We start from the raw sequence: 72089 nt of genomic DNA, 5'->3' as shown, positions 1-72089 counted from the left end.
CCATTTAAAAAGCAAATGACTTGGAGATAGAGAAAAAAAAGGAATGCCACCTAATATGTAACCTTTGCTGCCAATTTAATGATGTACATTTGTAATCACAAGTTACCACATCATACATTACACTGTAGGGCGTAATCCAGGTACAAAGTTAGCTTTGTATAGTAATTAACTTCCTTTATTTACAGTTTAAAAATATTTACTTCTGATCCAACTTGTTTATAATTTAAGGTCAATTCAAGTTTATTTCCTTAAGAAGCATTCTTCAATGGTTTACTGGGAAACTCAGAAAATAGGGAGCAGGGAAGCTGGGGACTCACAGAACAAAGACATGAAAATGGCTCAGGAGCTAAGTTTTCAGTGCAACTAGAGAAGTATCTGACATAGAATGGAGGCTCAATGGATATTTGTCAAATAAATAAAAATATTCTGCTGGAAAAAACACATGTACACACACTACGTTTCCTACTACTAGTTATAACTCAGTGTTTCCATCACATGAGAGAACCCCATAACAGCCACACTTTCGATTGAGAACAGCACCTAATTACACCTGAACGTTACCAATTGAAAGGCCCAGAACTGTCTCTACAATCACTTAGATCATCCCAAGACCCAAATTTGCAGTTTGCGAGGTCATCTGCATAAAAATGAATTTTTGAAAAAGGTTCATAACAACTGCCAAGATATTGTTTCTTACAGCAGGAATCATGGAAAAATATCCAGTCTTCTATATCAAGGAAGCTTCTTGCTGGTGAGATTTAGCAATGGGTACATTGATTTCATCTCAAGGTAATTAGTGTCACTTTTTGGATCCCTAAACCTTAGACAAAAAAGAAATTTATTCACTGGCTAAGTAATTTTTCAAGAGAGTGATTAATGAAGAAATTATGCAAAACACCTGACCAGCATTCCTCACACCTGTCCAGGACATAAAAAACAAGGAAAGTTTTACATGTTGTCACAGCTAAGAGGAGCCTAAATGTGACAACTAAATGTATTACCTTGGATGGGATCTTGGAACAGAAAAAGAACATTAAGTAAAAACTAAGGAAATCTGAATAACTACGAACTTCATTAACAATAGTGGGTGAATACTGGTACAATAATTATGACAAATATATCATACTAATTGTAACAAATAAGATGCTAGTAACAGGGGAACTGGGTGCCAAGTATGTGGAAACTCTGCTGTCATAATCTTTCTGTAAATCTAATACTATTTTTAAAAATAAAATTTATTTTTAAAATTGTTCAACTGTTTACATACATATAAAACACTTAGCAAATTACGCACCTGAAATCTTACTTATATGAAGTTTTGTGTCCGGAGTTGGTTCTTTCTGGTGAATTCGTGGTCTCACCGACTTCAAGAACAGAGCCGCGGACCTTCGTGGTGAGTGTTACAGTTCTTAAAGATGGCACGGACCGAAAGAGTGAGCAGCAGCAATTTGCTGTGAAGAGGGAAAGAACAAAGCTTGCACAGTGTGGAAGGGGACCCGAGCGGGTTTTCCCTGCTGGCTGGGGTGGCCAGCTTTTATTCCCTTATTTGTCCCTGCCCACGTCCTGCTGATTGGTCCATTTTACAGAGTGCTGATTGGTCCATTTAACAAACCTCTAGCTAGCCACAGAGTGCTGATTGGTGCATTTTACAATCCTCTTGTAAGACAGAAAAGTTCTCCAAGTCCCCACTCAACCCAGGAAGTCCAGCTGGCTTCACCTCTCTGTTACATTAATATCACATACATGGGCACATGCACACACATGCACACATACACACACAAAAAAAACACTCACCCCCATACACACAGGGCTGCTGAGATGCTTGGGTTAAAGCACATCTACTTGTTTCCTGGGTGTATGAGCTAGGTTGTTTTTAATCTAAGACTTTTTAGTTAGCAAGTGAGTGGCCTGTCATTTCCCTTGAACATACAGTTCATTGAGACTAGAATCCGTGTTTGTTTTGTAATCACAGAAACTGCTGCTACAAGGGCTCACTCTGTCTATCTGTGCTTCATGAAGTTAATATTTCCCATCTAAGAGACACCAAAAAATGTCCCCAGGTCTGGGATGAAATATAATAAGACTGTTGCTATAGGTATGTCAATGAGAATTAAGGTCATCACAAGTCTTCCTCAACAGTGCAGTTTAGGAAATTTATTTATTTCATGCTCTTTACATAAAATTTTTGTACAGGTGTTCAATTCATATGTTTGGACATAATTCAAAAGAAAAACATGTGTTTTCCCAAAGTAGGCCAATAGAATTTTATAGTATCATTCACCCTAAAATGTTGTTGTAAGTTTTGCTTTTCGTATATATTTAAGGATTAGAAAAAAAATACTAAAGCAAGGTTTCTCATGATTAGTGTATACACTGTGGAATAGCAGATGTTACAATGTACCCTGAGGACAAAAGAGGCTGCCAAATTTGAACACATCAATTTTAACAACCCTGAAACTCATTTTTGCCAAATGTTTTAAGTACAGGAAATAACTTGAGCCACACTGTACTTTCTTTTTTATTTAAAACATGACTAAAGGTTGAGTCTTTCAGAAGAGCTGAGGCAAATAGCCAATTAAAGCTATGTCCATGATTTGCAAACTTCTTTGTGAGATTATTATGCACAATAACCCAACTTCAGCTACCTAAAGTAACAGGTTAATGACAAGACTCCTCATCTTTTCAAAATTATTTGTAATGATCCATACTGTTGGTCTAAATTAGAAGGCATAAATAAGGAACTATAGACATAAATGTTTGGCAACAATCTGGATATGTTTTAAAAAAGAAATAAATGTGTTCTAAAAATATCTCAGTGTGATATTGAGTTTTACATCTTTAATTTCTGCATTATCAGTCCAGTACTTACGCTTTCATCCAACAAATATTGAGTGTTTTCATCCAATTTGCATTCATAATTACAGATACCCAAAATGTACTTGGGAGCACAGAAATGTAAAAAACAAAACTTCAAATTATCTATAATCATTTTAAGTTACAAATTGTGTCAGAATAAAAATTTACTTAAAGGAAAAATCCAGCAATATTTGTTGAGATATATTGTGTATATATGTGTATATATTTATGTTTGAAGAGCAATCTTTAAAGCATTTTGGGAGTTTATTCTGACATAGAACTTAAAGTCATATGGCTAGGTTCAGCGTGGAACAGCAGATGACTTTCTTTTATAGGCTTTGACAACACTCTTAATTTCACCCATGTTGGTCACAAACCTGTCATCACTGACAGAAAAACAAGTCAAAGCACAAGCAAATTGGGTCAATAACATCACTATTTGCATATGCAATGCAAGATTTTTACATTGCATTCACTTAATTCTATTCGTCATGTGCCCAAAACGTATAGCCAATATATTAGCAAAAAACTGCAATTACTTTTGCACCAACCTAATAATACTGGAACATCAAGACATATTAAAAGGGCTATATTTATGAAAGGCATTTAGTGTAAATGGCCCCTGGAAATATGAAAATATAGAAACTAGAGAAGGATGACATCTCTGTTCTGGCAAAACCATATCTATCTCTCAGAATCCAGCTTAGAAATCATTTCTTCTGGGAAGGTTAACCAAAAAACCCACAATTTGCCCCCATCTATACCATCTATAGATAGTTTCCTACTATCTCTCTCTCTCTATATATATATAGATAGATATAGATATAGATATAGATATAGATATAACCTTTTTTTTTTTTTGAGACTGAATATTGCTCTGTCGCCCAGGCTAGAGTGCAGTGGCATGATCTTGGCTAACTGCAACCTCTGCCACCCAGGTTCAAGCGATTCTCCTGCCTCAGCTTCCCGAGTAGCTGGGATTACAGGTACGTGTCACCAAGCCCAGCTAATTTTTGGGGTTTCAGCAACTTAGCCAGGCTGATCTTGAACTCCTGATCTCGTGATCCACCTGTCTCGGCCTCCCAAAGTGCTGGGATTACAGGCATGAGCCATAGTGCCTGGCCTGCTATCTATATTTTTTTTTATTAAGACTCCTATACTTACTTCACTCTGAGAGGTGAAGCCAGCTGGACTTCCTGGGTTGAGTGGGGACTTGGAGAACTTTCTGTCTTACAAGAGGATTGTAAAATGCACCAATCAGCACTCTGATTTGTAAAATACACGAATCAGTGCTCTGTAAAAATGCACCAATCAGCCTTCTGTGGCTAGCTAGAGGTTTGTAAAATGGACCAATCAGCACCCTGTAAAATGGACCAATCAGCACCCTGTAAAATGGACCAATCAGTGCTCTGTAAAATGCACCATCAGCGGGACGTGGGCGGGGATGAATAAGGGAATAAAAGCTGGCCACCCCAGCCAGTAGGGGCAACCTGCTAAGGTCCCCTTCCACACTTGGAAGCTTTGTTCTTTCGCTCTTCGCAATAAATTTTGCTGCTGCTCACTCTTTGGGACCGTGCCACCTTTAAGAGCTGTAACACCACAAAGGTCTGCGGCTTCATTTTTCAAGTCAGCAAGACCACAAACCCCCTGGAAGGAACGAACTCCGGACACAACTCCATTGTAATTTATTTATTTATTTACATATCTGCCAGCCCTATTAAATAACGGACTCATTAAAGGAGTGAATTCTTATTTCTCCAACTTCTAGCTCACTGCTCTGTACATTTTAAGCATTCATTAAGTGTTGATACATAAGGCTAAGTGAAAGAAGCCAGTCAAAAAGGATATATAGTACATGACTGTTCTGCAGTGAGCAGGTCTATGCAAATCTACCCACAAAGGCCAAGAAAGCTGAAAGGCCAAAGAAATAGGCTGATAAATCCAGTTTCCCAGAAAGAAACATTTAATAGGGACTTAAGAACAGAGGCCATGTCTCAAGCAGCCGCAAGATGAGATGGTGGATTCCCACACTGCCCAGGGCTTGTATAATATGCCACAGGGAAAGGGTATGTGTGTTACAGAAGGGATGTGTCTGATTGCTTAAGGGCAGGATTTATGGTAAATATGATAACATCAAGCTTGTTTTGACCTACGGGAGGATTTACAGTAAATACATGCTCTTACACAAAGAACAGTAGGTAAAATAGAAATCTTAGAGGCATTCCAGAACTAGTGTTATTCAGAGGTCAACACAGTGGATTAGCATCCAAGATGGAGTTGCTTTAGTCTCTGCAATGACAGTCTGGAAAAGGCAAAACTATAGGTAGTTTAAAAAAAAAAAAAATCAGTGATTGCTAGGATTTGGGCAAAGGAAGAGAGGGATAAATGGGTGGAGCACAGGATGTTTTTAAAGCAGTGTTTTAGTCTGTTCTCATGCTGCTAATAAAGACATATCTAAGACTGGGTAATTTATAAAGAAAAAGTGGTTTAATGGACTCCCAGTTCCATGTGGCTGCGGAGGCCTCACAATCATGGCAGAAGGTGAAAGTCACGTCTTACATGATGGCAGATAAGAGAAAATGAAAGCCAAGCAAAAGGGGTTTCCCCTTATAAAATCATCAGATCTCATGAGGGCTTACTACCACCGGAACAATATGGGGGAAACTGACTCAATGATTCAATTATATCCCACCAGGTCCCTCCCACAACACTTGGGAATTATGGGAGCTATAATTTGTAGGGGTTCAGTCAGGATGGTGGGAGAAATTGTAAAATAAATACAAACCTTCTTGGAAGACTGGAAGGTTTTTGCAAAAGCCTCAGGATAAAGTTATGGCTGAAGGCAGCCTCATCCTCTTTGACTATAACAAGGGTAATTAACACAGGAATGTAGAGGAGTCTATCTAAATAGCTTGTTTACTCATTGGTCATAAGACTAACTTTTGACCATCTGCAGTTGCATGATTGCTGTCTACTTGGGGATTGGCAATGGTAATTACCTTCTAGCAGAGTTTACTTGAGAATTTTATTATTTAATGTGTGCTGAATAAATGCCAGGAAGGCCAGCTAGTAGGGTCCCAGTTGCAACTCTTTACAGCACTCTCCTTGGAGTCTGTAAGCGGCCCAGACCCTCAGCCAAACTGATAAGCATAATATCTGTGTCAGTGTACATTATTCATCCGTCGTTGGGTCAGGGTCTGCAGGATGGACCCCCACAACAATTCAAGATGAGATTTTTGGTGGGGACACAGCCAAACCATATCAAGAAGCAAGACTATTTTGTATGGTACTATAATGGTAGTTAGATGACATTATGCATTTGTCAAAACCCATAGAACTATGCAACACAATGAATGGGTTCTAGTGTAAACTATGACCCTCAGTTAATAATAGTGTACTAATATTGGATCATCAACTGTAAAGAATGTGCCATACTGGTGTAAGATATTAATAAGAGCAGGAGGAGAGAGAGTAGAAGAGGAGAGGGCCAAAATAACTTTTTGTACTTTCTGCTCAATTTTTCCATAAAACTAAAATTCTCTAAAACACCTATTTAAAAAAATGTGTTGAAAAATAAATTATGTTTAAGGGCTGTGATTCTGTTTCAAGTTACTGAGCAATGTTAAATTCTTTTACAAACTTTACAACTGCCATTAGAGTATTAAAAAATTCTGAACATCAGCAAGTTGAGATTAATTTGGCCAAGCTGTAGTTGGAAATTCTTATACTGTTTACATTTCTGACACATTGCCAATATCATTACTTGGCAAGACAAGTATCTCCCTAGGGTATCTTCCCTACTTTCAAGCATGGTTTTCTTGTTATCTGCAGCCATACCCCACGTCTGCTAATGTTTAAAGTGTATGCACACAAAGGAAGGGTCTCATATTTATTCATACTACTAGTATTAATTTGATGATTATATGTAAATCTTTACCATGTGCATTTATTAATAGATTGTACTCAAGTCATATATTTTTGACTCATGTATACTATCTAATCTATTTCCTCAATCAAGGTAAAACTTTAAAATATTGTCCCAATATATAATTTCAGCCACTGTGTACTCAACACTATTAAACTCAAAAATATTGAAATTATTACATTACACAAAATTAATCTCGAATGTCTCACTCAAGAAATTGTTTTATTACACACTAACTTCCAATAAATGTTTGATGAGCTTGGAATATAACAAAGACTATCACATACTTTCTACCATTAAGGAGTTTATACTTTTTCAAGTGAAAGGGACAAATGAACAGACAATTATCATACAGTACTATTATTTCTACTATAATGGGTAAGTTTAAGGTTATTTGTTATCAGAAACTGTCCATGAAACCATTGCTTTTATTGTCAGTCTGAAGATACTGCAGAGTCAGAATAGACTTGATAAGAAGAATCATCAGGAAGAAAAAGAAAAGATGAAGGAAGAGTGAGAATATCCCCATGGTCTCTGACTTGGGAAAGTGGGGATATAGCGCCACAACTCACAGAGATATGGAATACAGGAGTGAGACCTGATTCCATGACAGCTAGAGATGGGTAGTTAGAGGCCAAAAAGGCAAAGTGATAACTATAAATGGAATGTAGGCATAAGAACTGATGCCATGGGAGTAAATATACTTATTGAGGGAGTGTATGTGATGTAGACTGTGAACATAAGAGAGCCTGTGTTAAAGTCCTAAAAGGAATTGACAGAAGTCAACACCAATAGGTTAACAGAAGAGGACCTTGCAAAGAACCCTAGAAAGGCTAAAAACTGGGGGGCAAGAAGCAGAATGCAGAAGCATGAAACTCAAGGCAGGAAAATCTTTCAAGAAGTAAAGATAAAGAGTGACAAATGTTAAAGCGAAGTAGAAATGACAATGACCACAATGTGTCTGTGTGTACTTGGACACTGCATGATGAATATTGCTATTATCTTAATAGAAAAGCTAAGGTGGTACCATTTCCTCTCCTTCCCTTCAGTGCCTATCATCCAACATCCGGTGATATTCATCATCCATTTATTTATTCAAAAAAATTTAAAGGGTCCATAATGTCCTAAGAAGTGGAATACCTCAGAAATAGAAAGTAAATTCTTTCTAGTGGTTGGGATATATCAAAAAGAAGTGAGGAAAGCAGACACTAAAAAACAAGTGAAGGGAAAATAAATTTTAATGTATTGAAGAATGAGTGGTATGTGTATTAGTACTTATTCTGCTAATAAAGACATACCCAAGACTGGGTCATTGACAAAGAAAAAGAGGTTTAATGGTCTCACAATTCCACATGGCTAGGGAGGCCTCACAATCATGGTGGAAGGCAAAGGAGGAGCAAAGGCGTGTCTTACATGGCAGCAGGCAAGGAAAGAGACTGTGCAGGTGAACTCCCATTTATAAAACCATCAGATCTCCTAAGAAGTCACTCATTATCATGAGAACCATATGGTGGAAACTGCCCCCATGATTCAGTTATCTCCACCTGGTCCTGACCTTCACACGTGGGGGTTATCACAATTTTAGGTGAGATTTGGATGGGCACACAGAGCCAAACCATATCCTTCTGCCTCTGGCACCTCCCAAATCTCATGTCCTCACATTTCAAAACCAATCATGTCTTCCTAACGGTCCCCCAAAGTCTTAACTCATTTCAGCATTAACACAAAAGTTCACAGTCCAAAGTTTCATCTGAGACAAGGCAAGTCCCTTCCACCTATGAGCCTGTAAAATCAAAAGCAAGTTAATTACTTCCCAGATACAATGGGAGTACAAGCACTGGGTAAATACAGCCATTCCAAATGGGAGAAGTTGGCCAAAACAAAGGGGCTACTGGCCCCATGCAAGTCCAAAATCCAGTAAGGCAGTCAAATCTTAAAGCTCTGAAATGATCATCTTTGACTCTATGTCTCAGATCCAGGTCACATGGATGCAAGAGGTGGACTCCTATGGCCTTGGACAGCTCTGCCCCTGCGGCTTTGCAAGGTACAGTACCTCTCCCCCTCCCCCAGCTGCTTTCATGACCTGGTGTTGAGTGTCTGTGGCTTTTCCAGGCACACAGTGCAAGCTGTTGGTGGATCTACCTTTCCAGGGTCTGGAGGATGGTGGCCCTCTTCTCACAGCTCCACTAGGCAGTGCCCCAGTGGGGACACTGTGTGGGCACTCCAAGCCCATATTTCCCTTTCACACTCTCGTAGCAGAGGTCCTCCATCAGGGCTTCACCCCTGCAGCAGATTTCTACCTGGACAGCCAGGCCTTTCCACACATCCTTTGAAACCTAGCCAGAGGTTCCCAAACATCAATTCTTGATTTATGTACACCAGCAAGCCCAACATCATGTGTTAGCTACCAAGGGTTGGGGCTTGCACCATCTGAAGCAATGGCCCTGAGCTGTACCTTCAACCCTTATAGTCACAGCTATAGCTGTTGGGATGCAGGACACCAAGTCCTGAGGCTGCAAACAGCAGGGGTCCCTGGACAAGGCCCAGGAAACCACTTTTCCCTCCTAGGCCTCCAGGTCTGTGATAGGAGGGGCTGCCGTGAAGGTCTCTGACATGCCTCAGAGACATTTTCCCCATTATCTGGGTAATTAACGTTGGATTCCTAATTACTTATGCAAATCTCTGCTGCCAGCTTGAATTTCTCCCCAGACAATTGGTTTTTCTTTTCGACTGCATCATCAGGCTGCAAAGTTTTCAAACTTTTATGCTCTGCTTCCTCTTGAACACTTTGCCACTTAGAAATTTCATCTGCCAGATATCCTAAATTATCTCTCTCAAGTTCAAAGTTCCACAGATCTCTAGGTCAGGGCCAAATGTCATTAGTCTCTTTGCAAACAGTGACCTTTGCTTCATTTCCCAACAAGTTTCTCATCTCCATCTGAGAACACCTCAGCCTGGATTTTATTGTCCACATCACTGTTAGCATTTTTGTCAAAGCCATTTAACAAATCCTTAGGAAGTTCCAAACTTTCCCACATATTCCTTTCTTCTGAGCCTTCCGAACTGTTCCAACCTCTGCCTATTACCCATTTCCAAAGTCGCTTCCACATTTTTTGGTATCTTTACAGGAGCACCCCACTATCCAGTACCAATTTACTGTATTATTCTGTTCTTATGCTGCTAAAAAAGGCCTACCTAAGACTGGGTAACTGATAAAGAAAAAGAGGTTTAATAGACTCACAGTTCCGCATGGCTGAGGAGGCCTCACAATCATGGTGGAAGGCAAAGGACAAGGAAAGGCACATTTTACATGGTGGAAGGCAAGAGAAGTGAGAGTCAAGTGAAGGAGGAGGCCCCTTAAGAAACCATTAGATCTCATGAGAACTCACTCACTATCATGACAATAGTATGGGGGGAACCACCCCCATGATTCAATTATCTCTACTTGGTCCCACCCTTGACATGTGGGGATTATCAAAATTCAAGATGAGATTTGGGTTGGCACACAGAGTCAACCCATGTGACGAATTTGAGATAACAAATGTACACCAACATCAAAATGAAATGCCTAATATAAGAACAAGGGATTTTTTTCTTTCATTTTCATTTTTTTAATTCAAGAGAAAAGAAAATTCAAATATTTACCTGCCTCATATCATTTGACTTTGTGTCCCCACACAAATCTCATCTCAAATTGCAATCCCAATGTGTCAAGGGAGAGATCTGGTGGGAAGTTATTGGATCGTGATGGAGGTTTCCCCCATTTCCCCCATGCTGTTCTCCTGAAAGTGAGTGAGTTCTCACAAGCTCTGATGGTTTTATAAGGGGTCTTCCCCCTTTGCTTGCCCCTCTCTCTCAACTGCTGCCATGTAAGATGTGCCTCTTCCTCTTCTGCCATGATTGTAAGTTTCCTGAGGCCTCCCCAGCCATATGGAACTGTGAGTCAATTAAACCTCTTTCCTTTATAAATTAACCATCTCAAGTATTTATAGGAGTGTGAGAACATATTAATACAATGCTATTGGATTGATGCTATTATAGAAAAGGAAAAGAAACTGAAAATAACGTAAAAATCAAGCAGATAAACTGTGAAGTAGTATTCCAATGAAGAGGAAAATAACTAGATTTTGAAGTAAAAATAGAAAGATTTATAGTTAACGGCAAAGAAGTGACATTGTTAGCATGATCTGGAAGCAAGCAAAAGGGAAGTAGTCATGGGTGTGTTAACAGTAATTAAAGGAATTTACACTTTATACTTTTAGGTAAAATAAAAGGTCTCCTACTCACAGTGAAGAAGATAGTTTAGTGATGGGGAGGTTAGAAGAGAGTGGAAATGCTTAAATTTGCTACAGTAGGTCATGAGAGTGAAGAGGGCCACATTTATTTTTGTAGTTTATTATTTGCTCTCATTACTCCCTAATAGCATGAACTTGAAAATACACAAGTTGGATAGAGTCATCCATGTGGATACAACAGTAACATCATGACATTGGCATTATTGACAAGAAAGTGATGCAAATAAAGGGTTGTGAAATCTGGAAAAGAATGAATAGAGAAAAAGTCAAGAGAGGGCTGACAGGGAAGAAGTAGAATTGACAAAGATCTACAGATCTAAAGTTTAAGAGCCTCAAAAAGATTACAATAATGTATTTTGAATGATAATGTCCAACTAAAGGTAAAAGTTAAAACATACTAATGTATCTGAAAATTTATTGAAAAATTAGTTTTAAAGCAGAATGCTTTGGAGAAATATTGATTTAACTGTTTGTCATCATATCTTAAATAATTACCAACTGTTTTATTAGGTATTCTTAATTAACCAAGAAATTCAATTATGTGCAAAGAAAACAGTGGACTTATTTGAAATTAACAGAACATGAAAAAGATTTGGAAATAGACTTTTGATTCGTTGCTTAGCGTGAAATCTTACAGAAAAAGCTAGAAGATAACTGGAGGTACTGGTGGCATAGCTTCTCTGTTGTTTATCTGTTAGGGAAAAGAACAGAACTTTGGGAACAAAATCAATAGAACTACAGATATATTCTAGGGTGCTAGGGAGGTATTCACCAGTAATATTCAGGGAGATAAAACAAGGCGAGGAAAGGAGCTTGTTTTAGCTGCTCTTTTTTTAACAAACTATTTTTTGGAGCATAGGTTCACAGCAAAAAAAAAAAGAGAGAGAGAGAGAGAGAGATTGAGAGCAGAAGGTACAGATATTTTCTATATACTCACTGCCCTCACACATGCACGGCCTCCCCAACTATCAACATCCCTCACCAGTGGTACGTTTGTTAAAACTGATTAATCTACACAGCCATGTCATTATTAACCAAAGTCCATAGTTTATATTAGGGTTTCCTCTTGTTGTACAACATGAGCAAATATATCAAAGCCAATATTTGTGATGTTGAACAAATGTATAATAACAGGTATTTGTCGTTATAGTTTTAAGCAGAATCGTTTCACTGCCCTAAACATCTTGTGTGCAATTACAGATCTTTGTTCTGTCTCCATAGTTTTACCTTTTCCGGAATGTCATAGTTGGAACCAAGGTACCCTTTTCAGATTGGCTTACTTCACTTAGAAATGTACATTTAAGGTTCCCCCCGTCTTTTAATGGCTTCACAGCTCTTTTCTTTTCTTTCTCTGTCCTTCCTTCCTCCTCCTCCCTCCCTCCCTCCCTCCCTCCCTCCCTCCCTCCCTCCCTCCCTTCTTTCTTTCTTTCTTTCTTTCTTTCTTTCTTTCTTTTCTTTCTTTCTTTCTCTCTCTCTCTTTCTTTCTTTCCTTTCTTCTTCAGACGGAGTCTTTCTCTGTCGCCAGGCTGGCATGATCTCAGCTCACTGCAACCTCCGACTCCCTGATTCAAGTGATTCTCCTGCCTCAGCCTCCCGAGTAGCTGGGATTACAGGCATGTGCCACCATGCCCAGCTAATTTTTGTATTTTTAGAGATGGGGTCTCACCAGGTTGGCCAAGATGGTCTCAATCTCCTAACTTCATAATCCACCTGCCTCAGCCTCCCAAAGTGCTGGGATTACAGGCATGAGCCACTGCACCCAGCCACAGCTCATTTCTTTTTAGCACTAATTAATATTCCATTGTCTGCTGTATCACAGTTTATTTATTCATTGACCTACTGAAAGACATCTTGGTTGTTTCCAGGTTTTAGCATTTACATAAAGCTGCTATAAACATCTATATGCAGGTTTTTGTGTGGGCATAAGTTTTCATATTCTTTGGATAAATACCAAAGAGCAAGATTGCTAGATGAAATTTCCAGTAGAGATTTAGAAGTAATTTGAGTCCACTTTCAAATAACACTATGCCACTTCATGGGTAGTGTAAGTACCTTATAATAAAAAAAATTCTAATTCCTCTCTCTTATCCATATCATTGCTGGCATTCATTACACTTATACATAAGCATATGTAAACAAATATATGTATATATACACACAAATACGTTGTTGCTATTATTATTTTGAACAAACTGTTATCTGTTAGATGAATTAGGAATTAAAAATAGAAGTTTTTATTCTATCTTCATTTATTTCTTCTTTCATTTTCTTCCTGTCTTTATGTAGATTCAAGTTTCTGACCTATATAATTGTACTTTTCTCTACGGAGCTTCTTTAACATGTCTTGCAAAGCAGGTCTACTAGCAACAAATTCCATGAATTTTTGATTGTCTGAGAAAGTCTTTATTTCTGCTTCACTTTTAAAGGATAGTTTTGTAGGGTACAGAATTCTAATTTGGTCGGCTTTTTTCCTTGACATTTTAAATACTTCACTCTCTTCTTACTTGCACGGTTTCTGAGAAAAAGCAGCATGTAATTCTTTGCTCCTCTATAGGTAAGATGTTTTTTCCTCTGGCTCCTTTCCAAATTTTTCTTTATTTTTGATGTTCTGAAATTTGACTATAATATGCCTATGTGTAGTTTTTGTTGTGTTTTGGGATTTTTGTTTTGTTTTGTTTTGTTTTGCTTTTGTTTTTCTTTTTCTCTCTTTTTGTTTGTTTTTTGCAACTATCTGAGCTGCCTAGATTTGTAGTCTGGTATCTGACATTAGTCTAGAAAACACTCTTAGTCATTATTGTTTTTGCTTCAAATATTTCTTCTCTTCCTTTCTCTCTTTTCCTTCTGGTATTCTCATTATGTGTAGTTAAACCTTTTGTTGTCTCACAGTTCTTGGGTACTCTTTTTTGTTGTCTAGTCTTTTTTTTTCTCTGCTTTTCAGTTTTGGAAATTTTTTTATTGAACTATCTCTAAGCTCAGAGATTCTTTCCTCAGTAATGTCTGAGGAAACATTTACAGAGGGCCAGGCACTGGGCACCATTGCCATGCTAGGCAGTAGATCAGTGCTTTCCAGTCAATTTTATTAACTGGATCAGAAATACATGAAGATCTCTTGATAAGCGTTCAGATGTCCAAGGACTACTACATATCCATGGGGAAAACAGAGTACAGGTATTTGTATTTTCCCCATTTTAATAATCTGGGATTTATTTTCAATATTTCTTTCTACCCCATAGTAATCCTCACCAACACCAAGACACCATACTCATTTAAAAAATATTTTTTAGTCCTTTATCTAATCATAAATATTCCTCATGTCTATCTACTTCCTTCCATCGTCATTTTTACTACAATGCAGTGTATGTTCCTGCTAGGCAACTACAATAACAGTGGTGAGATCTCGGCTCACTGCAAGCTCCGCCTCCTGGGTTCACGCCATTCTCCTGCCTCAGCCTTCTGAGTAGCTGGGACTACAGGCGCCCGCCACCACGCTCGGCTAATTTTTTGTATTTTTAGTAGAGACAGGGTTTCACTGTGTTAGCCAGGATGGTCTTGATCTCCTGACCTCGTGATCCACCTGCCTCGGCCTCCCAAAGTGCTAGGATTACAGGTGTGAGCCACTGTGCCCGGCCTACAATAACTTTTTAACTGGTATTCCTTTGTCCACTCTTGCCATTTACACCCATTCTTCCACAGCAGCAAGAGTGATTATTTCAAAATCACACTAAGGCATATCATGCCATTTCCTTGCTTAGTAACTTCCCAGCATAAAATCCCTGTGCTAGTTAACTGATAACCTATTTCAGGAACTACGTCTTCGTATCTCTTGCAATAGTCTCTTTATTTTATTATCATGGGTATGAATTTTCAAACTTAAAAATAAACTTGATTTTCAAAAGGGACAAAATTGTGGTCAATATGTAATTTGTACTGTGATACTCCCAAGAACATTCTTTTTTTAAATGGGAATAAAGAGAATTTAAGACTATGATCACATCTAAATGTTGTCCAAAAGCGCTTATTCAACACTCCTAATAAACCAGAGGCCAACTCGGGAATCTTAACTGACAATCAGCTTATGTAATTTTTTTCTCTAAAAGATTTCCATTTTACCATTGTACTTTTTTATCTTTTAAGGTACAGGTAGGCTAGATTTCTTTCAAAGTGAAAGACGATTTAAATCTTTTAAAGTTTGTTTTATTTCTTCAGATTTTTTTGTTTCTTTAAACACCACCATGTGGTCATGGCTGACTAGGTTAGGCTGAATGAAAATAGTGTGGTGAAATATCATGAATTTTGCGGTCAGAAGACAGGTTCAAACCCAAAATACATTTATTAATTTTAGGAACTTGGGCAATTTAATTAAGCTTTGTGAGCCTCAGTTTCCACATTAACATATTATATGGGCATAGTAATAATAATAATAATGACTGCAAACAATAGTGAGAATTTAATATATAATACATGTAAATACAGAAAGCCCTACATGTTAAATGCCTTCTTCTTAGGTGAATCAGAATTAAAAACAATTAGTCTTTAAATTAAGGAAACTGCAGAATTTACCCTCTAGTTTTTCAGTTCCTTAATCATCTTTCCAATTTTTATTGTTGTTGAAAACAAGCACACAAGTTATGTAAAGTGGCTTTATTGAAATAAGCTGTCCTTTCATTTTCATATCTTTGACAGATCTACAAACTTGGAGTCCTTGCTAGGATTTCTCTACACCTCTAATATGGGAATTGAAAAAATAAATCGCAAAAATGTACATATTTTATACACATACTTCAGGTGACCTCAAATGTGGTATTATAAAATTTAAGAATTGGAATGGCTTTCAGAAACAGTCTCTTTTACTAATAATTCTGCAAGCAACTAATATTTATTGGATGCTTAATATGTCAGACATCATGCTAAAGGCTTTACATGTAGTCCTCCATGTATGAATTACTCCAATACTTTTGTATATATTATTTTTTATCTTCCTTGTATACATGAGGGAACTGACACTCTGAAAGGTGAAATAACTTGCTTAAATTCACATGGTAATTAGCAGTGCCAGATTCTGAAACCAAGTTGATTCACTAGCTTCAAAGCCCGTAGATTAACCCACCACATTCTTATAAATCATTAATGAGAACACTCATTAGAAAATGGGCAAGAGATGGTCATATTCACTGGACACCGAGTCTAGCTTAAGGTGATGAGTGTGGGAAGGTGTGTGGGGAGGCTTTCTTCCTACTGCAAAGAGGCAAGTCTGAGGGCTGGCGCCACCCAGCGATGACTCTGCTTCTACTTCCGGAATGCCAGGGGAGACGATTCCGGTTCGGGGATCCCCCTTCTTGGTCACCTGCAAGTCCCTGCTCGCTCCACCTACAGAAGGAGAAGCCATCTCAGTATGATCTTTATGAACACAGCCGACCTTTAATGACTTCTGAGAGGAATGGAGTTTCCTTGACGAGCCTCAGAGAGAGCTGTGCCACGTGATGTGGAGAACTTTGCATATATAACCTCGCCAGGTTGTTGGTGTGGAGCAAAGGGAGAGCAGACACCCTCAGTGAAGTGTTTCAGTAGAAAGTGTCACAGCCAGGTCCATTCATCCAGAAGGCTCATCCCTGTGAGATGTGTGTTCTGGTCATAAGGGACATTTTGTATCTGGCTGAGCAACAAGGAACGCTATCTGGGCAGAAATGGTACACTTGTGAGGCATGCGGGAAACAATTTTGGTTTAGTGCAAACGTGCACCAGCACCAGAAGGAACACAATGGAATGGAGACGTGGACAATGCTTTCTCTGTGAAAGGCTGCAGATTTTAAGTGTCAGGAAGGCCTTTCGCCTGTGGGAAAGTTGGGAAGGATTTTCTTGGCAACCGTACCTTCTCCAACACAGGCCACTCACAACTGGATTGAAGCCACACAGCAGCACCAAACGTGGGGAGGCCTTTCACAGCAGAAAAAGTCATTACAAGTGCAGTGAACCAGGAAAGCTTTCAGGTACAAATACAAACTTGTTCAACATCAGGGAATTCACAATGAAGAAAAGGCCTTAGGAGTGTGGCAAATGTGGGAAATTATTTAGCCAAAACTCGAATCTCATTTGTCACTGGATAATTCACGCTGGAGAAAGACTTAGGAGTGTGGTGAATGCGGAGAATTTCTTTAGCCAAAGCTCTGGCTTCACTGAACACTAGAGAATTCACACTAGAGCTAGGCCTCATGTGTATGGTGAATATAGGATGTCCGTTAGCCAGAGCTCCATCCTTAGTTAATGACAGAGCGTTCACACTGGAGCAAAGCCCTATGAATGCGGTAAATATGGGAAATCCCTTCAACAGAAAGCCCTGGACTCATTCAACACTGGAGAATTCATGCTGGAAAAAGGCTTCCATATTCAGTATAACAACTCAGGAGGAAAGCCTCTGTGAATGTAAAGGAGGCATCGAACCCCATACATCTGAACATCCACAGTGGAGAGGTTCCCCACAAATTCCAGGTAAGTGGGAACCTTTAAGGAGCTGCATTGTACTTTCTAACCTGTGCAGGCCAGGACCCTTGCCAGATTTAGGTCACCGTCAGTTTCTGTGGCATAAGCCATTTCACCTCTACCACCTGACAGGTTCCCCATAGTGTGTATTAGTCACCTCAGTGTAATAAAGGAAAGCAGATGTTTCTGTTCTCTCTCTCATTCCCTGGAGAAAATCACGAACAGTCTGTGCCCTTAGGGGAATGTCATTCCTTCCTCTCTGACTAGTTAAGGCACGATCCTGACCCAATCTTGTCTAAGAAGATTGCTCTAGTCTGGGTATTACTGGCAATTTGCAAATAATTTTCCCTTCTTCCAATTTTGATCTAATTTGCTTTGCTGCCAAAGCCCACCTAGGAAAGAGTATTTCACTTTGTGATCCTAATTTGTGGCCTGAATGCCAGGATTTCTTTGTAGGCTCAGAGTTCACCCTGAGGAGGGGGAAGTTGTTGTGACATCCTGTAGGACTCTGGGGAGAAGGATGTCACACAACTCCTAGCACCCCTGAGAAGACTCCAGACACTGCAGAGGAACCATGTGCCTGGATGTCCAGAACTCAAGTTTCTGGTGTCATTTGTAAGAGTCCAAGCTGAAACCATAATTGGCGCAGAAACACTGAGTGTGATTAATGAGGTCTGGAGGAGACTGCATCAAGGTCGAGAATGGTACCTCTTCTGCAGTGTCTCCATAGGTGTTTCAATGGCTGTGGCTATAAGCATGAGTGGGTGCACTCCATGCTGGTGTTTTTCCTGGAACTGACATCACTGTCAGGGTAAATAAGGTTTTGTTTACTCATGTAATGACCTCAAGGCCATTGCTGCAGTCAAGAAAATGAAAATAGAGAAATGAGAGATCTCATAGTCCAGGGATGTCGCTTTTGTCACACCTCTAACATTTCTGTTGACTCATATAGAGATGATGTTTATTGCTTACCAATATTTCTTGCCACTGATGCGGGCTGCCTTTCCCAAGGCATGGCGGAGTCAATATAGGGTTGTGAAACCTTATGTTTTCCTTAAAAAAGTAGATCCAGGCTTTTATTTAAGTCATTTTCAACGTTCTGTTGAAACATAATTGGCATGCTATAAACTACACATATTTAAGGTGTACAGTTGAACTGATTATCAGCCTGGATGATATACCAAGACCTTCATCTCTATAAAAAAATTTAAAAATATTAGCTCCACTTGGTGGAGCATGCCCTTAGTCCTAGCTGCTTGAGAGACGTGGGGGGACAATCCCTTGAGCCCAGGAGTTCAACACTATAGTGAGCTATGATCACAGCCTTGCACTACAGCCTGTGCAACAGAGCGAGACACTGTCTCTTTAAAAAGAAAAAAAACAAAAAACAAAAACCAGTGTACAAGTGAGGTACTTTCCACATACATATAAACTCATGAAACTGTCACAATTATACTAATGAACATATCCAAATATCCATTACTCCTGTATAGCTTTCTAATAATCTTTCCCTGCTCTCACTTGCCCTCTAGGCAACCCTTGATTTACCTTTTTTTCAAAATAAATTAGTTAATATTTTCTGGAATTTTATATGATTTTAATTATAAAGTGTGTTTTATTATTCTTGTTTTCTTCATGCTGCATAATTATTTTAATATTCATTAATGTTACTTATGTGAATAGTTCATTCTTGCGGAGTCACATTCTGTTCTATGGATGTTATCACTATTTGTTTACCCATTTATCTGTTAATGGATATTTGGGCTGTTTCTGGTTTTGGGTTATTACAAATAAAATGGCATAGTTGAAGTATACAATTTGATATGCTTAAACTCTTGAAACTGAAAGTTTCTTCCTGCGCTTGCAACATATAAAATTATTTTTACAAGGACCTAGTCTACCTTTTGTAATGGATATTTTATATGTAGACACAAATGGAGAGGGATGTATCATGAAACTCTAGAAGCCCTTCCCCAGTCTTCCATCATTATATCATTTCATAGCCATTCTTGTTTCATCAGGCTCCACCACATTACTAGGTGATTTTACTTACAATTCCGGACATCATGTCATTTAATGCATAATTTTTTCAGGATGCACTTCTGTAATGTAAGTGTTCCTTCATAACTCTAATAATTCTCATACAAAATAAAAATATTTTAAAATATTAAAAATGGATAAGCAAATGAATTGATAACCAAATAAAAATACTATAAGTGATCAATAAGCATATGAAAAATATTCAACCTCACTAACAATAAAGATATGCATTTACATAAAAAAACTATTTAATTTTTTTCTTACCCACATTTGGCAAAGATGTAAATGAGTGATAGTATTTGATAGTTAGAAGGGATATGGTCACCTTCAAATTAATTGGTGGGAGTATACATTGGAATCTCGTTTTTGGTTTTCTGTTTTTGCTTTTGGAGTCAGGGTCTCACTCTGTTGCCCTGGCTGGAGTGCAGTGGTGTGATCACAGCTCACTGCTGCCACAAACTCCTGGGCTCAAGCAGATATCCTCTCTCAGCTTCCCAGGTAGCTGGAACTAGAGGTGCACAGCAACATGCCCAGTTAATTTTAAAATTCCTTTTTGTAGAGGCAGAGTCTCACTATGCTGCCCATGCCTGGTCTCTAACTCCAAGCCTCAGGGCCATCCTCTCACCTCAGCCTCCCAAAGCACTGAGATTACAAGCATGAGCTGCTGCACCCAGCGAATATCAAATTTTTGGAAGGTAATTTGGCATATCCTCATAACTCAGAAATTTTACTTTAAGAAATTCAACCTAAGGACATAACTAGAATACTTCAAAAAAGTGTAATAAATGCAAATAATCTAAATGTCCAAAAAACGGATATTGATAAATTAATTTATGAGATGTTGGCATATTGGAATACTTATGGGACACTGTTTTGTCATTTAAAATATACTGTTAATAGGATAACAAATACATTTTAATTTATGTGCCAAATTTTATAATATCTTAACTTCACTTGTCATGGACAGAAATAATAAAATTAGCAAAATATGTATGATTTATTATGGATCATAATAATTATTACTTAAATACAACTAAGATCAACTTATTTATATATTTAAATGTGAACATTTTGTTTCATATGGTTAGCAAAGTCTTGAATATTTTGGCAATATTCTGTGAATCCCAATCAACATTTAGTCAATTATGTTCTCTTTGTAGACCACATAATTATATTGCTTTCTATTTTTTAATCGACACATTGTATTGTACATATTTATGGGATACAATTTGATGTTTTGATACATGTATATGTTGTGTAATAACCAAATTAAGGTAGCTAGCATATTCATCACCTTGTGCATTTTTCATTTCTTTGTAGTGAGAACATTCCAAAACCTCTCTTGAAGGTATTTTATAATATACAATACCTTACTGTTAACTATATTCACCCTATTATGCAAAAGGACACCCGAACTTTTTTCTATCTTCTTGTAACTTTGTACCTGTTGACCAACCTCTCCCCGTCCTCCCCAATCTCTCATTTTCTCGCCAGTGTCGGTAACCACTGCTCTACTCTCTACTTCTGTAAGATCAACTTCTTTTTTAAGACTCCCTTTCAAATAACTTTAAAAAGCAAGTTATTAAGCCACATATTTTCTCCATATGCCCTACTCAAATCTAGAATTGTTTTGTCTACTTGACTTTAAAGTCTGGAAATTTTATCAAAAAAGAGGTTAGATTAGCATGAGAAATTCTTATTGAACCTATGCTGGCTCCACCACCTTGCCTTACTAAGAGCTCAAAAATAATTGGTTCAATATTTAAGCATGGAATTATGCTGCAGATGGATATCAACGTCACCTCGGTACAATTTCTGGAATTTCTATATGATAACATCTTCCCTAGTCCCACTCCCCTTACCATCTTGACCTGTCTTTTGAAAGCATAGCCATTTGTAAATTTCTGGTCTCTGGTACCCATCACATTCTCCTCCAGGTTTGTTCACGGCAGCTCTTTAATCACAAAAGAAAATGCTTAGACACTGAAGAATGTCATTTGTTGGGATTAATAATTATTACTCATTCTAAAAGTATCCAGATCATCCGTTTCATTCTTCTGAACCCCTTGTGATTTCAGACCATTCTTGCTTTGTTTTTTCTAGTTCAAATAACGTTCTCCTGGATAAAGAAGATTATAAACAAAATAGCTCTGTGAAACAGAGGGTTCATCTGATTAGGTCTCTCAAATTTAGCATGCCCTGCTTGCTTTTAGTTACCTGCTTTTTTCTTTTTCTTTTCGTTTTTTTTTTTCATGAAGCTGAAGGCCACAGTAGGTGAAGGCTGCACCACTGGACACTGAAACTTTACCCTCATTAGCTGCATAATACATTGAACATTTATAAATCACCATGGTAATGGTCACTTCAGTTATTTTTCAGGAATGTGGGACGGCTCCTGACCAGTTCAAACTAGTTGACTCTTCAGCTGGGCCTGTGTAAATGCCGGAGAGCATTTTGACATCAGAGGACCAAAAATTCCACCCTCAGATCATAATACCATCATTTTCTGCAAATGTGTCCTGTGAAATGCCATAAATCCCAACTATGTTTGCATAGATCACTGATTGCTTCATTTTTCCCCCACTGGCAATCACCTTTTCCCACATCTTAGACGACCCCACTTCTATAACCCATAAATATCCCTAAGCCTTATCTTCGTGGAGGTGGAGTTGAGACCTGTTCTTCCACCTCCTCACTGGCTGCCTCATGAATAGTCTTCTCTTTTGCAAAACCCATTCATTATCTCAGTGATTGACTTGCTGCAATTGGGCAGAAAGAACCTGGTTGATGATCATTGTAGAAGCTGTAGATACTCGATTATTCACTGTCATCTGTTGCAACAGCTATTCTGTCTCCTCTCTACTTTCATGTAGACATATAGATATCTCGTTTAACATATTTTAAAGAGCATTTTTATTACCCTCCCCATGATGTAGAAATCTCAGTTCATTGGAAACCTTCACCTTCATAAACTCTTCTTCAAATCTTATGCATTTCTTTTCATCCTTCTACCAATCTCCAGGTAGCTGGTTTTTTCTTATTCCCTTCTCAACTCCAGTGTTGCTTCCTTAGCAGCCTCCTTTCACAACTGATCTCATGGAATCCTTCCTTCTCACCAATTCATGTCACTCTACCCCAATCCTGTGTTATTAGCTTTGTTTCACTTATCACTACCTGCAATAATTATTTTTTCTACCTTCTTCAACTAGAAAGTGAGCACCATGAAGATAAAAATAGTACTGTTCCCTTAGGACCTATTACTGACCCAATCACATACCAGATATCAAATAGATATCTGTTGAATACAGCGCTGATATTCCAAACATTAACTGGTACAGCACAGGCAATAAATAATCAGAAGAGATGCCAGCTGTCAACAATAGGAGGTGCCTTACTAGTGCGGGTAGACTGCATAGTAGCCTTAGTCAAATGAATAAGTAAATTTAAGCATATTTCATCTACCACCTGACCAGGAATTATTCCTGTTTTCCCTGTTTGCTTCTTTAGGACACCTTTCAAATTCCTATTTATAATATTGAACATTTTATTTGGGAAGCAGAACTTTATTGTAAGTCTCACAAATATTTTAATAGATATTTATATTGATCTGTAGTCATGATATAGCTCTCATACTTTCTCTGAACTTTCCATAATCTCAGGTTGGAAAGGCTAATACTAATCCCAGCATTTCTCTCTTTGGTCAACAGGCATACCAAGTTGTCAAAATTATTTTTACAAATCAGTTCTTCCTTTTGGATTAAAATTCAACAGAGTCATACTTTTTTGCCTCATCTATCTTCAGACACTCAAAATGGACAACCTAAATCAGATATTTTTCACGTTTTGTTCTTTCAGTAGAAAATAGACAAAATATACCACCCTTATCAGATAAAGCTTTCACTCTGTGTCACATGTCACTCACTTGCTCTACTCACAGTCACCAGATAATAAATTGTTTAAAGTCAGGACTTATTTCTTCTTATGTTTCTTTTGATTCCTGCCACCAAGCACCAGACCTTGACTATAAGTGGGATCATTACATTTAAATTGAATTGAATTGAGTGTACTGATTTATCCAAACTAGACTTTTAGCTAGTACTACAGATAAATAATAATTTCACATTTGTCTTCATCCTTTTGTGTTGGCCCACTTTCTCCTTTAGATTTTTGGCTTTTGTTTGTGCATATGCTTTCTATTTCATTGTGACCACATTCAGATCTGTTTCTTTAATACAACGAATAGGCTTACCCTGCCATATTCCAGTTCTGACTGCCATCTCACTAACTCAGTAATGTTGAGATCATGTTTACCTACTTATGGTTCGATCTAAATTTCATTTTATTCATCACTGACACTCATATTTTGTAATCGTTTTTCTTTTGCTGTCATTTAAGAATTACAAGAAAATCCTTCTAAAGTATCTGGGTTTAAATTTTATCTAGTTATTTCCCCTTTCCTCTAAACATTTTGCTAAAGTCCAGTCTCTCAAAATGAGTCCTATTTTTGCAGAAACTCACTGAGATCAGCTAAGATTTGATGATCTTTCTAGTACTGTGCTATGTACTTCACATACATCTTAATATTTAACCGTCATGAGAACATTCTATAAAAACCATTATTGCTATCTTAAGTTTTGTACAACTGATCTGAAAAAGATTAAGAAACACCTCTGGTTACAAGTGGTAAGCTGGTATCCATGTTTCCTGCTTTATTTAGGAAGAGCTTTCCTTCCCGTTCTTCATTCTAAAACTCAGTGCAGAAAGTCTTGTTACTTAGCACTACCTGGACATATAGTTACATTATGTCCAAGATCTTATTCCTAGTATAAAAATTGTAAAATGTGCTTAAATATTGCAAATATTTCTTCTAGAAATATTATTCATTCCACCACAAATCAGAAAATGGTAGTAGTGGATAATGAGCCTAAGAAAATGTGGCAGATTCTCAAATGTATAGCAGAATAATACTGTGACAAGGCATAGGGTGGCATCATATTGGTCAGATCTGACATTTACTTACAGAGTGAAGTTGGAACAATTTACCAAATATCTGTAAGCTTCAGTTTCTTCTTCTGTAGATTGGAAGAAATAATAGATCCAACCTCATGGCATCATTTTAGGAAATAAATGAGATAATGTGTATAAACCTCTAGGTATAATGCCTGTTGCAAAGTAAGCCTTTAAAAAATGCTAACTATCATCATCGTCATCATCACCATTATCATTATTTTGAAGACTCTAGGAGATGAATATACATCTGTTTAATTATATCAAGCCACAGTAACCCTGAGCATCATAATACATACCTCTTCCTAGACTAATTGAGATTTCTGGGTAACTTTCAGTACCTATAAATCTTGTTATTTTTCTCTTCACAAAGACAGCTATATTCAGTACAAAATGTACTCCCTGGGAACACTTGCTCTAGCTCCTAAGTATAAACCAATCAATAACAACTGTGTGACATAAGAGAAGACACTTAATCATAACTGTTTTAATCTACTTTTCTATAAAATAAAGGGATTGAAACAGACCATAAAAAGCCAAGTCTGTATCCAAACTAAAGTTCTGAGATTTCTTCTTGCCCAGCTCTGTCTTGTGGTAAATAATTAACATCTATGGTAGCAAAGAATAAATTATTCTCCAGTTCCAGTTCACTAGCTCTCTGAGAATATTAGACCATTTTAACTCCAAAAATAACAAGACACAGCCGCTCTGCTGTCTAGTAGAAATTAATAAGCTAATGACCTGAAAAAAAATCAATGTAATGCCAAATACATATACTATAATAATGCATTCTTGAAATAAGTATAATCACCTGTGACTGTCTGTTGCCTCATTAATCCTGACAAAATCCCTACAAAGTATTTAAATAGTTTGTAGCGGAAACATTTTTGTTTTAGCAGGAGAAAGAAAAACCTTATGCCAAACAAGAAATTTGCATATTTTGCCTAAAATTACCCACAATATTGAGGAGCAATCTAGAAGAAACTGTATCTGTGAACTTCCAGCTGAGCGTCTGTAAGGAGGATGAGAAATAGTGAGATAAACAGATGGGGAATAAGGAAGGAGATGTTTTCTTCTTTCCTTTATTCCTATCTGAACTGCCTACAAAAAAACAGATGAGGTCAATTCCCAAAGTGTCTTTTCTTTAAAAGAAGTTTTGTAATAGTGCTATATTCTCTCCACACAGTGAAACTGTGCAAAAACTGAATTTTCCTTCACAGTGGGTCACCGGGAACATACCTGGTCTTATCTCATTGTCAAGCCAATCACTTTCTATTGTTATCGTTACTTAGAGCTTCCCCTCCTGGACAGTTTCCGTGCTTCTGAGCAAAGGAAGACCTTGATTTCTAGGCAAGACACTGAGATGCCTATTCTTGGAAATTACGCTAATGTTTTCTTTCTTTCTTCTCTCCTTTCTTCCCTCTGCCTCCCTTTCTCTCTCTCTCTCTCCTCCTTCCTCTCCTGGTCTTGGTCTTGGTCTCTACCTCTTTCTCTCTCTCTCTCCTACTCTTTGTAAAACAGACTATTGCCTCTAATTCCACAAGATACTTAGGTTACTTGCACGGTTACAGATAAAACTCATAGGGCTTATCAGTAGGAATTTTTCTAACAATAACTTGTGCAGTGACTCATACAGCATATTATATGCTCCCACTGTTGCAGATTCAAAAAGTTGTCAGAAATTAGGGAAATTTAATTCCAGAGCAGAATGCCAGTGAGCCAGGATAGTTACACAAAACTAAGTTTAAAAAGACAATTTCAGTGTCAGGATTCAATTGAAAAGGCTCATAACTTCAGTTTTCTTGATATGTCCAGATATATTTAAAAACAAAATTCTAAAAACTTTTTTGTTTTAAAAGGGAGGAGTGTTCTAACTCTCAGAACCAAAAATATATTCACTTATTAAAGTTTTGTTGACCTTAGTTCATAAAGGATATTAAATTTAAAAAATCCTAAGAATTTATGAAATGTGGAAAAAAACATATTAAGAGCCTCCTCCAAGTCTAGGCAATGGGCTTCTGAAAGTTGTCTTCTCTCGATACCAGATACTGAGGAATAGGACCTGTTTTGACACCAGCTGAAAAGACACTCAAATTGCTAATGACCCATTAGCAACATATTCCCATTCAAGACTCTCCATCATTTCTCCACAGAGGACTTCGGTTGTTCACTTGAGTGCTCTGAGGTTTAGGTCAGTTTTGCTAGGACCCCCTAGAGGGCCTCCTGTCTGATAAGACCACCTATTGAATAATCACAGAATGAATAAAGTTATTCTCTCCACTATGCATGGGAGGGTCCAAACAGTATGTGGAATCTTTTAAGTGCAGAAAACTTGCATTTCCTTCTCCCCATCATAATATGAAATTAGGAAAAGCTAATCTGACAACTCGTTCATGACCAGGAGGGTTAAATTGCCAAAAAGTAAAAAGAGCCAGTCCTAAAGAATTTCCTAGGACTGATACGATTTGGCTGTGTCCCCACCCAAATATAATCTTGAATTGCAGTTCCCATAATTCCCACGTGTTGTGGGAGGGACCCGGTGGGAGATAATTGAATCATGGGGGCAGTTTCCCCCATACTGTTCTCGTGGTAGTGAATAAGTCTCACAAAATCTGATGATTTTATAGGGGATTTCCCTTTTCACTTGGCTCTCGTTCTCTCTTTTCTGCCACCACATAAGACAGGCCTTTTGCCTTCCGCCACATAAGACAGGCCTTTTGCCTTCTGCCATGATTGTGAGGCTTCCCCAGCCACGTGGAACTGTGAGCCCATTAAATCTCTTTTTCTGTATAAATTACCCAGTCTTGGGTATGTCTTTATCAACAGCATGAAAACAGACTAATACAAGGACACTACCCAAAAGTTCAGAAAGAATAAATACATTGCAAAGATGAAACTGCTCAATCAAGTGGAAAGAAGTTTCCTTCCCCAAATTTAAAAACCAAATGTATAAGCTGACATCCAGTATTATACACAACATATTTGTTTTCATTATTATGAAAAATATGACAAATGCAAAAATGGAAAATGCAGACATAAGTGGGTGATTGTCACCAGAAGTTTCACTGACATTCTTTCCCTTGATTCTGTCCTGTCAAGTCAATTCTTGTGGTTAGCATCATGATGGAGCATTCTACTCCCTTTCTGTTCTCAGGAGGGATGCCTGAATTTTTTTGTTTCTTCCCAACATCCTAGATCCTATAACAATCAAACAGGCAAAATACAGTTGCTGTGGTTCCATTGCCCCTGACTGCAATTCATTCTCCAAGTTAAACCAAGATAATCTTTCAGACATCCAAAGCTTAGAGGTCTCTCTAGGTTTTAAAGCCATTCAGTGACTTCCCATTGTCTGAGAGTGAAATATGAAGTCCATTTTATGGCTTAAAATGTTCTTAGTGATGTGCCTCCTTTCTTCTTCTCCAGCCTCATCTTCTGCCATTCCCTCATCCCTCATCAGCATCCCACGTTCTAGCCTTTCTTTTAATTGTTCAGATACACAGTATTCTCCCTTTCTCCTGGATGCTAGAATCTTCAGCTCCTTCTGTTTGCACTACCCCTTCTTCCCTTTTCCTAACTTCTGTTCTACCCGTAAACATTTTTCAGACTTCAGGAGAAATAGCACTTCCTACAGGAGACTTGCCTCTTCCACCTCACCATGTTAAGCCCCTCTGACATGGGTTCCCATATACCTGCCTGTGACCAAATTATTGTCTGCATCCCCAAAGAGGCTACAAGCTCCACGGAGGTAAGATCATTTGTTTTATTTACTGCATGTACTCATGCCCTAGTACAGGACATATCTGTGGTGGCCAAAACACATTTGTTGAATAAATTGTACAAATTATATGAGCACAACATATTAAGTAGAAGTTACTTTAGAGTAGTTGTTTATGACGGATACCACCCAATATTGGAACACATGTGTAGAAATTCTTCAAAAATTCTTCTTCCTCAGTCTCCAGGTCCACCTGTAAGTGATGAATTTCTTTTCCTCTTTCTCTGTGTCACAGGTCACCACCACTTGACCATTTGGCAACTGAATAACTTTGACCATTAGATTCTTCTCCCGTTACTGAACTGAACAGCCTTTCTGTTCTTGCCATTTGCAGGAATGTGTGTTTTGTTAAGTACAAGTCACAAGACTGGCTCAATCCTTAATGCATCCATCTGTTGGTTTCCCCAATATAGTTTAGTCAATAAACAGAATTCCATTTCCAGATTGGAAAATCTATATTTTGTGGGCTGAATTGTGTGTCCCCCCACAAATCCTTACATTGAATCCCTACTGCCTAATACCTGAGAATGTAGCTGTATTTGAAGTTAGAGCCTTTAAAGAGGTGATTAAGTTAAAATAAGGCCATGTGGGCTGTAATCCAGTCTGGCTAGTGTCCTTATAAGAAGAGGAAATTCGGACACACACACGGACACACATTCACAGAGAAAAAGCCGTGTAAGGACGCAGTGAGGAAGTGACCCTCTGAAAGCCAAGGAGAGAGGCCTGAAGAAACCAAACCTGCCAACACCTTGATCTTGGACTTCCAGCCTCAGGAATTGTGAGAAAATAAATTTCTGTTGTTTAAGCCACCAAGTCTATGGTATTTTGTTATAGCAGCCCTGGGAAACACCAAGAAAAGTTAGAAATATCTCACCATATTCTGGAGTTGAAAATCTATCTGTATCATCGTTCCTTCTCCATTTTCAACTAAGTATCTCTTAATCCAGAAATAAATATGAATATTAAGGAAGAAACTTAATAAGAATATTTCATTGATCACCAAATTTGTGCCAGGCATTGTACTGGGTGCTTCAAGGAATGTCATTTTGTTCCCCTTTTAACAGCTCAGGAAACAGTATCAGAGAGGTTACATAATCACCCAAAGATCATACAATTAGCAAAGGGGATGAGACAGCATTTGAATATAGATCTAAGAGAATTCAGTGAAGTAGACAAAGCAAAGGCTTTGGAGCCATGTGACTTGGATGTGTACCCAAGTTTGTTGCTAAGTTCTGGTATCAGTCCCTTGTCTTCCATGAGGCTAATTTTCTTCATCTGTAAAATGAGGATAATACTACTTACCTTGCAGGGTTAGCAAGAAAACTAAATGAAATAACTTACAAAGGAACAAAAACATAGTAGGTATTTAAAAATAGTAAGCTCCTCTATTGTAGCTTGTGGTAGCAAAGTCAAGACAAGCCCCAGACGCCAGTACTACCAGTAACTGTCTTAGGCCAGCAGTGGTTTTTTTTTGTTTGTTTTGTTTGTTTCTTTCAATAAAGAAAAAGCTTATTTTTGTATTGATTTATATGTCATTATTTTAAAATTCAGTAAACATGTCTATCAGATGAGTGACTGGCCTGCCTCTGAGCCTGGGCCTGTGAGTGAGTGCTTCTTGGAATGTCTGTGCTTACCAGTGTGCATGGGATGAAGGAAAAATCAATTTAAGACTAGCCTGGCCTAACAGATCAGAACTGAGCTGACAGACACTAGGGTATGGGAAAATATATATTTGCTCAAAGAGTGCTGATTTCAGTCTATTTTCAACTTGTATTTCTTAAATAAATCACCATTCAGACAGGGCTAAAAGTAGTGCTCAGCTACAGTTATCTCAAAATTAAGAGTTTAATTTTCAAAAAAGAAGTAATACTCAGGAGTCAGCCACACCTTGTGTCAAAGCCTCCTCCTTCATTTTCTAGATAAGTGACCCTGACCAGATTCCCCAAACTCCTTAAACGTGTTTTGCTCATCTGTAAAATGACCACAATAATAACTACCTCACAGCTTGGTTGTAAATAATAAATGCAATTATATATGTATAGTGCTTAGTGATAATAGCATTTATATAACATTTGCTATGTGCCAGTCACTGGTCTAAGCACCTGACTTGTATCTAACTTAGTATGGTCTTCACAACAGCTTTATGAAATAGGTGCTGCTATTATCCTCATTTTACTGATGAGGAAGCTGAAATTCAGATAAATTAAGTAACTATCCAAAAGTCACAGAACTAGTAGATGGTAGAGCTGGATTAAAACCCAAGCGGTCTGATTCCAGAGGCTGTACATGTAGACAGTAAGAGATGCCTGCTCCTGAGTAAATGTTCAACACTCAACACTTGCAATTGCATTGAAGGAATAATCACCTCTCTTAACTTTGCATCATTGTGCTGCATTTGTTTTTAAGAGAACTTTGAAAAGCTAAATCAAATACAGCTCTCTACATGCTAGGAAGCCATGTGCCAGTTAAAACATACCTACTCTCCATGCCTTCAGGCCTTTGCCATTTGATACCCGCTCCTCTGAGTATCTTTGCCCCCCCACTTTCTTCAACTGTTTTCCTATGCAGCTATCAGATCTCTACCATGGAAACACCAATCACAGGATCATAAGGAGCTTACTGTCTCTGTGTCTTCAAAGAGGGCTGTGTCTTTTTCTCTGGATCCCTTCCAGCTAATGCAGCACAGGGCCACCCAAAGTACATGCACAATACATGCTGACCAAAGAAAAGTATAGATAAATATGAGATATGTGTTCAAGACAAGATGGAAAATTTTAATAGGATGGTGAGATTTCCCATATGTTGTGATTATCTTTCTATATAACAGAAATATATTGATAATGGGTTTTTGGAGAAGAATGTTCTCATATTTTATATTAAAAGTCTATTTTGAATTTAAAATATCTATAGAACATTGTATGTGGTGTATTATAAAACCAAAACAGGGCTGCTTACCCAGTCAACACCTCCCCACTCCTCTGATTTTTATATGCATTTCTCAGCTTCTACGTTCAGGACATTACATCAGCTATATATTTCTGTCATCACAGTGATCTGTGTTATTAAAAACATAATTCTTAGCTAAAACAAAGTTAAATTTGAGATAAACCATCATCCATATAATTTTGTAAGAACATTCTTATCTATAGGCTATACAGGTGAGTGTCCCTTATCCAAAACGCTTAGGAATAGAAGTATTTCAGATTTCAGAATTTTGAGGGGATTTTGTATTTGCATGTACATAATGAGATATCTTGGGGCTGAGACCTAAGTCTAACCACAAAATTTATTTGCTTCATATACATATTATACATACAGCCTGAAAATAATCTTAGGCATTTTAATAATTTTGTACATGAAACCAAGTTTGTATCAAGTATTTACATGTGGAATTTTCCACTTGTCATGTTTCAGATTTTTGGAGCACTTTTTAACAAAAACTTTTATTTAAAAAAGATTATTGCTCAGGAGTGGGGGCCAGGGAGGCAGTGTATAATGACACTATCTATTTTGCTAGGTAAGTAAGTAATTTATGTCTATTTGGAGACTTTATGGCAATAAATGATCTAGTAGGTTAGCCAATTCGGTTGGCCTGACTGCTATCTACCAAAAAGATTTAATTTGCTCAGTGTTCTACATGATTTAGTCATCAGGGACATTTGGGAGGATTTTTTCTATTGGGAGATATATTAGGTTAGGCTGTGATAGCAAATGGAAGCAAACATGCAAAGGCTCAACAGATTAGAAATTTATATCTTGCTTACATCACAGTCCAGGAAGGCTCAGATTTTGGAGCATTTTGGATTTCAGATTTTTAGATTAGGGATGCTAAACCTGTGACTGACACACAGCTTCCTGGCATGTAAAGAAGGGCCACAAGAAAGACATGGGGCATGGAACACCTCAGATGTGATGCCCAGGAGTTTAGATATTTTAAGGATTTTAAACATGAGAATATCTAAACATGATCAGATCAGTTTTAGAAATTTTCCTAGGAGAAGTGCAGAAGGTAAATTGGATTTAAGAAATGTGGAGCAATTAAATGAAATAAGTCAGGTACAGAAAGATAAATATTGCGTGTTCTCAGTCATATGTGAAAGCTAAAAAAAATCTTATAGAAGTTGAGAGTAGAATTGTGGTCATCAGAGGCTGGGAAGGGTAAGCGGAGATGTGTATAAGGAGAGGCTGGTTAATGGATACGAAGAAACAGCTAGATTAGAGGATAAGTTCTAGTGTTTTCTACAACACATGTAGGGTGAATATGGTTAACAATAATTTAGTGTATAGGTTCTAAAAGCCGGAAGAGAGGATTTTAAATGTATACAACACAAGCAATGATAAACATTTGAGTTAATAAATATGCTAATAATCAAATATCCTGATTTTATCACTATACATTGTATACATGTATTGACATATCACTGTGTACGTATATATCACTCTGTATATATAGATCACATAAAAATGTACAGTTATTACATGTCAACTAAAAAGGGAAAAAATCCTTCCTTACAAAGATCACTGGTAAACAGTTTAACTCACTGTAATAAAGCATCTCACAATGCAAAAAAAAAGCGGGGGGGAATTTGGAGGTAATGAGAAGCTAACTGCTGTTGCTATCATAGGAGAAAATATGAATCTGGACAGTGGCGGTGAAAATTGAGAGGAGGGAAAGGGATGAAGGGGTACTAATTTTCCTCTAGACCTCAGTCCTTGCTATCTACTAAAAAAACCCTATTCCTCACGTTTCTCTCTATCTCACATTTATTATTCATATATATTTCAGAAGTAATATGTTGGGACTAATATTAATGTATTATTACTTTGTGGCAGGCTCTGTAATAGTGTTTAATATGCTTTACCTATTTTAATTTTCACCTTTTGTTTTTTTAGAAAAGCTGACTTTATAATAAGGAATCCGAGACCCAGAGTTGAAGCAAATTGCCCAGGGTTACACAGCTGGTCAGTAGCAGACACAAGATCCGAACCCAGTTTGTCTGAATCCAGTGCTGACGTCCTTGTGCCTCACCTATCCGCCGCCGCCAAACTGCTTCCTGTTCTTCCAGTTGTCACTATCCTTGACTCATTGCACTTTGACTTCAATCAATCTTCTTATCTTTTCTTAAAAGAAAAACATATTTGCTGTCTAATCTTTTCAACTACTATCCAGTCCATTTCTCTTTCCATGTAACCTTGGTCTTCAGTCCATGACAATATCTATCTTCTCATAGATCATTTTCTCCTTTCATTTCACCTGTTCAGTTTTTGTGCCTTCTAAATTTACTCACACTAAATATTGTCCTGAAAAATTCAAAATATTTCTCCATCGTTTATTCCCTGGTGCTCGCCTGAGTATTTTGCATTATTAACTACTTCTTTCTTCTTGAAACTATTTCTCCCACAAGAGCTGCAAACTTGTGCTCTCCCAACATGTTGCCATGTTACCCCAGCAGTTCCTTTTCTGTCTTTTTTGCCAGTTCCTTCATCAGAAACTTCTGTGTTCTGTGCATGCCATTAGAGGAGGTGAAGTTTTGTTTGGTTCATTATTTTCTTTTTCTCTTCTACTATTATTCCCTTTCAGTATGACCCCTCAATTTACTCTTCATATTACAATTTTTATTATCATCCTAGAGTACAAATATCTATCTTCCTGTCTTAATTTCTCAACATTTTGTCAAGACCTAATTTCAAATTAATGTTAAAGACAGACATTTGCTTAGCGGCTTACCAACAACGCGACAAGACACATTTTACACAGCCTCCTCATACACTCCTTCCCTGCTGAGCCAGCCACCTTTCCCAGTAAAGAAGGTAAAGAAGATATAAAAATGATTCATTCTGCTGTTAGTCTGAGTCTTTTGCTCAACTCCCATTTCCCCCAAGTATTTAGATTTTTTTTCTTTAAGAAAATAAATGCCAGCTGGGCACAGTGGCTCATGCCTGTAATCTCAGCACTTTTTGGAAGTCCAGGGTGGGAGGATCGCTTGAGCCCTGGAGATTGAGGTTGCAGTGAGCTGGGATTATGCCACTGCATTCTAGCCAGAGAGACAGAGCGAGATCTTGTCTCAAGATAAAAAAAAAAAAAAAGTCAACCAGTTACGTTTACAGAGTTAAAATTGCAGCCTGCCGCTGACAACACGAGAAAAAGAGACAAAGTCAGTGGAATAGCCCTTGCTATTATTGTATGCAAGTCCGCGTACAGCTAGTCCTGGAGTTCCTGGAGAGAGCAAGGAACCTCTGTCCCAAACTTGACTCAGAGCTTCCAAAGTTGGTATATTTCAACAAGTAAGCATTCCATTGAGCCAAAAATTTGGTAGGCTACCAGCGGCTCTGGAGGGCGTGTTGATGATGACAGTTCTTGTGGGGGCATCTCAGTATGACCCACAATTGACACTGATCAGAAACACAGCGCCAAGGAGACTCTAGTCCTAGCCTTGAAATGTTACGATTCCAGGTTTTCAGGACAGAGCAGAGTCCACTTCTCATCTCCAGTACGTGTAAAAATTTGTCCAAAATGTAACTAAGAAAACACAATGGTATTAGTTACTTCTGCTCCCGTCACCCTCAACCCCAGTGATTATGAGATGGAAACTCACACAAAACTTTGAGACAAAACAGCAACAAGTTTGCTTTATTGTTTGCTTGTTTGGTTCCGGAGTCGGGGCCGGGAGGAAGTGCAGGAGGAGGAATCCAAGCTTCCGAGCCTCTGCTCCGCTCTCCTTCTATCCAGTTGGTCTTTAGGGCACTGAAGGAAACTCTTCTTCAGAAATAACCTTTTAACTTTGCTTCTGTCAGCTGCCTGCCAATCAAGGAGCCAGAGGCTGAGGGGAGGCTTTGAGCCGGGCGGCAAGTCCAGAAGGCAAAGATCGCGAAGCTTGGCGCTTCAGAGCTCTCATGGGGCAGGTGACACAGTCGTGGGTTCCCCGGCGGGCGCTGGCTTGACAGTTTCCTCCCCGCCTACTGGCAGGGGAGCGCCCCGCCGGGCTGCACGCGCGCGCGCGCGCGCAGGGGGGACATAAAAGCCTCGGCCGCGCGGAGACGCGGAGCTCGCCCACCGCCCGCCCCAGCAGTGGCTGCACCATGCACGTGAACGGCAAAGTGGCGCTGGTGACCGGCGCGGCTCAGGGCATAGGCAGAGCCTTTGCAGAGGCGCTGCTGCTTAAGGGCGCCAAGGTAAGCCCGGCGCCCAGCCGCGGAAATTTCTCTGCCCACACACTCCGAGACTCGCCCCGCCGCCCGAGGTGCACTGGCGGAGACAGGGAGGCCGCGCCCGGCGTGCCCACTTTGCCACTTCCAAAATTTGCTGCAGCTGAGGCAGTGAGCACACCTCAGAAGTGGCTGGGAGGGAACCCAAACCTAATTGCCACATTTCGGGTCCAGGAGGGGAGCCTCTTGTGTGTTTATTGTTTGTCCGTCTGTTTCGTGAGCTGCGCAGGCCCGCGATTCTTCTCCTCTTGTCTATAGGTAGCGCTGGTGGATTGGAATCTTGAAACAGGTGTACAGTGTAAAGCTGCCCTGGATGAGCAATTTGAACCTCAGAAGACTCTGTTCATCCAGTGTGATGTGGCTGACCAGCAACAACTGAGAGGTAAGACAGGGGAATCAATCTGTCAACTGGGAACGTGCTCTCAACAAGCAACAGCCTGAAGGCAGCCGGGCCAGGGGGCCCTGGGTGCCGCCTCCGCTGCCTCCCGGAGAGCAGCTACCTTGAAGCTCCAAAAGACAGTTTGGACTGATACGTTTCCTTCTGACAGCCCAATAGCTGTAAAACCGAAAGAAAGGCAAGACTGCTGGAGAAATCCTTTTATTGTAGTCATTTGGCAGCATTAATGTAATCAAAATTCCTTTATGTATTCAAAGACAGTGCTGCTGCAGTAATTATTAAATGATTGAAATTGCAGACAAAACTTGGAAAATTAAAGTAGGCTAAGGGACTGTTGACAAACAACTTCTCCCAGAAAGCTGGAGTCCAATGACAATCAAATGTGGCAGTGTTTTTCGTTTAAACATATCAGAATACAAGTTCAAGGAACATCATCACAGAAGTGCTAGATGCTTTTGACCATATGTTTTCTCCGGCTTTTTCCCCAATGAGACAGTACTTTAAAATAATAATAATAGTAATCATAATAAACTATACAATGTTAGAATTGTTGTAGAAACATCTCTATCAGCCTTTCCTCAATGCTTTCCTGTTTCCGGCTACTCACTTAAAATAGACCAATCTACTTGTGAAGTATCAGGGACAATATTGGCATACACAATAAACAGCTTTGATTATAAAGCTGTTTATTTTTTTGTACATCTATTGGAGAACTTGAGAGTGCCCCAATAAACTTACAGGAAACAAAAATTCTGGAGAAAAACTAGAAAAGTGAAATATTTGTATTTCACAAAGTTTTATTCAAAGAGACTGAGTAAACTGTAAGGCACTTTTTAATCAAGGGGTCTGAAAACTTTTGCAAATCTTATTCCAGTGCTCCTGTTCTTAAAGGGACATCAAGTGTACATTTATTTTAAAATTTTAAAATATTCTGTAAGAGAATGAAAATGAACTGATGTGTTAGAAGGAAGTGGTGTACCCACAGTTAAGAGAAATTGCAAAGGAAATTACATAACTGAAATCTGAAAATGCTAATAAAGACCTATAACACAGATGACAAGCATGAGCAGAACAGATTTGTAAACACAATGCAAGAGGAACGTATTGTGCCAGAGGACAATTATGTTGATTGCACATGATATTTTGGATCAAGGATAGAGCCAGGTCAGATCTCAACATTCATGCTGATGGAATAAGGAACAGTATAAACAATCTGAAAGCCATTTCTGCCTCAATTTATATAGTTTCATAAATGATATTTAACTACCATTTTTTTCCCAGTATTTAAAATTAATACCTTGGCTATAAACACATTCCTTAAGGATAAGTGATTGTGGAGGAGGAAAAAACTCAGACACATAATAAGTGACTGGGGAAGGCATGTTGGTCATGAGAAATCCACATGTTGTCTGGACATCAGCATTTGCTTGCATCTAAAGAAAACATGACATTGATTCCTCCAATTTCAGGATTTAATGTTGACTACAACTTTTAAAACTGTTTAGACAGTGTGGAAATTATAAAAGCACGAGATGAAAAGGTTCTTGGAGATGATCTAGACATAACTTATTTTACAAAGGAACAAATCGCAGCCAAGAGAGTTTAGATAAATTACAAAGAGTACCACAGCATATAAATGTCAGCAGGAACTAGACTGTACGTTGCTTGAGCCTGGAATTCAATGGGATGTCAGAAAACAAGATGGTATACTATACATTGGTTAGGGCAGAGTATAGGGAATACAGTGGAGAACAGAATGAGGAAAGAAAAACTAAAGCGGCAATTAGACATACATATTTAACACCCTCATTTTCCAAAAGGTGAAGGTTGTTTCTGTGGAGTTATGAAGAGTTAGAACATACTCGGAATGGAAGGAGAAAAAAAAATACTGGGGAACCTTTTGTGGACCAAATTGGAGATCTTAAGAAAGTTTTAAAATTCCATGAAAAAGGCCGGGTGCGGTGGTTCACGCTCGTAATCCCAGCAGTTTAGGAGGCCGATGCGGGCGGATCACGAGGTCAGGAGATCGAGACTTTCACTCGCCTCAGTGTGAGGAGACCACCAAACAGGCTTTGTGTGAGCAACAAGGCTGTTTATTTCACCTGGGTGCAGGCGGGCTGAGTCCGAAAAGAGAGTCCGCGAAGGGAGATAGGGGTGGGGCCATTTTATAAGATTTGGGTAGGTAAAGGAAAAAGGGGGGTTGTTTGCTGGTGGGCAGGAGTGGGGGCCACAAGGTGCTCAGTGGGGGAGCTTTTTGAGCCAGGATGAGCCAGGAGATGGAATTTCACAAGGTGATGTCATCAGTTAAGGCAAGGACGGGCCATTTTCACTTCTTTTGTGGTGGAATGTCATCAGTTAAGGCAGGAACGGGCCATTTAAGTATCACTGCTTTTGTGATTCTTCAGTTACTTCAGGCCATCTGGATGTATATGTGCAGGTCACAGGGGATATGATGGCTTGGCTTGGGCTCAGAGGCCTGACAGAGATCACCCTGGCTAACACGGTGAAACCCCATCTCTACTAAAAATACTAAAAATTAGCCGGGCTTGCTACCGGGCGCCTGTAGTCCCAGCCACTCAGGAGGCTGAGGCAGGAGAATGGCGTGAACCCGGGAGGCGGAGCTTGCAGTGAGCCGAGATCCTGCCACTGCACTCCAGCCTCGGCGACAGAGCGAGACTCCGACTCAAAAAAAAAAAAAAAAAAAATCCATGAAAAATAAACAGTTTGTGTTCGTTGTTCTTCTTCCATTCCCGTACAGTGAGTGTAAAAGGTGCGTATTAGGAAATCTTGAAAATGTTTTTAGTAAACAACTAGCATAGTAATTTATGCATATGGCAACTGATTAATCCATGTCTTCCCCAATATGTCTGGTGGTTGTTAATGATTATATGAATTTATTTCAATCAAAATAAAGTCTATGCTGACCTACTTTTTTTAAGGACTTGATATGTTGGCCTGGAGACCTGAGAATATATTTCCGTCATGTAGAAAAACAACCGCAATTTTTAACCATAGTGTAAAATAATAGAAGTAGAATGAATGATCAAAGGCCCAGGGAAACCGTTTAAATCAATTAGAACTATGTCAAAGGCTGCTTTGAGAAACAATAGACATGTGATTGGACAGTGTAATGAAAGACATTCAGGCCTCAGAATCCATGCCAACTTTATTCTGTTTGAACATAGTTTATACAAACTAGTAATCTGAAGTAGTAATAATAGTGAGAAAGAAGAAGGAATAGTAAACATCGAAGTTTCAGTAATCAAATAAAATCAACTGAATGAAAAGTCGAGTTTTACTAAGACATAAAAACTCCCCCAAACATGCATAATAGATCTGAATACACAAGAATATTTGTATTAACGTAACACTTTATCAATTTAATATGGCTTATAGAAAAGGATGTTTACCAATAGTCTAAGCTACAGAGCTTCAGTAACTTCTCAGGGACTAAGAGACATTGCTTGCCCTAACTGACTTCAACGAGCTCTTAGCTTAGGATCTTAGCTCAGTTCTCTAAAATTTACCCCATTAAGTTACTGCTTATAGAACTTCAATGTGCATACAACTCATGTAAGATATGTTAAAGTTAAGATTCTTATTCAGTTAGTCTGTGGTGTCTGCAAAATTCTGCATTCTTACCAAGCTGCCAGATTGATGCTTCTAGTCTACAAACCACACATTGAGAAACAAGGAATTAATTACACTCAGCCCATGAGTTTAGTAACTTTCACTATGAGGGTAAATAAACTGAAATTCCTCTCATGGCATAGGACATGATTTAAATGTATACATGGAAAATAAGAATGTATCACTAATATCTTGTTTTATAATTAGACACTTTTAGAAAAGTTGTAGACCACTTTGGAAGATTGGACATTTTGGTCAATAATGCTGGAGTGAATAATGAGAAAAACTGGGAAAAAACTCTGCAAATCAATTTGGTGAGTTATCTTAGCTACGTTTCTTGTCTATAATTATTTAATAACATGATGTTTATAAAGAAAAAAAGTTCTTGGAGTCATAGAAACAAAACAATGACCTACAATATTGAAAAAGGGAAGTTACAGAAAGCTGGATAAAAGCATTTTCTTTTATAAAAAGGAAGACATTTAATTATGAAAGTAAGGCTGTCTTAAAATATTAGAAAGAAGCATGAATAAAATATAAGTGATTGCTTAACTCAGGGGTTGGCAGACTATGACCCACAGGCCAAAATAGCCTGCCAACTCTTTTGGTATGACCTGCAAGCTAAAAATACCATTTTACATTTCTAAATGGTTGATAAACTCAAAAGAAGAATAATATGATTATATGAAATTAAACTTTCAGTGTCTATAAAGTTTTATTGGAATACAGCCACAGTCATTCATTTAAGTATTGTCATTGGCTATTTTCATGCCACAGGGGCAAAGTTTAATATTTCTAAAAGATCCTGTGGCATTCAATGACTAAAATATTTACAATCTGGCCCTTTACAGAAAAAGCTGGTCAACGGCTGACTTATTTATTTAAAAGTAAATCTTAATTAAATGCCAGAATGTAACAGAAAACAAAATTAAAGTGACAATTGAACTTCGTAATCAGTAGGACTTTTTATCCTGAAAGTTCGTGGTTCGTGTGTGTGTGTATGATTTCCACAATGTTTGATAATGATTTGGCTCTCAAAAATGGTAGAATTAAGAAATAAAATTTTCTCTTTTATCCATTGAGTCATGAGTTTGTGGGTTATCTCATTCTATAAATACTCTTGACATAAGATATTGGAGTTTAGTAAAAATCAAACGTTAACTAAAACTAAATGTCAAACAGGCTGTGCCTGGGGTCACCCTGCCCTTGCTAAGGTCATTCTCACCAATCTTACAAGGCAGGTAATTGTAGAGTACAATTTGGCCACTATGTGTGTATAAAGGTACAGGGAGTGGCCTCCTACTTCATGATATCCTCCTCGTAGATTATAAACTCCATAAAAATAAGAATTGGGTTGTGTTTTTCTTTGTTTCTCTCTTAGTAATCCAACATAGTATCTTGAAGATAGTGCTTAGTCAATACATTTTTTACTTAAATTGAAATGCCCATGAGTAATTACCTAACTGTTATAATAACTTGATAGAGGCAATGAGGATGACACTTCTTCACAAAAGAGCTAAATCTGTAAGTCCTACCTTGAGAAGAGTACAAAATTGCTCCCTAAACTTGACAGATACCTAAAATACATTTTTCTTTTAATTTTTTAAATTTTTAAATTATTTTTGTTGGTTTTTCTTTTTCAACTTTTATTTTAGGTTCAGGGTGTACATGTGCAGATTTGTTACCTGAGTAAATTGTGTGTCACTGGGGTTTGGTATGCAGATGATTTCATCACCCAGATAGTGGTCATAGCAACCCATAGATAGTTTTCCCACTCTCACCCTTCTCCCACCCTTCATCCTCAAGTAGACCTTGGTGACTGTTGTTCCCCTCTTTGTATCCATATGTGCTTAATGTTTTGTTCCTGTTTGTAAGTGAGAACATGAGGTATTTGATTTTCTGTTCCTGCATTAATTTGCTTAGGATAATGACCTCCAGCTGCATCCATGTTGCTGCAACCAACATGATTTCCTTTTTTACGGGTGTGTAGTGTTTCGTACTGTATACCTACCCATGTTCTTTATCCAGTCCACCATTGATCGGCATCTAGGTTGATTCTGTCTCTGCTATTATGAATAGTGTTGTGATGACCATATGAGCACTGTGTCTTTTTTGGTAGAATGATTTATATTCCTTTGGGTATATACCCAGTAATGCTTGTTGATTTGCTAAAGTTCCTTATATATTCTGCATATTAGACCTTTGTCAGATCCATAGTTTGCAAATATTTTCTCCAGTTCTGTAGATTATCTGTTTGCTGCTTTGATAGTTTCTTTTGCTGTGCAGAAGCTCTTTAGTTTAATTAGGTCCTATCTGTCTATTTTTGGTTTTGTTGCAATTGCTTTTGGAGACTTCATCATGAGATCTTTGCCATGGCATGTCTTCAGAATGGGGTGTTTTGTGTTTTCTTCTAGGATTTGTATAGTTTTAGGTTTTATATATAAGTCTTTAATTCATCTTCAGTTGATTTTTAAAATGGTGTAAGGAAGGGGTCCAGTTTCAATCTTCTGCATATGGCAACCTGGTTATCCCAGCACAATTTATTGAATAGTGCATCCTTTCCCCATGCTCGTTTTCATCAATTTTGTCAAAGATGAGATGATTGTAGGTGTACAGCCTTATTTCTGGCTTCTCCATGCTGTTCCATTGGTCTATATATCTGTTTCTGTACCAGTACCGTGCTGTTTTGGTTACTGTACCCTTGTACAGTTTGAAGTCGAGTAGTGTGATGCCTCCAGCTTTGTTCATTTTACTTAGAATTGCTTTGACTATTCTGACTCTTTCTGGATTCCATATGAATTTGAAAATGGTTTTTTTTTTAATTCTGTGGCAATGATGATGGTAGTTTGGTAGGAATAGCATTGAATCTGTAAATTGCTTTGGGCAGTATGGCCATTTTAACAATATTGATTCTTCCTATCCATGAACATGGAATGTTTTTTCATTTAATAATGACATCTCTGATTCCTTTCAGTAGTGTTTTACAATTCTCGATATAGAGACCTTTCACCTCGCTGGTCAGCTGTATTCATAGGTATTTTATTCTTTTTGTGGTTGTTGTAAATGGGATTGCATTCTTGATTTGCCTCTTAGCTTGGACATTATTGGTGTTTGGAAACATTACTGATTTTTGTACATTGGTTTTGTATCCTGAAATGTCACTTAAATTGTTTATCAGTTCTAGGAAACTTTGGGCAGAGACTATGGTGTTTTCTATGTATAGAATCATATCATTTGCAAAAAAAGATAGTTCGACTTCCTCTCTTCTTATTTAGATGCCCTTTATTTCTTTCTCTTGCCAGATTGCTCTGGCTTGGATTTCCAGTACTATGTTGAATATGAGTGGTGAGAGTGGGCATCCTTGTCTTGTTTCAGCTCTCAAGGGGAATGCTTCCAGCTTTTTCCCACTCAGTAAGATGTTTGCTTTATGTTACTTCGATGCCTATGTTGTTGAGGATTTTTTAACATGAAAGGATGTTGAATTTTACCTAAAATCTTTTAATGAAGAAAGAAGATTCTATTTTACAGTACGGATACCCTCCTTGCAGTTCTCTTAAAACTTTTTCTCCAGTGTACCTGGTTCATTATATTTGAAAATAACTTGAAACTGTCAAGTTTCCCTCAAAATCTTTTTGGGATTCTAATTGCAAATATACATACATGTGTTTGGAGAGAACTGATAGCTGATTTTCCTGAGTTGAGACAGTTCTGTGATCTTCTTCTACTTTAGGGTAGAAATGTATTGAAATGAGATATTCTGTCTGTGAATCATATTTACATCTCTTGGCTAAATCTTACATTATTATGGTATATGAATGTTTAATATACCATTGAATTTTTTTAATTCCTAATTTAGTATTTGTGCTTCTGTACTTATAAATTGTATTATCCTTAATTTTCTTTTCTTATAATGTTCTTATTTGGTTTGGGTGTCATCTATATCTCGGCTTCCTTTTATGTACTTGATCTGTTCGTTTCTCAACAGAGGCATTCTTGTATCAAATGGCAAATGTCAGTTTGCCTGCCTCTTTTAGTAATTCTGTAAGTTTAGACTCTATATATTATAAACCTATAATATTCAGAGCATAAGTTGCTAATGATTGTAATTTATTGATTTTTAATTTTTTTTTTTTTCTTTTTGAGACGGAGTCTTGCTCTGTCGCCCAGGTTGGAGTGCAGTGGCCCGATCTCGGCTCACTGCAAGCTCTGCCTCCCGGGTTCACGCCATTCTCCTGCCTCAGCCTCTCTGAGTAGCTGGGACTACAGGCGCCCGCCACCACGCCCGGCCAATTTTTTGTACTTTTAGTAGAGACGGGGTTTCACCGTGGTCTTGATCTCCTGACCTTGTGATCCACCTGCCTCGGCCTCCCAAAGTGCTGGGATTACAAGCGTGAGCCACCGTGCCCGGCCGGTTTTTAAATTTTTTTTAAAGTTAAACTTCTGATTTGCTGTCTGTGATTTTTTAATCTATTCTATATTTTCAGATATAAAATTAGTACCCTATCATTTTCTTTGGATTCACATTCACCTACCTTTTTCCATTACTTTATTTTAAAAATATAAGTAACCTTTTATGTTAAATTTGTTGTTGCTGATGGTTTATTGTGAGATCTTAGAATCCTCTAATCTGTAGTTAGGCACATCTGGGAACATCTGCCTTTTTAATATTTGTGAGTTTAAGCCATTTATCTTTATTTTTACTCTTCTGTTTTATACTTTAATATTTACTGTTTTCTTTTTGTTTTTATTCTTTTTCTGTTCCTTACCTAAATGCATTATATAGTTTTATTTTCTTATGCTGGTAAAAAAACAAAACAAAACAAAACAAAACAAAACAAAAACTATGCATTTTATATTTACTCTTTGAAGGTTACCCCTGACTTATTAAGAGTTGTATTTCATTACAGCTTTTGGTAGCCTGATAAAACAAAAATTTTGAAAATATAGCTAATTCGGAACTGCAGGGATTTTTAAGAATATAGACTCATGCCACTTTCCAAAACCCCATTAAATGATGAGATTTTCTTTGAACCAGGCGATCCCAGTGAAAAAGCACAAATTGCACAAGAGCTTTCTCTCTTTAACATTACTACTGATATTTGTAATAGCTTCATCAGTAATATCTACAGATATTTTTACAGATAAAATTAATAGAGTATATAGTTCCTGTATTTGGTGACTTCCTAATGGACACCTGCTGTGTCTTTTCTCTGAGAAATCAGCTGTCAGAAACAGTGTGCAATGATTACAGCTAACGTAAAGAAACATGGAAATATTGAGGCAATTGTTACAAAGTTAAAGAATTCGACTGATGTCTTCATCCAGCTGAGAGGGCATGTTTGCTTTAATGTAGTCTGTGTGAATACCTGCTCAGAGCTGGAAAATGCCAATATCATGGGCAAATAGGAAATTCTGGAAGACCAGGGGAATTTTATTGTGATCCTTTAGTTATAACTAACAGTCCTAGTTCCTTCTCCATTGAAATTTATCCAGCCTTTATTTTTCTTGGGACTCTGCTGACATAGGCGACTTTTCAGCTTAACATCAGGAACTGATGATGTATGTTTACATAGAGAAAACATCATGGAAACTTTGTTACCAATGTATTACTTAAAAATATGTTACTTCCCCTCCTACCTAAACCCACTGCAGAGTAGAATCTGACCAATCATTTAACTTCCAACTTGATTATCTCTGTTACTGTAATGCAAATATTTGTGTGCAGTTTATATAACTCTTTTTTGAAACTCTGCTCTGGATTTAATTTGCCTCCTCGGGTCTTAAACAATTCCATGTTTGTTCTTTTGCATGTTTTTCAGTATTACTGCCCATGTCAGAGAGTAACCTCTTAAAGGACTTTACCATATATCTTTCCTTCTTCTAAAATATTATACAACATATTTATACCATTTTCATAGGGCTTACCAGTTTTTTAATTTTATTAGAATTATTTTAATATATACATAATTCATGCTATTCATGCTAGTAAACCACAAGTTCTTTCAAGGCAGAAAACTATTGTCTTGTGTCCTTACAGATGTTAGTTAATAGTTATTGGATCAACTGCCATTACCTGTATATGATATTTTGCATACATGAGAGTATTCACTTCTATGTTTCAGTACATTGCTTTCCAAATAGATTAGTTCTTCCAAACAGTATCATCTGTCCTTCCACTTTTACTCCTTATCAAATTTACTCCTTACTTTTCACTTTGCTGATCTCATCCTTCTTCCCAATAAACCTTTTCCCAGTCTTTGGTTTCCATTAGGCTATTTTATACTTCCTCCTTAGTCTGAAGCCAACAACAGCAGCATTATTTATAGCTGTTCAGAACACAGAAGAAATGTTCAGGAGGCCAGGCGCGGTGACTCACGCCTGTAATCCTAGCACTTTGGGAGACCGAGGCGGGCGGATCACGAGGTCAGGAGATTGAGACCATCCTGGCTAACACAATGAAACCCCGTCTCTACTAAAAATACAAAAAATTAGCTGGGCGTGGTAGCGGGCGCCTGTAGTCCCAGCTACTCGAGAGGCTGAGGCAAGAGAATGGCATGAACCCGGGAGGCGGAGCTTGCAGTGAGCCCAGATCGCGCCACTGCGCTCTAGCCTGGGCGACTGAGCGAGCGAGACTCCATATCAAAAAACAAACAAGCAAACAAACAAAATGTTCAGGAAAGAATGAGTCTTTGCAAAACTATCAGCACTCATGCTGGCAATTGGGCAGAGGTAAACTTAACTTTGAATATTGATTGGAACGGTAATTTTGTCACGTAGTTTTGTAACTTTCTGAAGTTTCTATAAACCTAAATATGTTCATCCCCACTGATGTGGGACTTATAGTCTAATTTTGACATTTAACTAATATATGTTGAATTCCTTAACCCATTTATGCCAGAGGTTGCAATATTTTGAATTTTTGCATGAGTTAAAAATTAGACCTTGGCAATGACCTTGAGCAGCAGGATATAAATAACTCTCACGTGCTTAGTATTCCAATAATGGAACACTAGACATAAGTGGGTCAATATATTCAAATAAGATTTAAACAAAATAGATGAATGTTGCTAGTCATTTTTTTTTTTTTTTCTGAAACGCACTTATTGACTAAAGATTTGCCCTGGGAAATACATTTCTTTGGGATTAGTCAAAATTAGAATCCAGTCTTGAATCTGTAATTTATAAACTGTTATTTTATTTCTCTCGTATTGAACTTCCCAGGGAGGAAGGTAAACTCCCTATCTCTAAGGACTGTTAGGCTTAACGCTTAAATAAACCATAGTTTATGTGAATATCCAGCACAGTGCCACTGCATAGAATTTATTCAATAAATTACACTTCCCTTCCAGAGCATCAAAATCTACATTTTCTGGCCAGGCACGGTGGCTCAGGCCTGTAATCCCAGCACTTTGGGAGGCTGAGGTGGGCAGATTAGTTGAGGTCAGGAGTTCGAGACCAGCCTAGCCAACATGGTAAAACATATATAATATATAGACACACACACACATGCATATACAATCTAGAATAAGGAATACATTGTTAAAGTAAAGAAGGAAAAGTGAAAAATATCATTTCTACACAGCCAAAGCATTAGACCCTGTCTTGTAGATTCATCCTTTGAACTCTTTTCATTTGAAAAATTGCCCAGTTCTTAACCTGATAATGGATGAGAAAAATAATCCCTTGCCTTTCTCCACCAAAGACCTAAAGATAGATATTGCTTTTTAAAAAAATTAAAAATAAATCTTAAAAATTCCCAAATTTTCTATCTGGCTTCATCTTGTTCATGTCGAAAACCCAACAGTGGGGTGTCAGCAAAGCTGTAATACCTGAGAATAAAAGCATAGTGCCAATACGCATGAACAGAAATTCTGTTCAGACATGCTGAAGACTTCTGCAGAAACTAACAGAATCTAACTGGCTTCATTAATTTCAGCCATCTACATCTTTCTCTTCTTACATAAACAATTAATGTTTTGGTTTTCCTCTCTAAAGAAAATCATGTGGAGATTTTATTCATTCTCCCTAAGCCTACTTACTGTCAAACTGACACACGGCTTAAGTGAATAGAAGCTCCAATTTCCTTTTTTGTTTAAGAGCTACTGTTAGGTAGGAGAGGCATATCTGAATCCTTGTAAAAAAAAGAAACTTCAAAAGGAAATTTTTAAGATAAAAAGAAGGGAAATACATGTGTAACCTCCGTTTCAGATGCATTACCTATTGTACCGTTTTCTTTGCAGTATTGTAAAGCATGAAAAAAACAGGAATTAAGATGTCAAAAAAGAATTTTCCTTTTTTAAAAGTCTGAGCTGGAAAGGATAGGAATTCTTAAATGCAAAAGGAAAAGTAAGGTTTGAAATATCAATTTGATCTCACAGGGTTTTTTTTTCTTTTTTTTTTTTGGTAGTGATTAGAATAAAAACAGGAAAAGTTCCTACATATGGATATAAGTGGCAAAACAGTAAACTATCAAACGGATAGCTGTAAGCAGTGATTAATAAAATTTAGTTATAGACATTACTAAAGACCAGATGTCCAGCTAACTGAAAATCACCACTTAAACTGGATAAAACATTTATGTGATTTCACACAACACGGAGTTCAGGATTGCTTGATCTTACAGGTCAATGATATCATCAGGGCCCAGGGTCCTGTCATCCCTCCCACCCACCATTCTTTATGTTAGTTTCATCTTCAGGATACTAAGAAATAGGGGTTGTCCATTTAAGTTACAACATTCATGTAAAGCAGGCAATGTAACCATTTCTTCAGGTTTTCTTAAGAGCAACAAAAAATTTCTCAGCAGCATCCATCCTGTTCCCATCTCTAGCTGATGGCCTCCCAGGTCTCACTGACCAAAACTGGGTCACTTGCTGGCTCTGAAACCAGCCACTGTCAAGGAGAATGGGATTTCCATGACTGAATTAAATTAATTAATCAGTGTCTACATTAAATTTGGGGAGGTCACCTTCCTCTGTATTATATGGAGAGGAGGTAGATACAGGAGCAAAATAGAATTTTTATTAGAAAGAAAAAAGGAGAAAATAAAACCTCTAGGAAATCAAGAGTAACACTATTCTACATTCTAAGATCCAAGAGAATTAAACAGAGTAGACAAGTGTGGAATACTGAGACATGAGAACCATATGCAGAGAAGAAGGGTAAATAAATTTTGCTTCCAACATTTAGAAAACAAAAAATATTTTTTGAAGGGTTTTTTTGTGTCTCTATTTCCTTCAGTTCTGCTCTGATTTTAGTTATTTCTAGCCTTCTGCTAGCTTTTGAATGTGTTTGCTCTTGCTTTTCCAGTTCTTTTAATTGTGATGTTAGGGTGTCAATTTTGGATCTTTCCTGCTTTCTCTTGTGGGCATTTAGTGCTATAAATTTCCCTCTACACACTGCTTTGAATGTGTCCCAGAGATTCTGGTATGTTGTGTCTTTGTTCTCGTTGGTTTCAAAGAACATCTTTACTTCTGCCTTCATTTCATTATGTACCCAGTAGTCATTCAGGAGCAGGTTGTTCAGTTTCCATGTAGTTGAGTGGTTTTGAGTGAGTTTCTTAATCCTGAGTTCTAGTTTGATTGCACTGTGGTCTGAGAGACAGTTTGTTATAATTTCTGTTCTTTTACATTTGCTGAGGAGCGCTTTACTTCCAACTATGTGTTCAATTTTGGAATAGGTGTGGTGTGGTGCTGAAAAAAATGTATATTCTGTTGATTTGGGGTAGAGAGTTCTGTAGATGTCTATTAGGTCCACTTTGTGCAGAGCTGAGTTCAATTCCTGGATATCCTTGTTAACTTTCTGTCTCATTGATCTGTCCAATGTTGACAGTGGGGTGTTAAAATCTCCCATTATTATTGTGTGGGAGTTTAAGTCCCTTTGTAGGTCACTCAGGACTTGCTTTATGAATCTGGGTGCTCCTGTGTTGTGTGCATATATATTTAGGATAGCCCCAGGAGCTGGTTTTTTGAAAAGATCAACAAAATTGATAGACTGCTAGCAAGACTAATAAAGAGGAAAAGAGAGAAGAATCAAATAGATGCAATAAAAAATGAAAAAGGGGATATCACCACCAATCCCACAGAAATACAATCTACCATCAGAGAATACTACAAACACCTCTATGGAAATAAACTAGAAAATCTAGAAGAAATGGATAAATTTCTCGACAAATACACCCTCCCAAGACTAAACCAGGAAGAAGTTGAATCTCTGAATAGACCAATAACAGGCTCTGAAATTGTGGCAATAATCAATAGCTTACCAACCAAAAAGAGTCCAGGACCTGATGGATTCACAGCCAAATTCTACCAGAGGTACAAGGAGGAACTGGTACCATTCCTTCTGAAACTATTCCAATCGATAGAAAAAGAGGGAATCCTCCCTAACACATTTTATGAGGCCAGCATTGTCATGATACCAAAGCCTGGCAGAGACATAACCAAAAAAGAGAATTTCAGACCAATATCCTTGATGAACATTGATGCAAAAATCCTCAATAAAATACTGGCAAACCAAATCCAGCAGCACATCAAAAAGTTATCCACCATGATCAAGTGGGCTTCATCCCTGGGATGCAAGGCTGGTTCAACATATGCAAATCAATAAATGTAATCCAGCATATAAAGAGAACCAAAGACAAAAACCACATGATTATCTCAATAGTTGCAGAAAAGGCCTTTGACAAAATTCAACAACCCTTCATGCTAAAAACTCTCAATAAATTAGGTATTGATGGGACGTATCTTAAAATAATAACAGCTATCTATGACAAGCCCACAGCCAATATCATACTGAATGGGCAAAAACTGGAAGCATTCCCTTTGAAAACTGGCACAAGACAGGGATGCCCTCTCTCACCACTCCTATTCAACATAGTGCTGGAAGTTCTGGCCAGGGCAATCAGGCAGGAGAAGGAAATAAAGGGTAGTCAATTAGGAAAAGAGGAAGTCAAATTGTCCCTGTTTGCAGATGACATGATTGTATATCTAGAAAACCCCATCGTCTAAGCCCAAAATCTCCTTAAGCTGATTAGCAACTTCAGCAAAGTCTCAGGATACAAAATCAATGTACGAAAATCACAAGCATTCTTGTACACCAATCACAGACAAACAGAGAGCCAAATCATGAGTGAACTCCCATTCACAATTGCTTCAAAGAGAATAAAATACCTAGGAACCCAACTTACAAGGGATGAGAAGGACCTCTTCAAGGAGAACTACAAACCACTGCTCAATGAAATAAAAGAGGATACAAATAAATAGAAGAACATTCTATGCTCATGGGTTGGAAGAATCAATATCGTGAAAATGGCCATACTGCCCAAGGTAATTTATAGATTCAATGCCATCCCCATCAAGCTACCAATGACTTTCTTCACAGAATTGGAAAAAACTACTTTAAAGTTCATATGGAACCAAAAAAGAGCCCACATCGCCAAGTCAATCCTAAGCCAAAAGAACAAAGCCAGAGGCATCACGCTACCTGACTTCAAACTATACTACAAGGCTATAGTAACCAAAACAGCATGGTACTGGTACCACAACAGAGACATAGATGAATGGAACAGAACAGAGCCCTCAGAAATAATGCCACATATCTACAACTATCTGATCTTTGACAAACCTGACAAAAACAAGAAATGGGGAAAGGATTCCCTATTTAATAAATGGTGCTGGGAAAACTGGCTAGCCATATGGAGAAAGCTGAAACTGGATCCCTTCCTTACACCTTATACAAAAATTAATTCAAGATGGATTAAAGACTTAAATGTTAGGCCTAAAACCATTAAAATCCTACAAGAAAACCTAGGCAATACCATTCAGGACATAGGCGTGGCCAAGGACTTCATGTCTAAAACACCAAATGCAATGGCAACAAAAGCCAAAATTGACAAATGGGATCTAATTAAACTAAAGAGCTTCTGCACAGCAAAAGAAACTACCATCAGAGTGAACAGGCAACCTACAGAATGGGAGAAAATTTTTGCAACCTACTCATCTGACAAAGGGCTAATATCCAGAATCTACAATGAACTCAAACAAATTTACAAGAAAAAACAAACAACTCCATCAAAAAGTGGGCAAAGGACATGAACAGACACTTCTCAAAAGAAGACATTTATGCAGCCAAAAAACATATGAAAAAATGCTCATCATCACTGGCCATCAGAGAAATGCAAATCAAAACCACAGTGAGATACCATCTCACACCAGTTAGAATGGCCATCATTAAAAAGTCAGGAAACAACAGGTGCTGGAGAGGATGTGGAGAAATAGGAACACTTTTACACTGTTGGTGGGACTGTAAACTAGTTCAACCATTGTGGAAGTCAGTGTGGCGATTCCTCAGGGATCTAGAACTAGAAATACCATTTGACCCAGCCATCCCATTACTGGGTATATACCCAAAGGACTATAAATCATGCTGCTATAAAGACACATGCGCACTTACGTTTATTGCGGCACTATTCACAATAGCAAAGACTTGGAACCAACCCAAATGTCCAACAACGATAGACTGGATTAAGAAAATGTGGCACATATACACCATGGAATACTATGCAGCCATAAAAAATGATGAGTTCATGTCCTTTGTAGGGACATGGATGAAGCTGGAAACCATCATTCTCAGTAAACTATCCCAAGGACAAAAAACCAAACACCGCATGTTCTCACTCATAGGTGGGAACTGAACAATGAGAACACATGGACACAGGAAGGGGAACATCACACTCCGGGGACTGTTGTGGGGTGGGGGTAGGGGGGAGGGATAGCATTAGGACATATACCTAATGCTAAATGACGAGTTAATGGGTGCAGCAAAACAACATGGCACATGGATACATATGTAACAAACCTGCACATTGTGCACATGTACCCTAAAACCTAAAGTATAATAATAAAAAAAAAATTTAAAAAAAAGAAAACAAAATATATGGAATTATTGAAGATGTTGAGAATAGAGTGAAAGTAATAGACATTTTTGGAATACAACCTGTAGCATAAAATCTCATATTGGGCAATTAAGTGAAGTTTTGCAGATATATGACAAGCTCCACAATGATTAGGCAAACACAAAGAATACAGGTTTAATGACTAACTTTAAAAACAAAGCTCTTTTAAAACTTTTCATTGATAATATTTGCAGAAATCTCCCTAGGTATCTGGAATAGCTATAAAAACTTTGGTGTGTGAAAATATGGTAAAGGATAATGACTATGTTCCTTTTCTCACTTATGCCTCTGGCTTAGGTTTCTGTTATCAGTGGAACCTATCTCGGTTTGGATTACATGAGTAAGCAAAATGGAGGTGAAGGTGGCATCATTATCAATATGTCATCTTTAGCAGGTAAGGGCAATTATTACATTAAGTGTAACATTTTCCTATTAGTAATTTGGACCATAAAAACAAATCTTCAAAGCACATTTATTATCAACTCAAGTTTGAAATTAAAAATCTGATTGTTTTATAGTTCCATGGAATTTTCTATTGCAAAATATCAAAAGTTTGAAAAATATGTTTATTTCTCTTAATTTAACTTGTGGCTTTTAAAGTTATCTTACTGCAGTAATATTTAAAAAAATATATATAATTTTTTTAGAGCTACTGTTTTTCAGATGTTGTGGTGAGACTCCTAAGCAATCATGCATGTGAAAGTAACTTTAGCAAAGTAAAAAGCACTAAAGTGAAGTTAAGATGTCTCTGCTCCCATGTCATTTTAGTAACACTGTGTAATTTTAAAATATGACATATATCATAGTTAAGATATGTTAAACTAATAAATAAACCCACATATATATATATATATAATGTTAAGATATGCTAAACTAATAAATAAGGCCAAACTTACATGTAGTATAAGCATATTCTTTACTCGTCCATCAGTCCAAGGCAAGATCCTTGTTGCAGGTACCTCTTCTGTATGCAGACGTTTGAAAACCTTACTGGCAGAAGTTCTGCCATCTTCAGCAGGGAGCTCCCAGGGTTACATTAGAACTGCTGGATTCCTTTTTCTCTAGCAGAAAGAGAAAAAGAACATGGAGGAGGCATGGCTACTCTTTTAAAAACCCCAGCCCAATAATGGCAGACCTTCTGCTCACATTTCAGTATAGAACTTGAGCTCATATTTCACCTAACTATAAGCGAGTCTGTCTGGGAAATGCAGTCTAGCTGTGTGCCTAAGAGAAGAATGGATTTCAGAGGGCAGCTAATCATCTTTTCCACAGCATGCAATCCTAAACTATATTATTTTCAGAGCAGTATGAGTTAGTATCAGCTGATATCTTATCCCTCAATACCAGCTTTAAACCTCTGACTGGACTTTTTGGAGAAACTGAGTCAAGTGACTTTACTTTTTAAAACTCTAGGGAAAAAATCATCAATGATTCTTGAGTAGTTCAAGTGAAATTGTGAAGTTTAAGAAGTCTGATCAATATGGACAGCAAATCTAAGCTATCTATGTCCAAAAAAGTGAGATTTTTAAAAATTATCTGTTTGGTTTTAGTTAATGTAGTGATTTCAGAATAGAAATTTCAGCCCCACACCCCACCCCAACCTTGGTATCTCAGCTCCAGTGATTTGAGAAGTTGGGTTTGGAGGTACCTGTGATTGAAACACTGTCTGATTCTCAGCATTTTTCTCATCCCTCTAGAAATGATTATCAAATGGTTCTTTTATATCACTGTAAAGCTGCCACCAGAGGAGATTTAGAAATCTCCTTTAGAAGTTCTCAAAAATAGACTAGCATCTCATTTTCTGGGTTGCTTAAAGTCAAAATCATGTCCCTAAAGTTATTACAAACCTAATTCTATACATTTTTCAGGGTAATCAGATTCTTTTTCCTAGTAGTACAACTACTTATAAATTATAGCATTTTAATTCTAATGATACTTTAAAAGGTGAGCGCATGGGCAATATTTGAAAGGGATATGTGTTCCAGAGAGGGCCAAATGTTAAGCTGTGGGAGACTGAAACCCTAAAAGCAAATTGGCAAAGCTAAATCTATACTATTTTAAAATAAAATCATAAGAAAAAAACAAGTGACTGGAGAATTAAAAAGAGATATTTAGTATTTTCTTAAAAGTTTAAATATTTAAAAACCTGGGGCTGTGATCAAGATTGATAATTCTGTGCATTCTTTCTATAAAGCAAAGAGGGTCAGCAAAGCTTGGAGTACCATGAATATTATACAGGGAGCCCCTGGCCTTTATGTCACTGGAGGCACTGATTTCATTCTTTGGAAGGCTGAAAGCCTCAGAGTTGGATCAATTTAGGATGATCTGGGAGAAATTCTTTACCATAAGAGGGTGCTTCCTTGCCCCAAAGAGCATGAATAAAGAAATGCAATGTAGAATTACTGCCTTTTATCTGACGAAAATATTCAAATATATATCATTTATTGAGCACTGTTTATCTGATATCATTTTAAACACTGTACATTATCTCATTTAATCCTCACAACAACCCTGTGAGGTAAATTCTATAATTTCCATTTTGAAAATGAGGAAACTAAGGCAGGAGAAGTGTGAAATATCTTGCCTAAGCTTATACATCAAGTAAGCCTCAGAGCTGGAATTCACATGCAAATAGCCTGGTACAAGTCTTCTTAGAATTTTAACCACTAGATTATTTATCTATCTCTAATATCTATGCATTTATTTGTTAATCTACCTGTATTTATCTCAGCCTAACAGAAAAGTAAAAGCAACTGAAATCACTTCAATTGAATAAACCCTTGCAATTTGCTAGTCTCTTCAGGCTTCATGGGCACAGCTCTAATCTCATGGCTGCCTTACTAAACCTTCAGTGAAATCTTAAGCTTTTGCCCCATTTGACACTTCCAGTAAAGACCTAAAAATATTTGGGGAGCTTACCAGTGTCACAAGTCAAAACATGCCATTGAGCAGAGCAGTTTAAGGCTTGCAATTTGATGTCCACTTTGCTTTGTTGGCTAGGAGCTTGCTTTGTCATCCCGCTCACCGCCACCTCCCCCACCCCCAGGTGTTAATCCTCTTCTTACCTATGTCAGATACAACATTTGCAATCATGTGTGGGCATTTCTCTATTCATGCAGAGAAAATGATGACTTGATATAAATTCAGTGATAAGATTGCTTTGGTTTTAAATTACTTTCCTGGCACTGGTACAATTTAATGAATAATATTGCATTACAAACTGCTTCTCCCTCTGACTTTCCTCCACATGTACAAGGCAACACTATGTAAAATGGTTAAACAGCTTAAGGTTATCATCGTTCCCTCTGCTTGGCTTATTACTCTATCCATTTTCAGAAGTTGTCCTTGGCACCCTCCCTTCGTAATTCCAGCCGCCAAACCTCTTGTGTTTATACTGTTTCCTCGTTGCCACTGGCCAATGTGGATAGTCTACTTCCTTTCCCATCCAGGCCTCCCACTAACATGCCCTCAACTCACAAAGTCTTAAAATGAATTGCCTTGTATTTTATCCACCAATGGAGAGCCTCCAATTCTTCCCATAATGAAATTAGTTTGATAAAAATTCAGGATATTGTAATAATGGGAGAAGGCAAAAGAGGACCCCTCCGTCTTTATCATTCTCTCAGAAATTGTATCAACAATTTTATGCCCTTGAATCATAGCATGTAGGAAGAGGTGAGAGGACAAAAATAATCTTTAAGGAGTTATCAGAGTACTTCTAATATTTGCCTACTCTGTGTTTTCCAAACCTTGCTTCCTCACAGATTTTTTTTTCCCTGTTTTTCTCCGTACTGCTTACTCTATTGAAGGAATGGCTGTGGGTAATATTCAGTATTCAACTCAACAGGGCCTATCCTCATGATCTCTGGCGTGGATACAGTGGAGTCCTTCACTGTCACAGTAAAACCTTAAGTTGGCATGCTGGTTTGAGTAGAGAAGTTAATGAGTAATGACCACTGACGCAGACAGAGTATCAAATGCAATTAATAGGTTTAATAAAGAGGAGTAGTTAAGTAGACGATGATTCCTCAGCAGATTATGGGATGGGTATGCTCTAGTCTGGAGTTCCACAAGTTGTTCTGAGTGTGGTTAACCCAAATGGACTTTTCTACACGAGTTTTCATTTATAAACATAATATACAAACAGACACTAATTTTGCCACATCCATCCTGAACTATTAAAACAAAGTTGGAAGGAACAATAGAAGAATGAAGTCTCGTTTAATGCAGATAATCAAACAGCTATGCTCCATTAAAACATCTCATAAGAGTCAAATGCACTCTGTTTGTTTGTTTGTTCGTTTGTTTGTTTGTTTGTTTTGAGACAGAGTTTCACTCTTGTCACCCAGGCTGGAGTGCAATGGCATGATCTCGGCTCACTACAACCAACACCTCCCAGGTTAAAGCAATTCTCCTGCCTCAGCCTCCCCAGTAGTTGGGATTACAGGCGCATGCCACCACGCCTGGCTATTTTTTTTTTTTTTTTTTTTGTATTTTTAGTAGAAACAGGGTTTCATCATGTTAGCCAGGCTGGTATCGAACTCCTGACCTCAGGTGATCCGCCTGCCTCAGCCTCCCGAAGTGCTGGGATTACAGGCGCACTTCTTACATATTTAATTGCTTCAAACTGTGGGAAAGGAAAAGTAATTGTCACAGGAAAAGGAGCCTACCTACCGACCCTGCTACATATTCAGTTAGTGGGCTGTGGTGTTCACTGGGGACATTCTCTGTCACTCAGTAGCATTTTGTGAGAGATACCATGAGGGTCTTATTTACTCAGAAGTCAAAACATTGGAGTCTCCAGAAAATATTTAAAAATCATAGAAAATTTTCAGCATGTCTTAAGTAACAACCCAGTGGCATATCCGCTTTTGCTATAAGTTTTATTTATAATAATATAATTAGCTTGTAGTTTGTGTTAAGGTAGAAGTGCTAAAATTACTACCTTAAATAAAAAATTCAAGTTAATCAAACATATGTTGAGCATTTGCAGAAGGGAAATGGAGATATTAAAGTGACTAGGCAAAGTTTCTACCCCAAGAGCTGTATATCAGTGTCTCTTATCAAGATGACAGAACCAAATAATTTCCATGGCATAAACTATTTAAACAGAAGCATTGGCCAGGTGTCATGGCTCACACCTCTAATCACAATGCTTTGGGAGGCCGAGGCAGGAGGATCACTTCAGGCCAGGAGTTAGAGACCAGCATGGGCAACAGAGTGAGACCTCATCTCTATAGAAATTTTTAAAAATTAGCTGGGTGTGGTGGTGCACACCTACTCAGGAGGCTGAGGTGGGAGGATTTCTTCAGCCCAGGAGTTCAAAGCTGCAGTGAGCTATGATTGCGCTACTGCACTCCAGCCTGGGCAACATAGTGAGACTTTGTCTCTCAAAAAAAAAAAAAAATCAAAAAAGCTAGAAGCATGATATTTAAGTTGCAAGGCCTTGGGACTCCAATAGCCTGAAGAATGGACTAGAATATCCAGAAATTCCAGGTGAAATAAACCATTGATCATCTTCTTCTATCTCCAGGCCAAAAGTAAGAAAATCGCATGGTACCACCCTCTACTACTGCTCTTGTGATAAGGAAGCAGGCCTAACACATATTTAGCAATTGCCAAGCTCCAGGCATTGTGGTAAACTATTGGCTTTATGACATCCACATTTAACTTTTACAAGTCTCTACAATAGAGGTCAATTTAATTATCTCCAATTTATAGTTGAACAGTGAATCTCAAACAGATCTTGAAAAATGTGGGAATTAGCAGTGGTAATAAAAGCAATTTTATTTTGCTCCATTTTAGCCTGTGTCACAGGGTGGATGTACTGTTCCTATGCTGTGAATCCTAAGTGCTCAGATGCCAACCGTCATGAGCATGGGAGCCACCCTTCCTGCTTAGTGCTGGCAAAGTTCTCCCATGTCAGTCTGCAGAGTCCATTTTGCTCTCTTTTGGCTTAAAATAGTTAAAAAGACACACAGTGGAAGGAATCAGTAGGAATGATTAAATATTTGTAAATGAGGCATTTTGAAGGATAGATGAGAGATTAGAGGTTTCTTAACATAGGAATGAGAGGGCTACTGAGAAATGAATAGTCTTCTAGAACAGCACTTCTCAGACTTACGTGTCAGGGACTTTGTCAGATGCAGATTCTGATTTCAGTAGGACAGAGATGGGTCCTGAAAATGTGCTCCCAGGTAATACTGCTCCTTGAACCACACTTTAAGAAGCCAGCCACTGACTGGTATGCATAGGGATGGATATTCTTTGCACGGGTAAGGGAGCTTCTCTCAGTTTCCTCTGACCACAGCCTAGGCAACGACTGAACACTAGTAGCAACTGTCTGAGTCACTGGGAATTGCTATTAGACATATCTTTCTGGGAAGATTTTTGTTGTAAAATATATAGTGGTTTTATGAAAGCATGTGTCACTTTTTTTTTTTTTTTTTTTTTTGAGACCAGGCTGGAGTGCAGTGGCGCAATCTCGGCTCACTGCAAGCTCCGCCTTACGGGTTCACGCCATTCTCCTGCCTTAGCCTCCTGAGTAGTTGAGACTACAGGCACCCGCCCCCATGCCCGGCTAATTTTTTGTATTTTAGTAGAGACGGGGTTTCACCGTGTTAGCCAGGATGGTCTCCATCTCCTGACCTTGTGATCCGCCCACCTCGGCCTCCCAAAGTGCTGGGATTACAGGTGTCAGCCACCGTGCCTGGCCGCATGTGTCACTTTTTAATGTCGTGTCACACTCTAAAGCATAACTTAATGGCACCCATAAGACTGAGAAAAAAAACAGCCATCAGATAAGGTGTTCCATTATGCAGAATTCACAAATGAGGAAGTTCACCGGTTACTTTGGTCAGCTGTATGCATGAACCATAGATAAATATTTCTTGCTAGTTCTCCCGTTTTTCTTCAAGTTGGAGAAGTGGTGGTTAAAACAGATAGACGGGTACACACTTTTTTGTTGTTGTTGGTTGTAAAGAAAATGTGACAGCTTTACATTCCTGCTTTTTTAGCATAGTTACAGAACTCCAGGTTATCATACGAGGATCAGCATCCTTAGATTCACAATTTATTTCCCTAAGTTGAATTTTCGGCATTTTTATATAGTCCATTTTACATGGTTTCTCTCTCCTTAAAAGCAAATCATATTTGTGGATTTAGTATGACTGCCCTATCTGAGGAGATTTCTGTTTTTGCAAAAAAATCTTTTTGAGCTTTTTACCTTCTGTGAAATGAAGAGATTAAAACTGGCTTTTGTAAATATGAATAGAAAGATTATGAAGAATAGAAGAACTAATGTAGAGATGGAATTTACATTTTATTTTTCTAAATGACTTTCTTTGTTCTATTAGTACACATGTAATTTTCAGATATTTTAAATGCTTTCAGGTATTTTAAATGCTATATATATTATCTCATCAGTCTAATTGTTTAGTGTTATTATCCTGAGTGGTTTTAGAAAATATTTCTTTGTTTTGTGGGTAGAATTTCTCCCTCTACTGATTTTTTTTTCTGTAACTTTACAGTTATGACAGACATAAATCTGCTACTAATTATACTTGGTATATTTTAAAAAGAGTCATTTTATATTTCTATAAATAAACTTGCACAATGATGGACCTATCAGAGATACTGAAAAATACTATTCTTAACTATTTTAATATAAGGTATCCATTTTTAAGCACACGGACAGGATTTCTCACAATGGTAAAAAAAATGCCATTTCTTTAAAAGCAGAGACTGCTGTCACGTGGTCACAATCCTTCGTTTTATTGTTGTTGCTATTCTTAAACCCCTTAATGTCACAAAATATTTCCCTGTGCTCCCTAATTTTGAGAATTAATTTGCAATATTAAAAAAAAAAGCCCATATTCATTACAGTAACTGGTCCTATAGTCATTATACTGGTATCTGGCTATTCAACCGGTAAAATTCCACCTTCATCCTGCAACAGGGGTCCTCCCATTGGTTTTACACATTTCAATTGAGTATATTTAAAATATTACTTCATTATACTTTGCATTTAAAAGTAACTAAACACACAGTTCTTATGTGAATTTGCTTCTGTAGAGCCTGTTGATTTAGGATTAGAAACAGTCCAGTTTGCCAAGGTTCAGAAATCAAACCAAGTTAGGACGCTATACCAGATTTGTGGCATTTTAGTGCAAAAGATACACTTTCATTAAAAAGTACAATGTGGATGAACCGATAAGTCAATAAAATAATTATTTGAGGTGTTTCATCTGGTTTACTCTTGATGTTGTACAGTCTATAGGTTTGAACAGAGGTATAATAACATATATCTACCACTATAATATCAAACAGAATGGTTTACTGCCCTAAAAACCCTGTTCTCCACCTGTTCATCCCTTCCTCCCACCAGCTCCTGGTAACCACTGATCTTTCAACTGTCTCCATAGTTTTGCCTTTTCCAGATGTCATATGGTTAGAATCATACAGTATGTAGCCTTTTCAAGTTGGCTTCTTTCACTTAGTAATATGCATTTAGGTTTTCTCCATATCTTTTCATGGCTTGATAGCCCTTTGTTAGAGTTGAATGTTATTCCATTATCTGAATATACCACAGTTTATTTGTTCATCCAGCTACTAAAGGACACTAGGTTGCTTCCAAGTTTTGGCAATTAATAAAGCTGCTATAAGCATCCACACACAGATTTTTGTGTAAGCATGTTTTCAGTTCTTTGAATAAATGCCAAGGAACTAAATGTTGGATTGTATTGCATGTTTACTTTTGAAAGAAATTGCCAAATCGTCTTCCAAAGTGGCTGTGCCATTTTGCATTCACACCAGCAGTGAATTAGAGTTCTTGTTTCTTGACATATTCATCAGTATTTGGTGTCTTCAGCATTTAAATTTTAGCCATTCTAATGTGTGTAGTAGAATCTCATTGTTGTTTTAATTTGAAATTTCCTATAACATCTGATATTTATCATATTTTCTTTTTCATTTGTTGTTTGAGACAGAGTCTCACTGTGTTGCCCAGGCTGAGCACCCACTATAGTTTAAGGAGAGAAAACTGCTAGGAAATATTACAAGAAATAACCCAAAGCTCCCTCTCTAGAGTTCAAGGCAGAGTAAGAGGTCTTGGCTTGAGATAAGTATTTTAAATTTGAGTGTGTGTGTATGTGTATATGTGTGTATATATGTGTGTGTGTGTATGTGTGTATGTGTGTGTGTCATACAAAGATTGAGAGAGACAAATTGAGAGAATTAATTTTTATCCTCAGAAGTGAATAAAATCATGTAGGGAAAGAGCATTTATAGAAAAGCAAAGAGGACCAGGGATATCTCTGGAGTTTTCCAGCATGTTTATGGGTCTAGTCAAGGAAGAGGAGGCAGCCAAAGACATGAAGAAGCTGCCGGTGAATGTGAGATAGGAGACCAGCCTGGAGAAGGAAATGTTTCGAGGAAAGCATGGCTGTGCTGGTTGCTGCTGAGGAAGGGATCAAGCAAATCGAGACAGAGATTTAGCCTTAGCAAACCATTGCTCATTGGCAACCTCCATAAGTTCTGTTTGACTGGAGTGATCAGATGAAAGCCTGATTGGAATGAGTTGTAGAGCAAATAGAAGGTCAAGAAAGTGGAGACAATGCAAGGCATATAATAACTCTTCTGAGGACTTTGCATTGAAAGGAGAAATAAGGTGGTAGCTGGAGAAATGCCAAAAGACGTATTAGATGGATAATAACTGAGATGTGTTTATATCTCAGAGTGATTCTTTTTCTGCACTTGATATCAGTGACCATTTTAAGTCTCTTAAAATACTTTCATCCTTCATTTCTGTTACACAACACTTAATTGCTTCTCTTCCTACCTGTGCTGGTTTATTCTGTCCTTTTGCTCAGTCACCTCCCAGAGATGACTACCATGTATAGTTGTGCAGGTTGTAAATTGTAGGAACATAAGGGGCACAGTTTACACCAACTACCTTATAAATTGTGTCCCCAGAGTCATACCTTGCACACTTAGTCTAACTCTATGAGCTGACACTGATTACCAGCCCCAGAACACAATTTTTATTTGAAGCACATGGAAACAAATTCTATGTTGGTGTTGTGGGCCTACAGTAAGTAGTGGAAGCATGGTTAACCAATCCTGCAGCTACACCACGATAGCAATAATACTATACCTACAGAGGAAACATGAATCAGATGCATTAGAAAATGTTGGATTCCTAAAAAATGTCCATCCCCAACTAAAATCATTGTCAAAAATAATAAAACAACAAGAGCTTTTCTCCCTCCATTTAGGCTTCATTTTCAAAGCAACAAACTGAAGTATAGATAGTAAATTTCTACATTGAGAGTCAGTTTGCAAGTTGGAGAGAAAGCACTGCAAATCACTAATCCACCCTGCTTGTTCAAAACATAAGAAGCACCAGTTAAAATCTACCTGTATTAGGGGAAAAAAAGAAAAAAAAACTGTTTAATTAATTTAACAACTTGACTAAATGAAACAATTGAAAAAAATAGAATGTTCCTTACACATTACAACATGGATGCATCTCAAAACAGTTATCCTGAGTGAAAAGTCAGACAACAATGTAATTTATACTATATGATTACATTATATAAATTTTAGAAAATGCAAACTATAGTAACACAAAGCAGATCAGTGGTTGCCTGTGGGGAGGAGAGCGACAGCAGAAAGGGATTACCAAGGGGCACAAGGAAACTTTTAGGGTGATGGACATGTTCATTATCTTGACTGTGGTCATGGTTTCATTGGTATATACATATGTCAAAACTTATCAAACTGTATACTTTCAGTACATGTCGTTTTATTGTATGTCAATTATAGCTCCATGAAGCTGTAAAAAAAAATGAAAAAAGGAAACTTGGTTTCTGAATGTCTGAAATTGATTTGTGTAGGCTTTCATCTAATACTAGAAAGTGAGGGGCCAATGCTGTGGCTCAGGCCTGTAATCCCAGCACTTTGGGAGGCCAAGGCAGGTGGATTGCTTGAGCTCAGGATTTCAAGATCAGCCTAGGCAACATGGTGAAACCCCATCTCTACCAAACATACAAAAATTAGCTGGGTGTGGTGGTGAATGCCTGCAGTCCCGGCTACTCAGGAGGCTGTGATGGGAGGATTACTTGAGCCAAGTATGTCAAGGCTGCAGTAAGCCATGGTCCAGGCACTGCACTCCAGCCTGGGCAATAGAGCTAGACTCTGTCTCAAAAGAGAGATAAGGGGGTAGGAAAGAAGGGAGGGAAGGAGTTGGGGGGAGGAAAGAGAGAAAGCGAGAGAGAGAAAGTGAGGCGGCCAGGCATGGTGGCTCGTGCCTGTAATCCCAGCACTTTGGGAGGCCAAGGCAGGTGGATCATGAGGTCAGGAGATCGAGACCATCCTGGCCAACATGGTGAAACCCCGTCTCTACTAAAAATACAAAAATTAGCTGGGCATGGTGGTGTACACCTGTAGTTCCAGCTACTCAGGAGGCTAAGGCAGGAGAATCACTTGAACCCAGGAGGCAGAAGTTGCAGTGAATAGAGATCAGGCCACTGCACTCCAGCCTGTTGACAGTGAGACTCCATCTCAAAAAAAAAAAAAAGAAAAAAGAAAAAGAAAAAGACAAGACAGTGAAAGCAATGCAAGGGTAAACATTTTGCAGAATAGCAGTGCAAATGTGATTAGAATGTTACAAGATTCATAAAACCAACTGCCATTTATAAACTGCAAGCAATTTCTTTCACATTCCAGTTGCATTTACAAATCTACCTTTAAGGAAAGTATGTATGTTGTCTTTGCTTATTACCAGAACCCACAAAGCAGTATATTTCTTTTGCCTCTATGACACCTTGAACTAGCTGGAGTTCCAAAGTTCATCACCTCTGCATATGTAACAAAAATTCATTTCAAATTCATCTTTGACAACCCTTATGAACAATGTCTTTGTAGTTCTTGTGGCTATGTGAACAAGTTTATCTCTGATTAAGGTTCATGCTGCATTTCCTGCTATATATGAATATTGTCCTAAAACCACTGCCTTTGTCTCATAAACATTTAAGGAATGGGTAAAGCAGGGACTAACAAGAAGCAGAAGCAGCAACTCCTGGTTATACTTTTTTATTCCCTTTATCTCCCACTCCTAGTATACCTATGTAGCCTGTGGAAACATCATAAATACTTGTTGACTGACACTGACAAACTTAATTAACTTACACATTTTACTTAACAACAACAATGACAAGAGAAGCAACACATTAACAATACTTTGAAATCATTGAGTGGACACACTAGGTGTGATCTACCATCCTCAGGGATTTAAACTGCCCTTGTGCAAACATACTTTATAAATTGAGACCTGGCAGGCACCCAGGGAGTGGTTATGGTCTGCATTTATTGCTGAACTTTGGCCCAACACCCTCAGATGATTGGTGGCATTCTGGGAATAGTTAGCTGGGTGGAGATGAGCATGTCTCAGCAGAATAATTTGGTATTATTAGCAGGACATTTGATATTAAATATAGTATAATAATCAGGGATCATTGTTTCTTGACTCAGAGAAGTCACAAACTTAAAAAGCATTAAAACAAGTTAATCCAAATTAGTTAAAAACAAATACAAGAATGACTCTGGTTCAATTTGATTGCTGATTAGATAATTAACAATTATGAGAAATAAGCTTGATAATAATAGTTACTACAGTAAAATAGGTTTTTATTGTTGTTGTTTTGTGTCTTTTTGGAGAGCTGAGCTAGGCTCAGAGATGCTATAGGTATATGCTATAATACTGCTTTTTCTCTCCAGACCATGAATTTAATCAGTTACTATTGTGCATATGTGGAAAATTACAAAATAAAACATTCTGTAATTGATTGAATTTCATAGTTGACTACATAATTATGAAAGGAAATAAAATAGGACCACAAATGTTTATTTCTGTCTTCCTAAGTCATAGGACAAAAAGATCCAGGCATCTACAATAGATCAAATAAAAAGAAGTTAACTTTTAATTTTCTTAAACTTTTGGAGGTATTGTTCAAGACAGATTGGTGACAGGAAATTGCATACTAATTTATAGTGAAGACTAATAATCTCCAAGACTCTCTGAAGATTCAAATTCCTTCGGCCATTAGGAAGCTTTAAAAATGTAGAATATATACTTTTTAAAATACAGACTTAAAAATTGAAACTTAGATGGTAATTTACTGACTTTAAAGATGATTTTCTTTGTGTTTTAGATACCATTTGCTTTCCTTGACTTTCCAGAAGGCCTGGGGAGGCAGAAAAACACATATAACTCTTAGCTGTATCTCTCGGTGTCACTTAGCTACTATAAATTCTGGACAGCATGGGTCATGGAGCAAATAAACTACACTCAGGCTACTGAGTTTTACAGAGCTATCTGGTTTTATGTTACTGTGTTATTCAGATTCATCTTAAATTGAAATTATCACAAAATATTCATTTGCATTTTCATTATTGGGTATAGTCTGCTTATTTTTTAATGGAAGCATTTAAATGTTATATTTGTTTGTTTCAGGACTCATGCCCGTTGCACAGCAGCCGGTTTATTGTGCTTCAAAGCATGGCATAGTTGGATTCACACGCTCAGCAGCGGTGAGGCTACAACAACCATCATATCTCATTTTCTCTTTGTACACATTTATAAAACATGAATTCTGTAGAGAGGAATCACTTGAGAAATCAATTCATTTGGAAAAAAGATGGAAAAATAACATACCTCCATCTCAATTATAAAAATAGTTATCAGATCACATAACCAAATAAATAATAGATCATTTTTAAATGAAGTAGATTCTAAATACAGATGTGTTATTAAAAATTTATTAAGAGTAAGTAACAGGGAGATAGTACTTATTTCCAAAAATGACCCCAAATGTAAATATTATTAACTTCAGCTTTTCTGAAATGCAAGATGCAATAGGCCCCAGCCATTATTTGTCGCCAGAGATACGATGAAAATGAGTGAGAACATGGAGCTGGAAGGAGGGGTGGGGCCAGGCATTTACTTGATAGAGTGGTCAAGGATAATGTCTCCATGGAGGCCTAGGGTGAAAGGTGTACAGACCTTAGAAAAATACTTTAGACCTAATTGATCACATGCATTGATAGCATGAGGTGAGAATGCCTGCCTTTTTATAACTCACAAAAGAGCAGCTTGAAAAGGGCCTGGCAAGCAAGGGGAATGTAGTTTGAGGTATGACTCAAGACACCAGCACAGGAGCCAGACCAAAAGCAGCTATGGGCTACTGTTGTGAGCTTGGCTTTTATTTCAAGGGCAACCATCCATGGGGCTTTTACACACAGGAGTGATAAGATCAGATTTCCTTTTTAAGAAGACCATTCTGTCTGCTTTTGGAAACTGTGTTACAAAGGACAAGTGTAAAAGCAGGAAGAACAGTTGTAGGGGGTCTCTGGGTGATTCATCTAGGTGAGACAAAGAGAGCAGCTAGAGAGATGAAGAGAAAAATGTTAGTAATCAAAGAATTAGTAGGAGACAGAAAAAACAGATGCACAAATGTTAACTGTTCAGTCAAAGTGGAAGATAAGTAGTTCTCACACTCTTAAATTGACTGGAAATTATTGCTTAATTTGCAAAGACATAATCTTCAGACAGACTTCTTATAAACACATAAAGCTCTCTTACAAAGCAAAGTAAACCTTAAAGACCAGAAATTTTATATTTAAAATTACAAGACTGGAAACTTCTACAGTCAATTCTCAGTATTCATGGTAGTTATGTTCCATGAAGTCACTTGCAAACACTACGTTAGTGACTACTGAACCATTGCTTTTAGGGGAAATACAGGGTTAAGTTCCTGAAAGCCTCTGGTCACAAAATTCCAATCAACCAGTCAATACATAACCTTATTTTATGTGTATTCCTGTTTAAAGAAACCTTATTTATTATATGTTGTATGAACATTGAACTCATTACTAAAGCACTTATTACTCATGCCTGATCAAAGTTTATCTAACACAAATATTTTCTGTATGGGACATCAGTCTTCTTACACTAAAGAACACTACACAGCACTTCTGCAGTGGGTTTGGCAGCCATTTTAAACAGCAGAATCACCAATAAAAAAGCACAAAATTAGAAAAACATGGCACGGCAGAGTATAGTCTTACTTGACCTAAGCAGGAACATGCACATCAGTGACTCAGATTTCTCACTGCCCTGTGCATGTCCACAAATAACCACAAATGCTCCACAAGTATTGATTTCCAGGGTTACAAGTAAATTTTAGCAAGCAAATTTAACAAATTTGTTTATATGTAATCCATGAATAATGAGAATTGACTAATTTTTTAATAATTGCAAATAAAATCAATAGTTTGTAAATTAAGCCAAATAATGTTAGTCTGAAAATACTTAAATTGTCTTCCAGATAGGGCAGATTATTAAGAGTGTCTTTAGAATCAAAGTTCTAAACATTTTCACTAAAAGTATTTTTAATTAAGTATTATTTGTTATACAACTACCATATTTGAAAGAAAACTTGGGATATCAATTCTAAGTCTCAGCTGCTTAGCTTCGGGTTCCTGCAGAGTTAAGTAGATAAGAGAAGCTTACATAATTATTTCCAGAAGTTGTCCAGTAATACTGATTTTTAAAAAAATTAATTAGGTGAGACTTTCAGGAATTAATACAATACTTTAGGTATATGTTATTTTACTATCTATTTGCCGGTCATTGTTATATAGCTGGGAGGATATCTAATTAGTATTTTTTACATCAGAAAATTGTAAGACGCTTTAATGATCAGTTTGTCCTGTGCTATGTCTTTATGAAACTGCTGAAACCTACAACCTTCTAATTGGCAGTTGGCTGCTAATCTTATGAACAGTGGTGTGAGACTGAATGCCATTTGTCCAGGCTTTGTTAACACAGCCATCCTTGAATCGATTGAAAAAGAAGAAAACATGGGACAATATATAGAATATAAGGATCATATCAAGGATATGATTAAATACTATGGAATTTTGGAGTAAGTAAAACTATATCTATTTTCTTTTAAATGATGAAGCAAAGCATTATTTAGACAAGCTATAAAAAGGGAAGAAATAAGCTTATACAGTTGAGAAATGAACGTAAGCTTCAAACTTTTGGTTTGGCAAACACTCTGGGAGAAAATATATTTTTCTGGGTTTATAAATAGAATGTAAGTTTATACATTATGAATGTTACTTTGAAATATGTAAAATCCTTCATTACTACCTTCAGTCATAAAGTTGATATTTAGTCACCTTTGAAGGCAATGATACCTTCTCTGCCTAAATTCCAAGCAATATTCAAATATACTCTGTGAAATACTGCAAGTTTCCATGACTTCAACCACTTTTATAAGAAATAGTTGATACACACACATACATGGACACATACTTTCTCAGTGAATTATGTCTGAATTCGAGTAACTGAGGATTTCACAGCACAGAATTATAGTTATCATGTTGAAGAAATCAGACCTGAGATAAAATCTTGGCTCTACCACTAACGATGAACTTATCCATCATACCTCTAGATGCTTCAATTTTCTCACATATAAAATAGAGATAATACAACAGACTTAGGGACTTTGAAAAACTTAAATAAAATGATACATGTAAGGTACTTAAAACGCTAACTGGTAAAAAATAAAATTTTCAGGAAATGCTAGCTGTTACAAATCGTATTTCTACACTAATAATATCTATATCTGGTAAGTCTAAGATCTACTGATATGATAAAGATGAGAAAATGATCATTTGCTCAGTGAAAATAATGAGTATAAATTCCTCCTGCCAAAATGATAGAAGGTTACAGCTAAATTTATCAAATAATTTAGTTAATATCCAATTGAAAAAAATCTAATTGAATAAATTAGATAAATAAGAGATATAATCTAGATATCTAATATGGAATTAAATAAAAATTGGAAGTAGCAATAGTTTAATGACACACATTTCCCTATAACATGTTCAACTTAATAGATTCTTCAGAAAATAACTTAAAATGAAGTAATATGCCTCATTCTTTCGTTTCAAAATACTGTTTTCTTTATTTTTAGCCCACCATTGATTGCCAGTGGATTGATAACACTCATTGAAGATGATGCTTTAAATGGTGCTATTATGAAGATCACAACTTCTAAGGGAATTCATTTTCAAGACTATGATACAACTCCATTTCAAGCAAAAACCCAATGAACAGCTTATATGTTAGCCGTAGCTGAAAATAAGCACAAATAGCTTATATTCAGACCCTATCTTCATTTGAATATAGCTTTTAAATGAAATGTTAGTTTGAAGTTTTCCTTCATGCACTTGATGGTAAATGTTTTCTAAATTTTTAGTTAAGTATATGGATAAAAAGTTATGAACTATTAAAAATGTGATGTGGACCGAAGCTAGGTTGTAATCCTGATAGTCTAAAAAATGATCAAAACAAACGATTTTCAAGGAATATTCAATATTCTGCCTTTCAGAAAGTGTATTTATATCTGTGCTTCATAAATGTTAATGTTCTTCAGAACATCATTTTAAAGGAGATACTTGAATTGTTATTTAAGTCAAACCAGATGTAAAACACTCACATACAAGTTCATACTTTGAAAGAGGAAAGCTACTTAACAATGACAAATATTTCATAATAATAATTTCTCCTTATATACTATCTTTCAATGAACATTTCAGTTCTTCCAAGAGCTTCTTAAAGTAGTATATTTTGGGGGCAGTCATTAAGGAATAAACTACAGTGTAAACATATCCCAGATGAAAACTGATGTATGGAAAAATGACAGAAAGTAACTGATTGACACTGTTGATTCACAGTTCAGCCTCCCATCTGGGAAAGACATTTCTTTCCTCTGCTCACTTTAAGAACTTTAACCGACTCCAAAAATCTCAGGAATTGAACTTTTAACAGTTATAGCAATAAAGAATAGTTAGTACTCCAAAAATATATTTAAGATGCTCAACAAGAAGAAAATGCAAATGTAATATTTTTTCAAATTACTTCTTTGTTGACCTGTAAAAATTTCAAAAGTGCCTACCCTTCAATAAAACGTTTTTATTCTAATCTCCATAAATTACTTAGTCTTCTATGTATAGCTGTCAAGGAAACGAAACCAATTTTGCCACAGCCACAACTGTAAATGTTTTTGTACCTATGCTGAAACTCATAACAACACAGAGGTAAAAATAGCTGTGAGGTTTTGCTTTTTTTGTTGTCAGTTAGCTTAAGAATCATTAAATACACCTGCTTTGGGTAACACTCTTTGCAAGCAGTAATTAACGCTAGTAACAAGCACAGGATTTCCAAATCAGTCGTTTTCTCAAAAAAATATTGTGTAAGTGACTCATCCTGTCTGCTAACTCCAGACCTCCCAGCTTGAAGCAAAATCCTTCCATGTGAGATTGATATGGATTTCCTAGAAGTACTGGAATGTTATCATATCTTGCCCTATTTAATTCTGCTATAGAAAACGATTGCCTTCACTTTTAAGGAGTAATTTGAATATGAATAACTGTAGTCTAGATTTTCATATAATGTATTAAAGACAAAGTAGTGAACATCAATGAACACCTGATAGAGATAAATTGTAATCAGGCATAAGCTTGTTTGTATGTTCTGGCAGTGACCAATCAGTAAATGATGTCGGTTTGCCCAGTATCACTTATCTTCTGTATTTTTCCTCTGTCGTGTAAATAGTATAAACTTTTCATTTATGGACAATTTTTTGGACTAGTAGCCTTCAATATACATTCTGCTTTGAATTAATTTTTTCAAATCAATAAACTATGTAGACATTTAAAATCAAATATCAGGTAGAACTGAAAAATGTGAGTTACGTAAGTTAAAAACTTACTTTAAATCTTACCTTCTATAGGTAGCTCTAAATAAATTCATATGGTTATATGATATCTCTGGTGTATACCGGTTGAGAAAATAATTAAATTGAAGTGCAGGGGAGGGGGACCTTGGTTTCTTGTATTTTTCAGTGAATATCCTAATGTAAATGGTATATATATTTTTCCAATGTGTTTTTCTTAGTAAAATGAAGTAGTAATACACTGAGAAAAGTAGAATTGGATAGAACTCACCCTTGCAATTTGTGTCATAACTAAGGGTTAATGGATCATTCATGCGGAAAACATTTCTGAGTCTTATCTTTCTGTGCTTAGAGACTAGAAGCAGTTGACTTTTCCAACCCAAAAAGCTCCACATTTTTGGATTATCTCTTCTCTGAGTGTTAATTGCAAACAAGCCAGTTCCAGCCTGAGCTCACCTCTTGGTTCTATAATTTGCTAGATGTAATCAGAAAACACCAAAACATACCATCATCATTCTATCTTTGAACCCCTTCACAGAGGAATTGGTCTTGGTAGGCATGGGAGGGAACATATTCACCAAATGTTTTATCTTTGCTTAACAGGGTCCTCCACTTTTCTAGCCTCACTGCCCACAACTCACCTGGGAAGCCAATGCCGGATACGTTAGGTTTGTTGTTGCTTGGCAGCATTTCACTTCTGGAATCAGTCTGTATTAG

The 72089-nt window shown here is 37.4% G+C and overlaps 1 protein-coding gene and 1 long non-coding RNA gene across 8 annotated transcripts; both read left to right on the top strand.

Moving 5' to 3' along the window:
* The first annotated feature begins 16414 nt into the window (after positions 1-16414).
* On the top strand, positions 16415-34207 carry LOC100592604. Its single transcript, XR_001116098.2, has 3 exons — positions 16415-17562; positions 20153-20288; positions 33269-34207. It is a non-coding gene; the product is annotated as an uncharacterized LOC100592604 (long non-coding RNA).
* Positions 34208-35003: 796 nt separating this feature from the next.
* HPGD (15-hydroxyprostaglandin dehydrogenase) lies at positions 35004-71516 on the top strand. Of its 7 annotated transcripts, none has more exons than XM_003257990.4 (7): positions 35009-35278; positions 35840-35963; positions 39816-39922; positions 52861-52957; positions 66077-66153; positions 68386-68549; positions 69609-71516. In XM_003257990.4, exons 1-7 carry the CDS (start codon positions 35270-35272, stop codon positions 69745-69747), a joined length of 717 nt encoding a protein of 238 aa, XP_003258038.1. In that variant the 5' UTR covers positions 35009-35269; the 3' UTR covers positions 69748-71516. The 7 variants fall into 7 exon arrangements, with proteins under 7 accessions (XP_004088612.1, XP_003258037.1, XP_004088611.1 ...); XM_003257988.4 differs by lacking the exon at positions 35009-35278 and adding an exon at positions 35425-35548 and having other exon boundaries at positions 69609-71460; XM_004088564.3 differs by lacking the exon at positions 39816-39922 and having other exon boundaries at positions 35004-35548.
* Positions 71517-72089: the final 573 nt, after the last annotated feature.

The sequence above is a fragment of the Nomascus leucogenys genome, chromosome 7b (assembly GCF_006542625.1).
Source record: "Nomascus leucogenys isolate Asia chromosome 7b, Asia_NLE_v1, whole genome shotgun sequence".
NCBI lineage: Eukaryota > Metazoa > Chordata > Mammalia > Primates > Hylobatidae > Nomascus > Nomascus leucogenys.
The sequence above is the reverse complement of the archived record's forward strand: the minus strand, read 5'-3'. Positions and strand labels throughout refer to the sequence as shown.

Coding starts and splice junctions, on each gene's coding strand:
- HPGD (XM_003257988.4), top strand. CDS start 35,456: ATGCACGTGAACGGCAAAGTGGCGCTGGTGACCGGCGCGGCTCAGGGC. Junction 35,964..39,815: donor TGACCAGCAACAACTGAGAG/GTAAGACAGGGG, acceptor TTTTATAATTAG/ACACTTTTAGAAAAGTTGTA. Junction 68,550..69,608: donor AAATACTATGGAATTTTGGA/GTAAGTAAAACT, acceptor CTTTATTTTTAG/CCCACCATTGATTGCCAGTG.